Source organism: Schistocerca cancellata, chromosome 2 (genome assembly GCF_023864275.1).
Source record: "Schistocerca cancellata isolate TAMUIC-IGC-003103 chromosome 2, iqSchCanc2.1, whole genome shotgun sequence".
NCBI classification, from domain to species: domain Eukaryota; kingdom Metazoa; phylum Arthropoda; class Insecta; order Orthoptera; family Acrididae; genus Schistocerca; species Schistocerca cancellata.
In genome coordinates this window covers 124781031-124853119 of record NC_064627.1, presented here as the reverse complement: position 1 = coordinate 124853119, position 72089 = coordinate 124781031, and the positions used below count along the sequence as shown (strand labels likewise).

General features: G+C 43.1%; 1 long non-coding RNA gene across 1 annotated transcript; it reads right to left on the bottom strand.

Moving 5' to 3' along the window:
* Positions 1-35298: 35298 nt before the first annotated feature.
* LOC126161383 (uncharacterized) lies at positions 35299-44593 on the bottom strand. The gene is made up of 4 exons (XR_007534905.1): positions 44544-44593; positions 43654-43745; positions 35827-36026; positions 35299-35550 (listed from the first exon to the last, which is right to left on the bottom strand). It is a non-coding gene; the product is annotated as an uncharacterized LOC126161383 (long non-coding RNA).
* Positions 44594-72089: the final 27496 nt, after the last annotated feature.

Genomic DNA, 72089 nt, shown 5'->3' with positions numbered 1-72089 from the left:
TTTATTATATAGCGGTGTTGGTGCTTCAGTGCAACATCTTCAGGTGTTAACTGATGCCGATAGCGTTAACTCCAGTCATACATACGACTCTTCAGTGGCCAATATCTATAAATTGGATTTCACAAACTATCTGTAACCACGATGTTGTGTCTCCAGCCGTTAACTACCAACTCATAAAGTTGATGGTTGGTGCTTGCAGACACAACAACATTGTTATATGTAGTCTGCGAAAACCATTTCATAGATGTTGGCCACTGATGAATCCTGTACACCATTGCAGTTAATCCCATCGGCGTCAGTTGGGGCCTTAAGATGGTGCACTGCAGCACCGAAACTGTTAGCCATATTATAAATAACATCATAAGGACGGCTATAGGTGTTCCATTTTATTACATACGCTGAAAGTCATCGGAAGGATGGTTCGTGTTGTTTTCCTCGCTGAGTGATAGAGGTAATTGAACTCAGCTGCAGACTGACCTCAATATCGAGTCCGCAATTAATATTATCTGGTCAGCGCACTCAGTATTGACAGCTTAGTGTTGGCTAGGTTTGCATTTAGCTACTTCACGGATTCAATGAGCGAGTATTCTTGCCCGCATCACCATGTGACGCTATCAGCATAACCGACATACTACAGGGATGAATTCCTGACCGGAAGTGGAGGAAGAAAGGTCCTTTGAACATGTGTCCGGAAATGCATCGTTGCCAAGGTAGATGGCACTGACGAATGACAGCAGTTCCTCTGACCACGTACTTTGTATTCCTTGTCTGTCACAGGTGCTAGGGACAGTAGCGATTGTCACGCAGGATACACATAACGGTACCTTGGCTTACACCATGTCGGCGAGCCACTTGCCAGAAGATTGTACTAGGGTTCGTCTCAAAATATCCTGTAGAACCCTGTGGTGTCACCGCCAGACACAACACTTGCTAGGTGGTAGCCTTTAAATCGGCCGCGGTCCGTTAGTATACGTCGGACCCGCGTGTCGCCACTATCAGTGATTGCAGGCCGAGCGCCGCCACACGGCAGGTCTAGTGTAGAGAGAATCCCTAGCACTCGCCCCAGTTGTACAGCCGACTTTGCTAGCGATGGTTCACTGCCTACATACGCTCTCATTTGCAGAGACGACAGTTTAGCATAGCCTTCAGCTACGTCATTAGCTACGACCTAGCAAGGCGCCATATCCAGTTACTATTGATATTGATATTGTGAATCATGTACCGTCAAGGGCGACGTTCATCATTAATGGATTAAAGTTAAGTATCAAACTAATTACGTCCGATTTCTGAATTCTAATTCCTTGTCATGTTCCAGACCTCACGTCAGTATAGTCCTTCCCTCCTCACGCAGGCCTGCGAGAGCTAAGGCGCGTGCATTTCGGCCTCCACTTGTAACACGGTGTTGGCTCTTCTGCCAACACAACAAACCCGATCCTCGAAATCTGGTTTACTCGGAGTTCACGGCCTCTCTGCACGTTCGTCTGTTCGAAAGGACCCATGATCACACAAACGCCCAAAAAGGGCTTGAAATGTTGCGATATGTGGCTGTTTTCTGTGATAGCGCTTGTTGTGGAGTAGCCGTGCTGCCTCTCAACCGTTTCCATCTGCTCGGCCGTACACAAACATCATCGCACCTTTTTTCCAACAAGAATACCGGACAGTTCTGCTGCTTACAGTACGCTGCGTCAATCACACAGCCCGCAACACACAAGGATCACACGACACATGGTCAGAGGAACTTCGATTCGACAGCACCACCTACCGTGGCAACGATGCATTTCCGGACACATGTTAATGGGACGTTTCTTCCTCCACTTCCACTCAGGAATCCGACTCTGCCGTTTGTCGGTCTTGCTACTGTTCACCCTATATAACTCACACAGGAACTCGATTGATGCACTTTGCTACTTAGCACAATTTTAACTGTAAAATGTTTCGAAACACGAGGGAACATACTGCCTGTAGTTCACTTCTTGATAATAATGAAAATCCTTGAACCTAGTTCAGGTAAAACCTATGACTTTTATGGAACATATTGGGACAACAGTGCCTTCTGTACACACCTCCCGTCCCCCACGCAGATCCTCTATGACCTGATTCCTTTCCCTCATCTGCCCCTTTTTCGCGAACATATGCGCGTCCTCTACACCTCCCGTGCCTTGATCCCCCTCATCCCCTGGCTGCTCGTCTCCTCTCCAACTCCTGCCTTCTGCCTCGCCTTCACCGTTGTGTCCCTCCACCCTCCACTTCTATACCCTTCATCTCCTTTCCTATGGTGGCTTCCGTCGACTCCCCCTCCCAGACGATGCCCTCTGTCCCTCCATTTAACCCTCCTCTCTACTCTGATCCTCACCTCCCCCTCCCTTCCTCTGCCCTTTTCCCAGGCTCTCCCCCCCCCCTTCCATCCTGTTTTTTCCCCGCCTACCCTCTCTCTGCTTCCATTCTCTCCCCCGACTGCTTTTGCATTCCCCTCCTCTACCTTTCCCCATTCCCTCTCGCGTCTGCCCTCTCCCCCCCCCCCCATGAGTTGTCTCCTCTGTCGGCTCCTCCCCACATCCACTTCGTTATCCTCTCCTTCCCCCTTCTTTTCCTCTCATCTGTCCAGGTCCTCCTCATCTGCCCTTGGCTGTGGTGTGTCATCTTCATGCTAACTTTTTAGTGCAGTGTTTTAATAGAGTGTTAAATGTTGTGTCTCTTTTCCAAAGTGCTGCGAACAGAAATCATACTGTAGCTGGGTGTGATTTTTATATCTCTTGCGATCAGAAACCAAGCTGTCGCTGTGATTTTTTAATTGTCTGTCTACTATTTTCCCTGTCTGCCTCCTGTGTATTTTATTATCATCGCCAACCCCTTGTTTTATGTTTTAAGTTCTACAATTGCCGGCCGGGGTGGCCGAGCGGTTCTAGGCGCTACAGTCTGGAACCGCGCGACTGCTACAGTCGCAGGTTCGATTCCTGCCTCGGGCATGGATGTGTGTGATGTCCTTAGGTTAGTTAGGTTTAAGTAGTTCTAGGGAACTGATGACCTCAGAAGTTAAGTCCCATAGTGCTCAGAGCCAAGTTCCACAATTTCTCGACATTTTACAATTTAAGTCAGAGTTTTATATCACCTGCTTTTACTGTTTATTATATTCTTCTTCTGATTTAAAAACCTATAGACTGAAGAGCGGCGTACTAAGCTGCTGCCAACCCGCCCCCTTCGGGGTGTAGTGTCCCTTTTGCAATATTCACCATTATCGAGGTGAAACATAAATAAAAATGACTATATGTGACTGAAAATGAACTGCAAACATCGATCTATCTGCGAAAGGTAATAACACTAACTGTAAAAATATACAATATAGATCGATAGATGCAGAAAAGACATTATTTTTATTGTATGAGATTATAATGTGTAAGTCATTAAAAGAAGTATTATTATCTTTGTAAGTGTATAAAACACAATGTAATACTCATTCTTCTGTCTAGTCTGTTTTGTTCTGATCGTTCTGGTGTAAGCTGCAATAAGGTACGCAAGCTATTGTGCTGCGCTAGCATTTCTGTCGTAACGTAATTGCAAATATTTAATGGTGTAAACTGTGTCCTAGTAAGAATATATTAGTATAAAGTGATCTCCGTGTGTTATTTCAAGAACCTACGCCACATTTATCTTATGAAAAGAATATTTAATGAAAATTATTTAGCATGTTTCCAGCTGCTGCGGAGCGAGTAACAGTGATCTCTGACTGTTAACAATTAGCCGCCATTACGCGGTACATTTAAAAATATTTTTTCACAGCACAATGTCTGATAGCCGGAGCGGAAGAAATTATGTGAAAATATTCAGTGAGATTAACTGAAGGAATCCAGTGAAATAATTTTATTAAAACTTGTCTATTTTCTGTGATAGTAATAATTTCAGATCAGTGAACTGGAGCTGTGTAATACTACGCTATTGCATTTACAGTAATTTGTAGGGGGCCTGGCGCTCGATAAAACCAGATATAATACGTAATTGGCAAGCTACTAAATTCATTATTTTGGTTATTATATCTCTTTTGTATTTTTTTTTAAAGCTAAACCTAAAAACTAACTTCACTAAAAATTAGAAACAGATCACGATAAATCATAGGACAAACAAATTTACTAGGAGAGTGTTTCTTCTAAATAAATAGTTACATAATTTTTTAAGAGATATAATAGGGGGGAATCGAAACTCAGTAAAGTAAAGAAAAAGGTTAACACTATGACACTCTAGTTAACGTAATTATAAACTCATTGCAGCTTTTATTGCAAAGAGGGAATGTCTTAGATGTAGATTAAATAATGGGAAAGAAATGAAAAGTATAACTAAAAGGATGACGAAGAAATCAAAACTCCCACAGTAGTACAACGTGGTGCGACTGCAGTTCCGCCTGGGCCCAGGTCAGGAGCGAGATGTTCCTCCGAGGGCAGACGAGCCGCAGAGGGCGCCGACGTCAGCTGGTGCTGCGGAGTCCGCCGTGGGAAACGTAGGACCACACTATGATTACCAGGAAGGGAAACAAGGATGAAACTACTCGAATACTTAGGGCAGTCAAAGTCCAGTTCTAACGCTGTACGCACTGTTGAGTCAGCCGTTCTCCTACCTCATACTTATCAGGAGTGCCTCCCGCTTGCGTCGTGCCCACGTTACTGGAAAAGAGCGCTGATAGCTCCCGTTAGCATAAAAAAATATAAAAATGGATTCACAGAATCACAGTTCAGTGTCACTGCCCCGGTAATCTTGTTGACTTATCCCTTGCACGCTTTCCATGAGACTCAGATTCCCAATTGTCCACAATTCTACATATGTATTGTACCTTATAGACATTTGCCCACCCACTCATTACTCGCGCACGCTTTGGCGATTCCAGTAAGAGTTTGGGCAAAATGGCTGGGTAGCCTTCAACTATATATATGAAGACAGTAACTGTTCTCGAAACAGAAACACATTTTCCGCTGTCCACATCGAGGTATATCGACAACACCTGTCGGCAGCTGAGGGTTTCAGTTAGTCATCATTTATTTTATATTTTCTTTTCAAAGATTCACCATTTAGAAGAGGACATTTCATGCTGAGTTTTTCCTCTAAAGTTTGTAAGTAGACTGTTTATGTTTTCTTATTGGCAACGTTACGTAGCGCTCTGTACGAAAATCACTGGCTGTGCTGTGTGCAGTCTGTGGCTAGTTTGCATTGTTGTCTGCCATTGTAGTGTCGTAATATAACCGTGTAGCTGTCAAAGAAACCAAATACTAAGTCATCTTTAATCTCACAGAAAGTACTTTAAATCCCAAAATCCAGTAAACCAAAATGTTGCATTAAAATCTCATTAGCAGTACTGGTAAATGTTCTAAGTATGTGAGCCTTATAGTCGTTACGTAATCGTGCAACTAACAAGCAAGAATGTACACACACAATAACACTGTGTCGTCTGTTCGCAATAACAATGCATTCGTAATTTCTGTTTAAATAAGTTCTCTTGGTTCTTGACTGGATATTTAACTTTAAACATTGTTGCATGGTAACAGTTTCTCAGTGTGACAAATTGTACAAGTAGCGTGAAGTGAAAATTGCAAAGACTAAGTTAAAAAGCAGATTATCTGTCAATAAATGGTTTTACATGTGAAATGTGGTGTAAACCTTTACTCTTCCTAGTACGCAGAGTTTCAACTTCAACGCAATTATCATGTGGTATACGTCGGATTCTGTAAGGTCCATTGTAAACTAGAAAGAATTTGTGACTCAAGTGTTTCTTCTTATGTGACAATGAATGAGCTTTAATGAGAACTTTCTGACCAATACATAATTTCTTTGCATTTGCTTTACCGTGTAGTTTTCTCCTTTTGTCTGCTGCAGATTTTATATTTTTAAGAGCCAAATCAATTATGTCTTTGTGTCGAAGTTTACGTGTATTCGGGAAAGGTACAAGCTCTCTGATTCTGTTCGGAGGTTCTACATTCTTCAGTACAAGAGTAGGTGGTAAAGCAGTGGAGTCATGAGGCATTTCATTCAGCACGTTTTGAAATAAGTGTAAATATCTGTCCCAATGCTGATGCTTTCTGTGACAATAAAGTCTGCAAAGCTTATTGATTTCTTTCATAATCCGTTCGGATGGGTTACAATGTGGTGAGTACAATGAAATAAAAACAGGTTTGATTTTATGGTTCCGAAGCATGCGTGACCAAACAGCAGATGTGAATTGCGGTCCGGTATCTGAAATGACTTTACTAACGTGTCCAACTTTACGTAAGAAATTTTTAACAAAGGCGTTGGATACAGACCGTCCAGTGGCTTTACGTAACGGAGTGAAAGAAACAAATTTTGAAGTAAGTTCAACAGCGACTAGAACGTACGAAAATCCATTCGATGTTCTGACAAGGGGTCCCAAGAGATCAACAGCAGGAAATTCTTTTAATTTAGAAGGAATAATAGGAAACAACGGAGCACGATGTGAGATAGTAGATGGTTTCGCCTTTTGACAAAGTTTACAAATAGACAAGACTCTTCGAATTCTCTTTTCCATATTGTTAAAATAACAAGTCGTTCGAAGAATATGATAACATTTTCGTGGGCCAAAATGTGCGTAGCTGAAATGAATGTACCAAATGAGCTTATTAACAAAATCGTCTGGAATGCAAAGTACCCACAGCTTGTCATCAACAGTGCAGCGTTTGAAGAGTATGTTGTTTCTAACCAGGTAATAATGCCGAATCTGAGTGTGTGTCTTTTCATGCCATTTACTTTTGATGTCTTTCCAAATCGGATCTTTATCTTGTTCATGAGCAATGTCCTTTAAAGATGTGGTGATGAAGTTTTGAAAGGCGACTTTCTGAATGTAAAGAATACTGAAATTTTTCTCGAGGTTGCCTTCTGTGTTACTTTTCTCAAGCCCAGCAGGTGCGCGTGACAGCGCGTCCGCAACAATGTTCTCTTTGCCGGGAAGATAGACTACTGTGAAGCGGAATTCTTGCAGAAACAATGCCCAACGTTTTAACCTATCATGATTTAATTTTGAAGACATAAGAAATTGTAATGCACGATGATCACTGTATACTTTTACGTGCTTACCAGAAAGGAAGAAACGAAATTTGTTAAATGCCCAAACGATAGCTAAAGCTTCTAATTAAGTAACGGAATAATTTTTTTCAGATTTTGTTAGCACTCGGCTAGCAAAAGCAATGGTTTTCTGAACAGTAGTGTCATTTTCTATGGCTTCTTGAAATAAGTGGGCACCAAGACCGACTTTAGAAGAATCCGTGCTAAGGCAGAAATTTTGTGACAGATCTGGATGAGCTAGTATTGGCGCGTGAAGTAAGGCTTCTTTCAAAGAATTGAATTCCAACTGTGCTTATTCGTCCCAGTTCCAAATAGTATTTTTTCCAGTGAGAGAACAAAGTTTTGGTGTAACTAGAATTTGCATATTCAGAAAACGACGGTAAAAATTTACGAGACCTAGAAAACTGCGGACTTGTTTTTTTGTGGATGGAACTGGAATGGCTCTGATTGCTTCTAACTTTTCAGGATCCGGCTGAATTTCTTCACGACTGCATGGATATCCACTACTTCGGTGTGCATTGTCTTTTACTGCTCAGACTTTGAGAAAACAAACTGCAGGTTTATTCTTATGATGAATCATCAGGACTGTCTTTATGGACTATGAGAAAATTTTAGTTTTTGGCCGACATTGTATCAATAAGTGTGTGCATTTGATATCTTTGTTATTGTAATTATGAAAAATTTTTTCAAATCATTATTGGCCACTGCCCAAAAATATTTTGTAAAATTTTTTGTGGGGAGCATGGGGGCTATGTAAGTAGGCTGTTTATGTTTTCTTATTGGCAACGTTACGTAGCGCTCTGTACGAAAATCACTGGCTGTGCTGTGTGCGGTCTGTGGCTAGTTTGCATTGTTGTCTGCCATTGTAGTGTTAGGCAGCGGCAGCTGAATGTGAACAGCGCGTAGCGTTGCGCAGTTGGAGGTGAGCCACCAGCAGTGGTGGATGTGGGGAGAGAAATGGCGGAGTTTTGAAATTTGTAAGACTGGATGTCACGAACTGCTATGTATATTATGATTTTTCAACACAATTAAGGTAAATACATTGTTTGTTCTCTATTAAAATCTTTCATTTGCTAACTATGCCTATCAGTAGTTAGTGCCTTCAGTAGTTTGAATCTTTTATTTAGCTGGCAGTAGTGGCGCTCCCTGTATTGCAGTAGTTCGAGTAATGAAGATTTTTGTGAGGTAAGTGATTTCTGAAAGGTATAGTTTAATGTTACTCAGGGCCATTCCTTTGCAGGGATCTTTGATAGTCAGATTGCGTTGCGCTAAAAACATTGTGTGTCAGTTTAAGCACAGTCTTGTATAATTGTTCTAAGGGGACGTTACAAGTTTTGTTCAGTTCGAAAGGCTGAAAATGTGAGGGTAGTGCGTAAGAAAATATAATGCTGGGTTACTTGAAATCGAGGATTGAAATAGGTGATAAAGATGGATAAAAAAAGAGAAACACTCTGATCAAAATGTAATAAATGAAAACACAACACTTTGCAGCAACACACTCTTTACCCCTCTGAGAGAACTGACCAAGGACACAGAACAGAAAGCACACACGCGCGGAGGAACCACTTCCCCATCACACACGGAGACATAAATAAGGAACAGAAGTCGTCGTTATCCGCGCTACAGTTTTCATAAACTTCTCGCAACATGCGATACACCTCTCACGACACACGTGAACGGCATGAAGGCGTAATGTTCTTGAACATAAACGAAGTGCGTAAGTTTTGTTTTTCTGTGTACAGAATCAGTTACATGCAGTCCAACGAGCGTGAGTACACGAATAACTGATTATCAGCCCAGTACACACCAAAACTGGATTCTACAACACTAAAGCAACCGCAAGTGTATATTGCTGACATACCTCGCGTCCGTCGGCCGTTGTAATTTAATATATTATTTACCGCAAAAATTTATTGGTGATAGTGATTGTTGCCGACTTACGTGGTGGGCCTTAATAAAAATGATATTTCATTTTGTTTTGATTTACAATTAAATACTTTTGTGAAGTTCTCCCTTTTTTTAACAATATTAAACTTGAGTGGAAAATTATTTTTTTACGTTAATGAACGTTAGACTCACTGAATCTGAAATAATGAACATATGAGTTGAACAATGGAATAAACTTTTCATATTAATTTCCTCGGCTAGTCAGTTCACTTTAAAGCAAAAAATCTTTAGTTATTAATTACAATTGCGGCCCATTACATAGTAGTTGGAGTCCTGGCTCTGGATCTTGGCTGTGGTACTGAAAATAACAATCTTAAAGCTACTTATTTTATGCAACGTCTGGCGGCTGTGGAGAAAAATTAATATTATCTTATTAGCGGGCGAGTTTTTCGCTTCCGCTAATTTTTTATAAGTTAATATCGCCACGTAATGGCGTCGTTGGCTGCATCGGCCGCTGCTATTGTTGACCTGTAAATTTCTCGAATGCGGGTTAATTCAAAGGAAGGCGGACATGAAATCGGGATCACCTCTTACAAATTAAAAGTGAACAATGATATTAAATCAATATATTATCTGCTTAATTAGTACAAATATGCTTACATTTACCAGCACTCGCAAGATGTCCGTCTACACGCAACCAAGACCAGAGAAGAAGGGAAGACGACTAAAATATTAACGAAAGAGCGTATCTTGTCGTCTCTTTAGATCATTTTGTTACATTTCTTGGCCCTCGAAACTTACACAGAGAAATTATTATAATATGGATATATGAGAAAATGTATATTATTCAATTTTTAAATGTCTCTTCTTTATAAATACTGTCTTTTAAGTCTTTTCGTATTATTTCACTGGGGACGCTATACATACTAAGTTCACCTTTTAGTATTTGTTGACTAACAGCCGCTCACACAGTTGCAGGTGAGAAAACGGCAACAGAAAAAAAGCACAGAAAATACGCCGTAAACAGCGAGAATAATTGTTAAAAAGCAAGATATCTCTATAGGTTGTGCACTCTAGAATTAACATGTAAGTAGCAAGCTGGAAGATGAGTAACACACTGGCTACCTAACCTGGATAAATCTTCTGTAAGGTTCAGTGTGACTACAAATGAGTGTAGCAGTTGTTAGAACTGTAAAATCCTCGATCAATGAACAAAATAAGCAACACGTTAAAAATTAGAATTAATTCTTAAAAATCTCGATGAAACCAGGAATTTTAAATTTAGTTTGGAGTAGACACCTCGTCGTTGTCAGTACATGACCATGGGTGATGACAAAATCAAGTGGAAATTATGGGTTGGCTAGCTGCAGCAGCTGGTGACAGGTTATCGGGAAATGAACGTGTTGAGTAGTTTATAGTCCACCTGCAGGAAATTCTCATCCAGTATGGTGCAGGCTTCGTTAACAACAAAACCGTGAGCCACCCACATGCGCAGTTCAGTGGTCTGTTTAAAGGCTTCTAGCTTTGTATGCCTAAGGTCGGTGTTTGTTTCACACTGAAGACAACCATTTTTAACAAACACAAGTAGACACTCTTTACCTATGGTAACACCAAATGAACAACATAGGCTATCACCGTGATTTCGAATCCATTTTAAACATGATGTCCCTTTGGTGCCAACTGAAATAGTTTTGGTGTAGGTTGGGCGATAAGAGGTGGGGAGAAACGGCAATTAGAAACTCTCTCGCCAGTAATTTTTCTTACACCCGATATTTTATTTTTTTAATGAATCAATCGTCTTATAAGGACACATGGCACTCATTTCTTATTCTATTTGAACTTGAGATGTGGAAAATATTGGTACTGGATTAGGATTCGAACTTACGTTTTTTCCTCGCGAGACTGGAATCCATTCAGAACGATACAGTTTGTAACACTTACATCGGGTTTCGATTCTTTGATATCTGTACTATAGAACGGTTTTGCTTTGAAATGCATGTAAATATTTCTTTCTTACTCCGTAATTTAGTGTTATCCTGGAATAATATGTAAATGTCATTTACTATAACATGTCACTTAATCTGTTGAACCGATACATAACTGGTTCAGAGAATGTAGGATTGTATATGACAAAAAAAATTGGAGGGTAGTCCCTGTACAATGAAAAGGCTTGGACGGAGGAATAAATGGTCAAAAATCGCCGTTTGTTGCGAAAATCCCTTGTAGCATAAGTAGTCTTTGGCCAGCGTCCGGTGAATTATAACTTCGAGTATTCAGTGAGACAATTATTGCAGAGAAATTGGAATAAATAGGCCTTAGATATGGAATACCATTTGCTGTTACCTTACGTCGTTTATTAGATTGCTCTGAAATTTGCATTTCTAACGCCAACAAGGTATCGCATAGAGTCATCTATTCCAGGAGCCGTTGTTCTGTCAACACCTTCGTTGCTGATTATTTAATGCTAGAAGCGGTAGTTAAGATGTGCGTTAGTAGGCAGTGCAGTTATAGGGTCCTCCTGTTTAGCCGATGTGATAGTAATCAAATACTAACAGTTTGTGTAAAGCTCAGTAATTAATGTTGAAACATTTGTGTACTTAAACATACTATTTGCAATATATTGCTTAAACTATAACAGTTTCAGAGACCCCAAGTACAAGTCATTTTCTGTGATATGCAAAAGGTTACATAGCTTGTATAACAGCTGTTAGCGCTTCTGTTAATCAAAATAATAGCTTGGTAACTAGTTCAGAATTACTATCCTTCAGTAGTACAGTTTTAGAGCCATTTCATGCCCATATTATTAGTACTTTTCCTCTCTTGAGTGGCTGCATTGCAATTAGCGTTACCCGTTACACTCTAAAGCAGACAGTGTACGTTGGTGTGAAGTAATTTGTTGCCACTGAATTTAACGAGATAGTAGCTTTGTTCATGAATAGTCATATTGCTAATACATACTAGGACCTACTGTTGTTTTCGTGCCCGATTTACATCAGATTGCTAATTGAAGTAAAGTTGAACATACCAGTTAGTTGACTTTTTGGTTGCATATTTACTTTTGCGTAATTAGGCTGTCGACTGTATTCATTTGCATGACCACCAGTTTTAATTTTCAAACAATGTAGCGTTAGTTTGTTTCCCATTAGAACAACTGTTGCATCCTTTCTATATGTAACCATTCAGATGACACTTTACGACCCGATTACGTTCCACTGGTACACGATCATGTTCATTTCCAAATCCTGTCAAAGGAGTAACATTATAGGATGGGATTGCCTAGAGCTTTATAAATTCCATCATTCCATTTTCTTCCCAATATTCCAAACTCCTCAAGGTATACACGAAAGGCTCATGTATGGTTTAGAATCCTGGTTCGGCACAAAAATTTTTATCATCTCTTTTCAAGCTGTCGTATGCGCACGCCAAATTACCGCTGAAAACTAATTACAACTTCTTGCTATATCTCACGTAGTAAGATGTCTAAGAGACAACACGTTCCAGATCAATAAGAGAAAGTTTTGTTGACAAAACAAAGGACACAGACAAAACAGAAACTTTCTCTTCACAAAATTAACACAACACTGTATGATTCTTCTATCAGGCTTGTACCTGAGAGAAAACAAACTCAATTAAGATGACGGGTCGTAGTCATCAATCCAACGAAGTTTCCCACGGGAAGGAAGTAGAGTGTACCTTGCGGAAGATGGTTGTGGAGAGGTCCAAAGTCCCGCTGCGGTGGCTCCTACCAGCCTCTTACTTAAGGGCTAGGATTAGCCGCCACGTCAATTGGCGGTACAGCGTCACTGTTGTAGAGCAGTCTTACTGTGTGGTGTAGGGGTAAGATTTTACTACCTTACAATGACGTCATTGTAATGACGTTGTTGTATTGCCTTTTGAAAGTGTGGCGGTGGGGGACGAATTATCGTGCCACCCTCCGACAGTGAAAGTTGAAGGTTGGCGCAAGAGGTTGAACAGCTACATAGGAAGTCATAGTGGCGGTCGCACAAAATGAGTGGCCGTATCAAGCGATGAGTGAAAATGCGCCGCCATAAATAACCGGTGCGCGGATGTACAGTTGTGGATGTAATTTCGTCCACATGACCTGGCGGAGCGAAGCAGATCCCCAGCGAGGAGTACCTGTGGCGTTTACCCCGCCTTCTACCAGTTTCAAAAGGCTGTCGCCGGTGCCCGAAGTCTGCGAGGCGACGCCTTGGAGGTGTGCATGTGTGCAATGCCTTACAGTCCGGAGGGTTGCCGTTCTTTCGGGCGTCACCAATAATGATAGGCGCCGGTGTCGACTTCCAGTCAGATACAAACTTTTACATCACATCATTGGAGACAACACAGTGTTGTGGATGGACTCCCGAAGAAAGCTAGCCCACGTACGCTGGTAACAAGGATTCCACAGTAAATGAGTGAAGGAAATCAAACACATTTTTGACAGTGGAGGAGCCTGAGGATGGGGAAAATTCGCCGACGAAACTAGTCGTATGATACAATAAGACATTCTCGAGATACAGTAGCGGCACTTTTTCTCATAGATTTCATCAGCTGAAGTCCGTCCTAGAATTCGATAGTTGTCATCCCTTCGTGTGTAGTCAACTATAATGATATGTGCAGGTTCAACTCTGGGCTACCACAGAACTTTCCGTACCGTAGTAAGTTCCAACATATACACATCTCGGTACTTCTTTACATAAACGGACATTTAACGACTATACGTGGCCAGAAATTATCGGCGATAGGTGCTAGGCTCAAATCCCAGTAAGGTATAATTTTTGTCTCATTTCAATTTGAATTATCTCGGTTCAGATGAAAAATTTGGATATCCAACGTTGTATTGTTCTTAGTTAACAATCGATTAGGTTATGGGCTCGAATTCCGACCAACATAATAGTTAACGCCATGTCATTTCAAGATGAAATATGCGCACACTTTGTTAGTTGTGGATGAAACCATATTTAAAATACGGCACTGCAGTGGCTGTGTTATTCTGATGACGATGCAAAAGATCCTTGGACATGCATGCATGTCTAAAGAAACAGGCACTGCGGTGACTACAGTGGTTATGAAATACATTAAATGAATTCGCAATTGCGAATATTGACAACCATCAGCTGCATAATGGAATGGTGACGATGAAAATTTTTGGCGGACCGGGACAGAAACCCGCATTTCTCGCTTATCTCGAGCGGTCGCCTTACCATTTGGCTATCCGTGCACGGCTCACGGCCAGATTCAAACTTCCATATATCGTCAATCATGCGAACGGCACAAATTTTCACTGCCATCATTCCATTATTCAGCTGATGGTTGCCCTTATTCACAATTGCAAATTCGTTTAATGTATATTTATAATAAGTTGTGGTTAGATACCAGGGACAATAATAGCTGGATACGAGTCTCGGATCTCAATCCTGAACACGTTTTTCTCATGCATTTTAAACTTGAAACTTGTTTTTTGAAATGAATTTGATTTTCCCAACTTCAGAGACGGGATCATCTCCAACAACTTCTTTGCTCATATTTGCAATAATGAGGTGTTAATTTTCACTGGGATTGATAGCCATACAGAGGAATGTTCTTTGGTGATCTCTTGTAGAAGCTGTTTTGTATGGGAAAATGACTGTATCTGACAGTGATTAGAAGATCAGCAAGAAAGTTAGGATATGTGGATTGCATAGAAATCAGGCGGAACGCGATTCGCGTCGTTCGGATACTTTTGAGCATGATACTATATGTCGACATTTATCAGAATCTTCATCGCTGCTCTATGAACCACGCTATCTCGCTACTCTATTTCTTTCGAAATTATATGTGTAACTAGAGGAATATTAATATAAAAATGTCGTAGAATAACGAATTCTGAGATGCTGAAACTTTTTTCGTGTGTTGCCCTCAAAGACTGAAGCGTCTTGATAATGTTATGTGTATGCAACAGGCAATCTTACCAGTTACACGCTAAGCAAGAAGGCATCACTTTCTGTAAACCATAAAATTGTCTCCCACTGCGAAGTATAAGTTTGTAATTTGGCTCAAAGGTGCCTACAACCACCCTGTGTAATGGAGCTAATGCGATGTCACCTTTGGGCTCTGCGACGCTTCAAACAGCGTGGTGTCGACAAATGTAAAGAAACGGCCACAAATGAGACGTTCATGTTTGAGGTGGGTTAATGATGTCACATTGGCACCAAATTTCACCAAAATTCTGCACATCGCCATGTTGGGGCGTGTAATGCGATTGTAAAATCGTCACGCCTCCTCTTACCCACACTGAACCCCATCTTTTGACGCCTCTGTGATGAAGGTCAGAAATTTGTCACCCAGCATGGAAATAACAGGGTTTTCTCATGGGTGGCCAAAAAACCAATTCAGACACACTGCTCCTCAGAATCGACATGAAAAAATCAGGAGGTGGCATAATGGGTGTCAATAAAACCATGGTGAGATCCGCTGCTATACCTGCAGGTCAGGACAGATCGTTTAATTTCTGGAAAGGGACCAAAATGAGTGGCTGTCAGTGGCCCTTGAACATAATACTTTATTCATTTGACAAACATTACAAGAGTAAAGAAAACATTAAAAACACAGCACGCCAAACATTTATTTCCAACAACGAGGCAGCCGGAGTCCAATTAGTCGATTTTCAATCCGCGCGAATCGTCAAAGCAAAACAGCCAAGAGTTAGTTGGCTTTGGAATTTATTAAGAATGCCAATATAAATTTAAAACATGGTAACAAATAAGCTAACTGGAACGAAGTACATGTACAATGAGAAAATCTAGTTTAGATCAAGAGGAAGTAATTAAGCTTAACTGTACTCAATACAAGGACGTAAATGTTATGAAACTCTGGGGACACTCGAGACTACCAATTAAGGCAGTATAGACAAATTTCAGGATATTCAAGGGAAGATTATATGTGCAATGGACAGGACGAACAAAGAAGCAAAATCAGCGTGCCTTTATTTGGAACACGTTAAAAAATTTACATCTATGAACATGAAATTATTCGAAATTCATCGAAGTGAAATATTAAATATATTGAACGAAAATGTTGTTCAGAAGTACAGGCTAAATTCAACTACATCATTGAAAGAAAATCGTCTGTGACGCAGTAATTAACAAAAACCTCGTTAAGCACGAATAATCTTTGAGTAGCAAACTATTCCTCTTATAGAAAGCGGAAAACGATTATAGAAAAATAAACAAATTCAGTTTGGAGGAATTTCATCGAAGTCTTAAGAAGTCCGATGCGTTGATTGAATATGATTGGGAGAGAGGGGCAGAGAGAGAAAGATCACCCAGAGAATCCCACGAAAATATTAAACCAGAACATAATGCTGCCTCCTCTGGCTGGACCAGTCCGACAATTGTTGCTGGGTGTTTTCTTTAAAACGTTTTGCCGGCCGGTGTGGCCGTGCGGTTAAAGGCGCTTCAGTCTGGAACCGCGTGACCGCTACGGTCGCAGGTTCGAATCCTGCCTCGGGCATGGATGTGTGTGATGTTCTTAGGTTAGTTAGGTTTAATTAGTTCTAAGTTCTAGGCGACTGATGACCTCAGAAGTTAAGTCGCATAGTGCTGAGAGCTATTTAAAACGTGTCACAACATACACGCCAACGGCCATCTGACCTGTTGAACGTAAAACGTTATTCTTCTGAAAAGGGCATCTGTCTCCGTTGATTGGATGTCCAGTTGCGATACTGACGTGCAAATTCTTGCCTTCGTAGGCAGTGAAAAGTGGTCAGCATGGGTGTCCCATACGTAGCAGCGTTCGCTGAACGACCTTTGAAAAGACACTGTTGGTAGCCCTTGGTTTACCTAGGCCGTCAGCTGCTCAACAGTCGCACATGTCTCTGCCCATAAACATCTTCACAGCCGTCAGTCGCCCTGTCATTTGTGGCCTTCGTGCGCCACAGTTGCCTCTGAGCCTGTTTTGGATATCGCCATTTAGCCATGCAAGGTATACTTTAACCACAATTGCAAGCCAAGAGTACACAAACTTAGCCCTTTCGGAAATCTTCCACTATTGCCGATTATCATGCCCTTTTGCACGTCAGATAAATCACTCCATTTCCGCTTAACGACGACGACAACATTGTGTTCCACGTCCACTCCCGACACGCTTTGTATAAGCTCCACTGCCATTACTGCCATCTACGGTGTGTAAGTGGTTATTGCAGGTTGCCGTCACACATTAATGTGACTGGACTATATATGAAGATAGTAACCGTTCTTGAAAGAACAGGTACCACTCATGACCGTGCAGCTTCTCTAGAACAAATGATATTTAATTGAAACCCTCAGCTGTTCTAGAGGAGCTGCAAGGTCATCAGTGGTATTTGTTCTTTCGAGAACAGTTACTATCTTCATATATATATATATATATATATATATATATATATATATATATATATATATATATATATATATATATATAATTAAAGGCTACCCAGCCATTGATCATCGTCTGTGCGAATGCACACAGGTTGCCCGAACTCTTACGGGAATCGTCACCTTAGTTGGTGCGAGTAAAGAGTGGATGGGCAAATATTTATTACGAGCATTACGTATGTAGAGTGTGGACAATTTTGAAAGTGCGTCTCACAGCAAGCGTGCAAGTGATAAGTCCCTGCAGTCGCGCTATTCATCTGTGTCCTCGGTGGCTCACCTTAGTTGGTGCGAGTAAAGAGTGGATGGGCAAATACACTCCTGGAAATTGAAATAAGAACACCGTGAATTCATTGTCCCAGGAAGGGGAAACTTTATTGACACATTCCTGGGGTCAGATACAGATACATCACATGATCACACTGACAGAACCACAGGCACATAGACACAGGCAACAGAGCATGCACAATGTCGGCACTAGTACAGTGTATATCCACCTGTCGCAGCAATGCAGGCTGCTATTCTCCCATGGAGACGATCGTAGAGATGCTGTATGTAGTCCTGTGGAACGGCTTGCCATGCCATTTCCACCTGGCGCCTCAGTTGGACCAGCGTTCGTGCTGGACGTGCAGACCGCGTGAGACGACGCTTCATCCAGTCCCAAACATGCTCAATGGGGGACAGATCCGGAGATCTTGCTGGCCAGGGTAGTTGACTTACACCTTCTAGAGCACGTTGGGTGGCACGGGATACATGCGGACGTGCATTGTCCTGTTGGAACAGCAAGTTCCCTTGCCGGTCTAGGAATGGTAGAACGATGGGTTCGATGACGGGTTGGATGTACCGTGCACTATTCAGTGTCCCCTCGACGATCACCAGTGGTGTACGGCCAGTGTAGGAGATCGCTCCCCACACCATGATGCCGGGTGTTGGCCCTGTGTGCCTCGGTCGTATGCAGTCCTGATTGTGGCGCTCACCTGCACGGCGCCAAACACGCATACGACCATCATTGGCACCAAGGCAGAAGCGACTCTCATCGCTGAAGACGACACGTCTCCATTCGTCCCTCCATTCACGCCTGTCGCGACACCACTGGAGGCGGGCTGCACGATGTTGGGGCGTGAGCGGAAGACGGCCTAACGGTGTGCGGGACCGTAGCCCAGCTTCATGGAGACGGTTGCGAATGGTCCTCGCCGATACCCCAGGAGCAACAGTGTCCCTAATTTGCTGGGAAGTGGCGGTGCGGTCCCCTATGGCACTGCGTAGGATCCTACGGTCTTGGCGTGCATCCGTGCGTCGCTGCGGACCGGTCCCCGGTCGACGGGCAAGTGCACCTTCCGCCGACCACTGGCGACAACATCGATGAACTGTGGAGACCTCACGCCCCACGTGTTGAGCAATTCGGCGGTACGTCCACCCGGCCTCCCGCATGCCCACTATACGCCCTCGCTCAAAGTCCGTCAACTGCACATACGGTTCACGTCCACGCTGTCGCGACATGCTACCAGTGTTAAAGACTGCGATGGAGCTCCGTATGCCACGGCAAACTGGCTGACACTGACGGCGGCGGTGCACAAATGCTGCGCAGCTAGCGCCATTCGACGGCCAACACCGCGGTTCCTGGTGTGTCCGCTGTGCCGTGCGTGTGATCATTGCTTGTACAGCCCTCTCGCAGTGTCCGGAGCAAGTATGGTGGGTCTGACACACCGGTGTCAATGTGTTCTTTTTTCCATTTCCAGGAGTGTATTTATTACGAGCATTACGTATGTAGAGTGTGGACAATTGGGAAAGTGCGTCTCGCAGGAAGCGTGCAAGTGATAAGTCCCTGCAGTCGCGCTATTCATGTGTGTCCTCGGTGGCTCTGATCGATAGTGCGTCTGCTATGTAAGCAGGAGATCCCGGGTTCGAGTCCCGGTCGGGCACACATATTCAAGTGTCCCCATCGACGTATATCAAAAAACACCTTTCGGCAGCTGAGGGTTTCAATCAATTATCATTTGACTGGACTATGTATTAACTGAGAATAAATCAGTTGAGAATTTAAAAATATTAAATGATCCTATGGCATTGTGGGCCGGGAGGCCCCATCTGGGGAAGTTCGACGGCAGAGCGCAAGTCTTATTTCAGTCGACATCACATTAGGCGACTTGCGTGCCGGTGATGAGAATGAAATGATGATGGGGACATCACAACACCCAGTCCACGAGGGGAGAAAATTTTCAACCCGTGCCGGCCCGCTGTATGGGAGGCAAGCACGTTACCCCGTTTTTTGAATATATTTTTTTTATATTCCACAAAAACAGTGACAAAAATGGCTAGTTTATAATAAAATGGTATAAATATGGTGACAGACAATTGCAGCCATAAATTACAGCATTCATAGAATGAGGAATGATATTCAGTCTTCAGCAGTAGCACATATTTTGCATCTTCACTGTCACCTTCAGCTGGTCGCAGTTCAGCATGGACATTTTCTTCTTCTGCAGCCTGAGGTTCCTCATCACAATTTCCTGGACTCAAATTAATCATTCAGTAAATCCTCGATGTGTGTTTCTTTCAGGGCAAATTACGTGGACAGAAGAGCAGCCCCGAACAGCGACATCGAAAAGTCCTTCACTGCCTTGTAATTTTTGTCAGTTCCAGCCTTCTAAACACATCCTTAGGGATTTCAAGATCTTCCTTTATAACAGACACCGTATGTTTGTTGTCATTTTATTGTATCTGCTGTACTACTGATTTATTTTTCATGTGTGACTTGCTGGTGAGATTAGGGTCGGGAACGTGACCCAATCCATCCTCTCTCTACGAGGAATCCACGCCTTCCTAACCTGTACCCATTCTGTTGAAGACAATTCGGAGCATATTACCATATTTCTTACTGTGATTCTGATACCTAAGTGTTTTCTCGAATTCATTTTCCGTAAACATCTTGTATTCAATATGTTAATCGCTCACAATATTGTTAAAAACGTAACTTGTATATTTGCCCATTAACCAAATCACTGCGTTATTTTCTTCCTGAGGGTAGTAACTTTCTTCTGGTCTGAAGAAGATGTTAGTCGGTACATTGTTTCCTGAAGTTCTTGTGATTTGAGCAATTTTCTCCCCGGCCCACCTCCAGTTGATAATCCGATCTCTACATGTGTACGGATGGGGCACACTATCAACGAGGTTGCATTTACTGCAGAGGTTAGTGTCACTTAAACCGATGGCAAAAAGACGCTCATTAGTACAGATGATGTTTTTGACTACCTTGTACCACGCTGTTCTCACGTCAGATGAAAGAACATAACCACTCATCTAAGCAGGCGGACGGTTGACAACAAACCACTGTCAAGACATCGGAATTTTTAGTTATTTCAGTAGTTGTAATTTAAGTACGCGTGACTGGCACTATTTGACGGGAACAGAGCCCCTGTTCATACAGTCGTATAAATGGCACCTCACAGACTGTTATCAACGCACAGAACACACAAACGTCACATAGAATGACGACGAAGTGAAGTTACTACAGCACCCAAAATAAATAGAAGACTACGAGACGTGGCAATAAAATAAGGAGATTGCGTACCTCCTATCGCGCAGCAACATGGGGGAAAGTTCGTACGGAACTATCCTGTCTGCTTTAGTTTGCTTTTGAGCCTTGGTTGTAGAGAATACTGTTCTGTAGTAGTGCTGCGAACACGGTGTACTTAAAAATAGACCAGTGCAATAACCTCACATTACTCGTAAATTGAAAAAGTCATCAACGGAATGTTTTACTACGATAAAGGAGGTGCTTGTTGATAATTTTACGACACGTGCGCGAGTTTTTGAATGGCAGAAGGTCGAAAGGAGGTTGAAGTCGATGAAGGTCCTGGTCGATCCGTGAGTTCAAGAACTTAAGCAAACGCTCCGAAAACTGATGAAATGGTGCGGAACGACTACCGTCTGAGAATTCATGTGGTGGTATCATGGTGAACATGGACAAAGCAACACTAAGACATATTTTGTGTGATAAATTAAACATGATAAAACTTTTTGCAGAAACAGTTCCAAAAAATCTCTCTTAAGAACAAAAAGACCATTAGAAAAGTATTTTCTCTGATTTCATTGAACACCTGCACTAAGAACAGAACTTGCTCACAAGTGTCATCCAGCACGACCTAGTAACAAAGCGTCGGTCGCTGCACTGGAAGGCTCGCACATCGCGAAGAGTTAAAACAGCACGAATGAGCAAGTTAAAACTGAAGCCAATTCTAATCCGTTTTTGTTTTTCGGTATCAGGGGTGCTACCATGAGCGAATGACTGGTCGAGGATCAAACCGTTAATCATAAATACTACAAAGAAGTCTTAATCAAGATGAGGGAAAGATTAAGGATGAAACGACTGGGTTTGGATTCTGCATCAGGACTGCTCACAATGCCGTAGCCGTGAAACATTTTGAAGCGGACGAGTGTATTCCTGTGCTCGAACATCCTTCCTGTTCAACAGGTCTGTTTCCTGTGGCTCTTATCTGTTACCCAAAAGCGATAAATGCATTGAAGGGAACAACTTTTCAGACTGTTGAAGAGATAAAACCCAAAACAGTAGAGTTGTTGAAGATGGTGGCTGTGGGTGATCTACAGCATTGCTCTGAAGAACTGAAGACAAGTGTGCAGATAGGGGGAGAGCATATGCTGTAGTGAATAAAAGTTAGTTGTAACTTCCTTTTCAATAAATCACATTTCTGACTCCAGTCCCGCTATTTTCTTGCCGCACCTCATACACTGATCACAAGATTTTCAAAACTGGTTTGTCACTACACCATACAGAAGGGAACTACCTGGTAACTGACATGGTAATCCTAAAAAAAATGATTGGAATAAGAAGCAGAAACCGAGAAAGTGAAGCTGGAAAATTACTGGAAGGAGCACAGGTTAACATCACAACTGATAAACGCAGCAGTGCAGTGATCCTCAATTAGTTACTTTTGATGGAACGAAGAAGAAAGGAAAACAAGAATGTCTGCAGAGTATTTATGCACAGAATCCTTTATAGCTAGAAGTACAAAGTCGTAAGAATAGGAATAAAGTTCGGACATAAACGAGTGATCTACAATATGTTGTATGTGCTTAGCGCAACAAAAATTGTAAATTACGTTCAACATTTCGTTCTTGAGAATGGCACAAAAAACATTTTCAGTTTCTTGATAGTCTTGTCAATGTCAAAGAACTGATGAAAGAAGATTTAAGTTCACTAGTGCTAAACTGTATCTGGGATATAGACCTGAAGCCAGTGAACGGCGTCTGCTATCACTTGCAGACTGTCCAGTTCGGCTCCTCTAGGCAGTGACTATAGATAAATTCCGATGCTGTCTTGAGGCACAGTTCTGATACTCTCGAACTAACCGTTTATACATTGAGTGGAACTGTGCGTTGCTGATCGACTGGATGCCCACATGGGGACTATTTGTGTGACATAAGGGGAAGCATAACATAGCCCCTGTAAAAGCCGAACCATAACTACCCTGGCGGCTGGTACTGTGGTGTGGTGACCTCTCTATGTACCGTACCTACTACAGGACTCAGCAGTAATATTCCTACTTGCAGTAAGAAAGACTTAAAAGAGTCTTCCAATGGTATCGATCATTAACTAGCGGATGTGGGTTTAAGTAGAAAAGAGTAAAGATAAAGACAGTAAAAGAGACCGAGAAGGTGTTAAATTTATATGCATTTTGGGAAAAATACTTACAGCTGTGTATGTGGAGTCAGTAAAGCTTATTAAAAATAGGGCAAGAAGAAATATGAACATGTTTAATCTCTTCATAGCAGTGGATGTTTTAAAATACGGGGCTTTCACATTCTTCAGGTGCTATAGACGTGTTATTGTGTCACCATCTGCAGTTCTCAGAGCGCAGTAGACATGTTAACTAGCGGTACTTTATCTGACTCTGAGAGATGTCAGTGTTGGTATATTTAGTTAACAAGAAGAAGAGCGAATACTGAGAGGGGTGCGGGGAGCGGAGTAAGCAAGCTCCGTCCACCGACTCGCAGCACATAAGTTGCCTTAGGGTTAGGGGCAGTGCAGGGTGAACAAGCCATTCTAACGTCAAGCAATACTGGCAGCATAACTGCGTTCTCATACAATTTGTGCTCCGAACGGAGCTGACAGTGCCATCTATTAGCCGTCGCTGCAACAGCTGTAAACTGTTAGGAACTGCACGTCTCCAAAAAGAAAAACTGAGACAGGACAGTAGGAAATGTTTACAGGATTCGCGTAATCGAAACAGGTAGTTTCATGGTGAATGTGGTACTAGTGACTACTAATATTGCGTATCAGGTCTCATAGCTAATTCTGAATTAAAATAAATCAGTAGTAAAACTTACATTGTGGTAATAAAAAGAGCACAATTAAATTTTAATTAATTCGCATATGAAATGTATGTGCCAATAACTCACTCCGACTCAGCACCCGTCTCGACACCCTTTTTAAGCCCCTTCCCTTCCCTCTCTTCCCGTAATGGCGTGGCACTAGTGTCGCATCCTCTTCCAGAACATCCCCTCCTTCCACACCAACAAATACCTACTCATGGACACCTCTCCCACCATCCCACCACCGGATCGACACATTCCTCCTGAATGGAACCTTCATCCAGCCCCACCATACCATCTGCGCCTCTCCCTATATCCTCCACCGAAGTGATGCTCCTGGTCCCTGAGAGCAGGGTGGAGTCGCCATTGGTCACCTTAAGCAAATCTCCGTCCTGCCACAAACCCTCGTCAGTGACCCCACCCAACACCTTATCCTCAGCGTCTTCTTCCCCTCCATCACCATCACCTGCACCACCATTTATGTCCGCTCCACTGCTCCTATTCCCTATGACTTCATCTCCCACATTGAACACACCTTCTCCACCTTTGTGATTGCCGCCGACATCAACATCCATAGCCGTTACCCCCTCCCCCCCCCTTCGGTGGTGGCATCAATTCATCCTCACGATCCAAGGTGATCTTGTTCCCCTTCACCAGCACACCCATCCCGGAAGCGACAAAACCCCCAATGTTGTCCTTGCCTCTGACAACCTCGGGCGTATCGCCGTCGACATCCTTGACCCTAGAGGTAGCGACCACCTCCGCGTCCTTCTCATCATAACATCTGCCTGCCTCCAGCTACCTGCCCTGCACCCTCTCACAAGGTAGTCCATTACTACCGTCACTCCAACTGGGATGCCTACCGTGAATATATCGCCACCCAGGTCGAAAGCCAATCCATTACTTACCACCAACCTGACAACATCGTCGACACCTCGTCCTTCCTTCAGAAGGCCATTACTGACGCCGTGGAGGCCCATGTTCCCACTAAAACCATCCATCCCCATCGTTTCACTCCCCGTCCGTGGGCTGTCCCCACCTGCATGAATCCCACCGCCTCTATTGCTCCTTCCACTCGTAACAGAGATACACTCTGACGCCACCAGCAAATACAGCAACACTTTTTTATTTTTTGGTCATCAGTCTACTGACTAGTTTGATGCGGCCCGCCACGAATTCCTTTCCTGTGCTAACCTCTTCATAGTGCTTCAGAGTAGCACTTGCAACCTACATCCTCAATTATTTGCTTGACGTATTCCAATCTCTGTCTTCCTCTACAGTTTTTGCCCTCTACATCTTCCCCTAGTACCATGGAAGTCATTCCCTCATGTCTTAGCAGATGTCCTATCAACATGTCCCTTCTCCTTATCAGTGTTTTCCACATATTCCTTTCCTCTCCGATTCTGAATAGAACCTCCTCATTCCTTACTTTATCAGTCCACCTAATTTTCAACATTCGTCTATAGCGCCACATCTCAAATGCTTCGACTCTCTTCTGTTCCGGTTTTCCCACAGTCCATGTTTCACTACCATACAATGCTGTACTCCAGACGTACATCCTCAGAAATTTCTTCGTCAAATTAAGGCCGGTATTTGATATTAGTAGACTTCTCTTGGCCAGAAATGCCTTTTTTGCCATAGCGAGTCTGCTTTTGATGTCCTCCTTGCTCCGTCCGTCATTGGTTATTTTACTGCCTAGGTAGCAGAATTCCTTAACTTCACTGACTTCGTGATCATCAATCCTGATGTTAAGTTTCTCGCTGTTCTCATTTCTACTACTTCTCATTACCTTCGTCTTTCTCCGATTTCCTCTCAAACCATACTGTGTACTCATTAGTCTGTTCATTCCGTCCAGCACATCATTAAATTCTTTTTCTCTTTCACTCACGATAGCAATGTCATCAGCGAACCGTAATATTGATATCCGTTCACCTTGTATTTTAATTCCACTCCTGAACCTTTCTTTTATTTCCATCATTGCTTCCTCGATGTACAGATTGAAGAGTAGAGGCGAAAGGCTACAGCCTTGTCTTACACCCTTCTTAATACGAGCACTTCGTTCTTGATCGTCCACTCTTATTATTCCCTCTTGGTTGTTGTACATATTGTATATGACCCGTCTCTCCCTATAGCTTACCCCTACTTTTTTCAGAATCTCGAACAGCTTGCACCATTTTATATTGTCGAACGCTTTTTCAGGTCGACAAATCCTATGAAAGTGTCTTGGTTTTTCTTTAGCCTTGCTTCCATTATTAGCCCTAACATCAGAATTGCTTCTCTCGTCCCTTTACTTTTCCTAAAGCCAAACTGATCGTCACCTAGCGCATTCTCAATTTTATTTTCCATTCTTCTGTATATTATTCTTGTAAGCAGCTTCGATGCATGAGCTGTTATGCTGATTGTGCGATAATTCTCGCACTTGTCAGCTCTTGCCGTCATCGGAATTGTGTGGATGATGCTTTTCCGAACGTCAGATGGTATATCGCCAGACTCATATATTCTACGCACCAACGTGAATAGTCGTTTTGTTGCCACTTCCCCCAATGATTTTAGAAATTCTGATGGAATGTTATCTATCCCTTCTGCCTTATTTGACCGTAAGTCCTCCAAAGCTCTTTTAAATTCCGATTCTAATACTGGATCCCCTATCTCTTCTAAATCGACTCCTGTTTCTTCTTCTATCACATCAGACAAATCTTCACCCTCATAGAGGCTTTCAATGTATTCTTTCCACCTATCTGCTCTCTCCTTTGCATTTAACAGTGGAATTCCCGTTGCACTCTTATATAGAACCTTATTACAGCAAAGAAACGCCAGGACAGGTGCAAGATTTGCACACGACTCAACGCCACCCTCCCTATAAACTCCTCCAAGTATTGGTCAGCCTTCCATCACCTTACTGGTTCCCATTCCACTCCCCATTATCCCTTCTCCATAACGACCACCCCCTTCCTGAAAACCTCAGCCAGGCTAGCCACTTTGCTTCCCACCTTTCCGAGGTCTTCTCCTTCCCTGATGATCGCCACTTTGATGATTCTCTTTTCCCCACCATCATGGAATGCGCCGATACCTCGCTCACTCCACTTGCTCCCAGTCTCCAGTACTTGTGCAGTTGCCCCCTGCCGACATCAACACTCCAATCACACCACAAGAAATTACTCTTATCCCCTAGTCATAATGCAACATGGCCCCTGGTCATGACTGAGTCACCTATTGCCATCTCAGAGAATGCCCCTTCTTCTTCCTGACTGTCCTTACAAATGTCTACAATGTCATCTTCTCTATCTTCTTCTACCCCGACCTGTGGAAGACTTCCCACATCCTCTTCCGCTTCAAACCCAACAAAGCCCCTTCTGTCACCTCTTCCTATCGCCCCATCTGTCTCACCTCTATCCAGTAAGGTCTTTGAATCCATCCTCTCCTGTCTTATCCACCTGCACCTCAATAAACACCACCTCCTCCCCCTTACCCAGTGTGGCTTCCAACCCTTCTTCTCTGCTGAAGACCAACTCCTTAACCTTATCTATCTTATTTCTTTGAAACTTAACTACTGTCACTCCTCCATTTTTGTTTCCCTCGATCTCCAAAATGCCTACGACTATGTATGGCATCCCAGTCTCCTCTTTAAACTCCAAACCTATGCCCCACCTACCAATTTTGTCCGTCTGGTCGCTTCCTTCCTTTCATACCGTCCTTCCTATCTACCCTCCAGACACCAACTCCCATATCCTTTATCCCACTGCTGGCATCCCCAGGGCTCCATCTTATCTCCCCTCATCTATCTACTGTACACTGCAGGTGTACCCAAGCCACCCCCACCCTCCACCTCCTCCAATATTATGATGACACCACCTTCCTGGCTCTCTATCCTACCCTTCAGGTGTCCCCATACACCCTCCAAACTCACCTTGACCTGTTCACCACTTGGCGTAAGCATTGGTTCCTTCATATCAATCTCTCCAAAACCCAGGCAATCATCATAGGCCGCACCACCCACTCCTTACGTCTCTATGATTTCTACCTCACCATTTATGATCATCCCATCCAGCTCACCCCTCCCTGAGATACCTTGGCCTCACCCTCAACCGTCACTTCACCTCGACCCTCATCTCCTGACCATCCAGCAGAAAGCCTACTCCTGCCTCCGCCTCCTGAAACACCTGTCTGTCTGGACATTGGGACTGTATCCTTCCACCATCCTCCACACCTACTAATCCCTCATTGCCTGGATCGCCGTCCCTCCTCCTTCCACCCACTTTTATAAGGCCCTCAAAATCATAAAAAGCCACACACTCGGCCTTGCTTTCCATATCCACCCTCCTTCCCCCACACAAATCCTGTATGACCTCATCCCCTTCTTCCACCTCCTCCTTTTCCTCCAACATCTCTGCATACTTTACACTGTCAGTAGGATTGATCTGCCCACCCCCTGGTTTCCTTTCCTCTCCTTCCTCTGCCCATTGCTGCACCTGTATTGTTGTATCCCTCCCTCTCTCATCCTCCATCTCCTTCATCAGGGAAATTTCCAGCACCTCCCACTCCTGGGTGTTGAACTTCTCTGTGACACCTACCCTTCATGGCCTTGTCCCCGCCCCCTCCACAGGGCTTCCCTTTTCCTCTCCTCTGCAGTTGCAGTGTTTCACTTACCATAGGCAATTTCACAGTGACGTTATAGTGTTTTTGCCATATTGGGTCATAAATCATATCCACTAAAATATGGCTGACAGTAATACAGAGACAGACGTGTTTTGAGAGTGACATACATGTTGGGTCATAAACTATACTAATCAGAGTAAGGCTGCTCGCAAACTACAGTCAGGTTGGGGCACCCATGCTATGGTAATGGCAGATATATTAGGTTATAAATTATGCTAATAGGCTGAATACATACGGCAAACTTCTTTGAGTCACAAAACATAGCCACTGAAGTAAGACTGAATACACAGGTGTCGAGTTTCAAACCATATTGTTAAAGTTAAAGTGGGTCATAAATTATAGCCAATAAGTTAGTAAATTAGATCATAAATTTGACTTCAGTAAATACCAGATAAGAGTACAAGTGCCCTACAGGGAGAGAAGCTCGGGAATGGGTAAGGAAAGGATGTGATCTTTAAAGTGACAGGCGGTGTTTGTTTACATGATAGACATAAATCATTCCTCCATAACAGGCTCTGGCTCCCCTACTATCGATAATTACATTAAATTGCTTTATAAATCATGAAATGAGGAGATATTAAAAAGGACAAGTGATGAAAGAATATGGAAGACCACTCCAAAAAATGGCTAGATTTGTAGGACATGCGATAAGGAGAACAAGCACATTTAAGCTGACATTGTATGAACTTGAAGGAGAAAAAAGTTCGTGGATAGAAGATGATATGAAAAACAGGTTAACAGGGGGAAAACTTGTGGCAGATATGTACAAGGTTATTCCATGTCGCTGTCACAAACTTGCAGGATGATGGAGAAGGATAAATGCATGAACCTTAGGTAAGGAACCCCAGTCCTGAAATGTGAGGGTGAAAGGTATGAGCGCGAATCTACTAAAGTTGCACATTAGCCTCACACAGACACACAGGATAGATTCTCCTTCCCACTGAGGGTAGGTACAGAATTTAGCAACAGCTCTCGTTCCCGCTCTCTACATGCTCGAACTAGAGGTGCAGCCTAGAACAAGAGTTCACTGTTCACTGTTACTTTAGAGCCGGCAAGGTGCTGATATACTTTGCTAGTTTGTTCTGTTTTCATGGATCTACCATTCTGTTAAATTATGTTAGTTTGTGTTTGCAATTAGCTAAGAGCTCTTTCTCGTTGTGATAATGCATAGCGGTTATGAGTTTCCATCATTCTAATCTTTTGGGATGAATTTAGGCGTTTTGTCGGTGTCACGGGTGTCTCCATTCCGTGGGCGCATCAACAATAGTATCAATATCCGCACGATACAGTACTGTGAGATTCGAAACAGCAGATCATAGAGGTGCACAGTCTAGCGCGTATTAGTAATATAAGCTATGTGGCGTCTGGACAGGTAAGTGGTAATGATAACATTTTGGTTGACACAAAAGCTTAGTCACTTTCATAAAAATATTAACGATGTCAACATTTTTAGTGCGACTGCGTGCTCCTGCCATTACAGGAGAGAATAATGTCGATTGTATTTTAATTAGCTCTATTCGTAGCGCACCGCTATATTAAAAGACTAGCTGTCACTTGTACATCGCTATTCATTAGAATATGATACCGACAAAGGTATCTTGTACACGAAATAGTTTATCTCGTCCGAAGAGAATATGTTGCACCTTCTGCTCAAACTTCACCGTAAGTCCAAATCGTGCAGCTGACGGAGAGCGGCGTTTCTTTTCAATTTCATAACCAGTATTTCCGCAATACTCACGTTATGCATGATATAGCTCCACTTTTACCAGTGAGGTATTGTGTATGTACACACATCAAAAGAAGTTTTCCATCACATCGGTACCGAGAGTTCCGGAACCTGTACCAGAAAATTGGAATAGAGATCAAAATAAACATCACTTCCGTCCTTTTTATTGCTCATGAAAACCACACATTGCATATTGTACCACCATACAGCGAGACCAACAGAGGTGGTGGTCCATATTGCTGTAGACACCGGTACCTCTAATACACAGTAGCACGTCCTCTTGCATTGATTAATGCCTGTATTCGTTGTGGCATACTATCCAAAAGTTCATCAAGGCACTTTTGGTCCATATTGTCCCACTCCTCAACGGCGTTTCGGCTTGGATCCCTCAGAGTGGTTGGTGGGTCACGTATTTCGTAAACAGCCCTTTTCAATCTATCCCAAGTATGTTTGATAGGGTTCATGTCTGGAAAACATGCTGGCCACTCTAGTCGAGCGAGGTCGTTATCCCGATAGAAGTTCGGGCCGCATACAAAGAGGACCTCGGCGCATCCCTGGCAGAAATACTGTACGGAGAACCCCTCACACACCCAGCAGGGCTAGGCGAGCCTTCACTTCCTCCAGATCAAATCTGTGACTCAACATTCGTAGGGCATGTCAAGGTGCTAATCGCTAACATTCACGTGCATCCTCCTCGACGTCACTCGCTCCCTCCCGTATTTCTGCATAAGGGCTTGGTGTCAGGCACTCACGTCATGGTGCGCGATGACACTCAGAGCTCCAACTCAGGCCCGCAAAGAGTCATATTGCGGCGTACCAACCCGTTCGAAGAGCACAGTAACGGCACACGTTAAACAGTATCTGTCTGCCGCCTCAAACCGGCGTGGTCTCTGGGAGAACTGCGTGATACCCCACCCAGTCAGCCCCAACCACCTGCTATACCCGCCTTGCACGAGGCATCTACCAACAGTCTGCGGATGAGTGACGCCCATTCCCACACATGTGACATTACCCACTCCCAGTCGCGTGACATAGCTAGAGGTGCATGTGACATTCCCATACAGAGTGATGCATGTGATAACTCCCCCTCCTACAGTCAGACCCCCGCCTCTCCCCTGTTAGGATTCAGTGACATATCAGGGGCCAGCCTCAGAACGTGTGATGTCGCCGACGATGACTCGTGTGGAGATTCTGTCAACCCATATACTGGTAGTGAATGTCAACACAGATTTTATTTGCAGCTCTAAAGTGTTTTTTGTTAGGCAGCCAGATAATGTGTGTATCTTCTACTAATGAGCCAGCGCCCCCAATGACAACTTAACCCACATTCATCTTCTCCAGTCTGTCCCCTTGCCTGTTGGTACTGACCCATCAACAGTAAAAGTACTACCTACTGCAATATTCAGGTCCGCTACTCCGGCTCCTCACAACCCATCATCCCCTCCCCAGATCCTCGACTGCTGTACGAGGATTCACCCGGTCAAGCAGGACCATGCGTCCCCGTTGCTGGCTCGAAGACTTCAGTTACTAATGTAAAGTAATGTAAGGTATGATTTCGGGTTAAACACCCTCTCCCTCTCCCCTGGGTGTCTCCTTTACATGTATGCCCCAATATTTATGTTTTGTGCTCCAAACTGTAGAAGGGTGGGGGGGGGGGAGGGGGAGGGCTAATGTGGCGACTACCGACCAAGTCGCGTGTAATATCTTTGTTTTGGCAAGATCTTTGCTGCAGTCTGTGGCCGCGTGTGAAAGAGCACAGGGCGTGCACAAAGAATCAAGAATGTATATAACTGTATATGTGTTCTTCCGAGTAATAAAATAGTGCTTATTCCATGTGTTATAGTGTGCATCTTTGGACTCGGCAATCCTACAACACTAAAACACATACACTTACAGGGTGTTTCAAAAATGACCGGTATATTTGAAACGGCAATAAAAACTAAACGAGCAGCGATAGAAATACACCGTTTGTTGCAATATGCTTGGGACAACAGTACATTTTCAGGCGGACAAACTTTCGAAATTACAGTAGTTACAATTTTCAAAAACAGATGGCGCTGCAGGTGATGTGAAAGATATAGAAGACAACGCAGTCTGTGGGTGCGCCATTCTGTACGTCGTCTTTCTGCTGTAAGCGCCGCTACCATTGCTGCACGAGAGACATTCGCTAACGATATAGTGCACAGGATTGATGACGGCGATATGCATTTGGGCAGCATTTGGTTTACTGACGAAGCTTATTTTTACCTGAACGGCTTCGTCAATAAACAGAACTGGCGCATATGGGGAACCGAAAAGCCCCATGTTGAAGTCCCATCGTCCCTGCATCCTCAAAAAGTACTGGTCTGGGCCGCCATTTCTTCCAAAGGAATCATTGGCCCATTTTTCAGATCCGAAACGATTACTGCATCACGCTATCTGGACATTCTTCGTGAATTTGTGGCGGTACAAACTGCCTTTGACGACACTGCGAACACCTCGTGGTTTATGCAAGATGGTGCCCGGCCACATCGCACGGCCGACGTCTTTAATTTCCTGAATGAATATTTCGATGATCGTGTGATTGCTTTGGGCTATCCGAAACATACAGGAGGCGGCGTGGATTGGCCTCCCTATTCGCCAGACATGAACCCCTGTGACTTCTTTCTGTGGGGACACGTGAAAGACCAGGTGTACCGCCAGAATCCAGAAACAATTGAACAGCTGAAGCAGTACATCTCGTCTGCATGTGAAGCCATTCCGCCAGACACGTTGTCAAAGGTTTCGGGTAACTGCATTCAGAGACTACGCCATATTATTGCTACGCATGGTGGATATGTGGAAAATATCGTACTATAGAGTTTCCCAGACCGCAGCGCCATCTGTTGTTGAAAATTGTAACTACTGTAATTTCGAAAGTTTGTCTGCCTGAAAATGTACTGTTGTCCCAAGCATATTGCAACAAACGGTGTATTTCTATCGCTGCTCGTTTAGTTTTTATTGCCGTTTCAAATATACCGGTCATTTTTGAAACACCCCGTATGAAAACGTTACAAGGTTAAAGGACTGCAGCACAGACGCCAGTAAAAAACCAAGAGGTTAACGCGGCGGTACAGCGAGTGGCGTGATGCAGGAAGGCGAGCCAACTCAGCGACCCTTGCAGATGGACAGGTAGATCACCAGGGAGAGGTGGCGATGTGGCCGGCAAGGGTCGGCTGTGCCAGCAGCCGGCGCCACGCTCGGATCGCTCCCGGCGCCACGTCACAGCGAGTGACGACAAGGAGGCGTGGCAATTCAAGTCGCCGCAACTCGTGAACACTTAATGTCGGCACACTCTGCTTTTTTCATGATATTGTTTATGTATTGCTCCATATTGCTGAGGTGATGTGTAGGCTGGTGTTAAATGTTTTCAAATGTAAAACGATTGATTATATCATTCCGACAGCGGAAGTTCTAATTATACCTTGTTCAAAATTTTGTGCCAGTCAGTCCTACAAGATGAATAGCATACTGTAGTTCTTTATACATAAACTGTTTAATGTCTGCACCTACATTCTGCTCATCGTGGTTGCGGCGATTTCTCAAATTAACCGTCCTTTTTATATGGTAAACAGGCGCCGATTTCTTCGTTACTAGTTCATGTTTGTAAAGCGTTATGTACAGTGTGGCCCATGGATTGCTGACTCATTCAATTTTCTCGCAACACTCTTATTTCTAACACGAAAATTTTCAAGTTTTTCACACAAGTCGTATGGTCCACGGAAATGTATTTCACTTCATCACGTGTTCAACATGCACTCAATTGCAGAGGACAACTTCGAGTAGCCGAGTACACATATTCCTTAGAACTTTGCGGTACAAGTCTCTATTTATCTCGTTGCACTATTACACTATCCGGCCACACATTTCCATATTATTCTGTGGTCCAGAATTGAACAGTTGACAAGAAAATCACTCGAGTTTAAATCTGGACTAGAAGGAGGCAGAAAGAATCCCCATTATGGCACTGTGGGCAATGATGAGATATCACACGATTGTCGAATATTTATTGCAGAAAACACAGTACAGCATTAGCTGTACAAGGTGTTGTGCCATCTTGCATAAACCATTGTGCGCTCATTGGAAGATCGCTGGCACAAAGTCATTTTCCAACATTGTCTTGCATCGGTCGGTATTCATAGTTTCACTGAAAAACACTGGTCCCATTAGGCCACGGCTGGATGGGGCTACCCACACTGTCACTTTATACCCAACTGCGTCTTTTCATGCACATGAACTTTTTTCGCTTTTTCTCTACCCCAAAATGAAACATTTTGTTTGTTTTCTGTTCTAATGAGATGGAAACAAGCTTCGCCTGAGAGCAAAGTCTTGAACATTATTTCATCAATTCTTTGTGCCCATAACGAATACTCCAGTCTACTCTGTTTAATCTCCTCAGTCAGCTTCCGTAACACAGTCTTTTTTCAAGGGGGGAGCTTGAGACCACTCTGCAAAATTCTTTGCACAGAACGACGAGGCATTCCCATTTCCTTGCTGACCACCGAGACGATTTGTTTGGACTTTGTTATATGGCTATCCGTAGGATTGCGACGTTTTCCGAAGAATGAACAGTCGGTGCCCGAAGTTGTTTCCCTTACGATAAACCGTCTTCTTCTTGAAGTTTTCTCGTTAATCGGAGAATTGTGTTCCTTCGTGAAGCCCAACGCATGTAAAATATTGTCTTAAATTTCCTTTAGGCTGTTGCGATGCACCACAAAGGAGAACTGCCTTAACACGCTTCTAAATAGATAAATGTCCATGCTCGGCCACGACGAAAAGCTAACGGCGAGCCAAAGAACTGGTGATATTGCAGCAACACGACCCCTACCGACATTTATATGAAAAAAAAGAAACACGTGGGAGCGAAATGGTAATCATTATAACCAGTGGTAAAATTTTTATTCAGTTTTAAAATGTGTCAACATTTCGTGCTCCACCTTGTTCCAAGTCCATTTATTTTCTGTGACGTTGCACCTATAACTTTCGTTCTGTTAGAAAAGAGACATATACCAAAACTTTAAACGTACCCGTCTCAGTTTAAAGAAATATTGTTCAAAATTTGTAAGTATGCGAATTGTAAAACTCGTATAAAGAATATTTTAAGAGTGTAAGTTACATCGTATGTTGGAGTACCGTGAGTCATCAACAGGAGACTAGAAAATGTAGGGAAAATTAACAGTAGTTCCAGAATGTTAATTTTATTAGCGTTACATTTGAAGATCCACAGTAGTTACAACAGTGATAATGGATACTGCAACAAACTGAAACTGATGTGAGGTGATTTATTAAAGATAAATGTGTCACCGCATGTAAGTTGATTTATACGTGTGAAGTATCCATTCACAGATATTGATTGATGAAGTCCAGGTGAGCAGATACTCTGGTGAAGACGGACGGAGCGCCTTCGTATCCACACAGGTCTATTCCCCAGGAAACGACACCGATCAGTTCGTTGCTCTGCGCCAAGGGGCCGCCAGAGTCACCCTGAACACACAGAGACAGGTGATGAACAGTTAAGTTGAAAAATCTCAGCATTTCTAGAAAAATTAAAGCCAGGACCTTTTATAGGTAACACACCTAGTAACGGATAGCGTCACAACCAACAGTGTAATGAGTAAGAGGCAGACTAGTGAACATAGTTAGTACGCTCGCTAACGACAGTACATTGAATTTTTTTCCTCGTTTGATACATGCAAAATTAAGGGGAGTAATCCTAACGATATTCTGGACTAAACGTCCTGAAATATTTCTGGTACTTACACTGCAGGTGGAGATGCCGTCATAGAGAGGTCCCGTACAGATCATGGTGTCTGTAAGCGGATTTGATCCCATATTCAAGTCGTCTATGTTTTGTCTGCATGTTTCATAGTCAATGATGGTGACGTCAACAGTCTGCAGAATATCAGGTGTGAAGGCCGTCTCCGTTGTACCCCAGCCAGAAACGACTGCGGTTGATCCTCCTACCAAAGACAGACCAAAAATTCGTAGCAGACATAGCATACTCACGGTAGTAGGCTGGACAGTCAATCGAGGTTTTTAACCGAATACATGGGATTCTTTGCATGTAAATGATTTACAGATAATCGTGGTTTGCACGTAGCTGTATTGTCACTCTATGAAACAAACCGTTTAGTTCAGAAAAGGACCATCCTTAAGTAAATGACGTTGCACAGTTCGTGTTACTCACTTCTAGAGGTTAGTAGATCAAGTTACACACAGGAATCCACGACCTACAACGCCATCCAGCGACGGTACCGAGCGTCAAAGTTAAATGCACCAGCCCCTGTAATTGCACGTACAGGTGGGGCAAATAAAAGTGGCCCGGGCGAGTGGCAGCATTAACGGACGAGGAAACTGCTCATGTACCCGGCCGAATCTTGGATCACATTTGCACAGTCTTTATGCCTGACGTAGTTGTTAGCAGGAGTCATTCTGGTCGCGGCCCTAGATTGCACCCAGGTCACCTGATCTGTCAGTATGCGATTACTTTGCGTGGGGAGCTCTCAAGCCTAAAGTGTATCGCAACAACCCTCATAATCGTCAAGAACTGCAGCGGAACATTTCGGATGAGACTGCAGCAATTACAGCAGCCCAGCTTCGAACTACCTTCAGCAACTTGCTGACCGGGGCCCAAAAGTGCCAAGAGATAAATGGTCGACACATTCAGCATCTACTATAGTCAGTTTAGTACTGTAATTTCTTTCCCCTGATGTGTTTCTTTGTATCCCGGAACTGTGTTTTCCGTACCACTTTTACTTTCTCCAACCTATATGTAGAGGGTGATTCTCTGACATCTCTGACAGTGGTATATTGTACAGGTAGTGTTGTTGTTAAGATTGTAGGTAGGCAACTTTGAGAGGTGGTAGTACGGACTAAAACAAAAAAAACATGTGTAGTAAATATGGGCTCTAAAATTCATACCTTAAGAGCCATATGTTCGATAGAGCAGATGTGTTTCACAGCAAAAAAGGTGAACAAGTGCCTACAGCGCCTCAGGTATGCATTTGAGAGTCCATGTTCACCAGACTTTTTGTCTTGTCGTGGTCTATACTACGAAATCTGAAAGTTGCGTAACCTATAATCGTAGCAACAACAGCACCGGTACCTGCATTATTCGACTGTCAGTAGTGTCAGCATAATTTTCGCTAGTAACTATCGAATCGCTCGTTTGCGAACGAGAGACCCTTACTACACATTGATACATTTACCCATCTCGAATGTCCTTGAAAGTTCGTGGCATCGTCACGGAATCGTCCTGTATGCACATACATTTACAGGCGACAGCGCCTGTATCCTGATGCTCTGTATCGCCATTGTTCCGGGCACGGATTCCTACGTCAAACATGATCTAATCTCCTCTACAACCTCTAGAAGTGTGTAACATGAATTGTGATACACACTGTGTAGCGTGACCCCATAATCAGATGCATGACAAATCACAAGTGTTGCCATGAACCAAGATGTTAATTCAGTTATAACAGTGAAACACATGCAGCACATAGAAGATACTGTGGCTCATCAAATCCCTAGATTGAAGTGTCATGTGATCATGGGTCTTAAAAACATGAGCAAGGATCGTAGTACGAATATCTTAATACAGGGAAGATTCTCATTGCGACATACGTCTTACAAGTGAGGTAATCGTTACAGTTCTTATTTTCCATACCTTCAGGTATTGAATCAGCGCTGGGTAAGCTGATGACTTGGGCATAATCGTCCAGCGTCAACGAAGACTGCAGTATGAAGACAGCGATGTCGTTTGCAGCTACGGCGAGACCGCTAAAGGAGAAAAAATCGTTTTCTGTTATTAGCTGCCTCCTTACTATGTAACCGTAATGTCAATTTTAAAAAAGATTTCCTCGAACACTGCTCTACTGGTCTAACGACGGGACGGCGTCTGCTAGTCATCAATGATTTCGTTCCAGTTTACAGTAAATCCAGGACTTCGCCAGAACAGAAAGTTAGCGCTCCATACGGCAAAGCGCTTACAAAAAACAGCATTTTTGACACGTATGGGGAGCGGCATGAGGCACTTAAGACTGTGGCTGGAGCAGCAGGAAGAGTTCGGAACCGTAATCTGAGGGTCGCACAGTCGAGTCCATATGCACAGAGGCTTCTTACTTTCAGTTTTACGTTACTTATACTGAAAATAAACCGAAATATCGCTTCATTGTTCTATACTAATACTAAAACTGTAAAACCTTTCTATCTGTTTGTATAAGATGATCTACAAAGTTACTAAACGAATTTTCACAGGTGACTTGAGTGTAGCTTGGAGCAACATGTAGGCTTTGTTTCATCAAAATCGCATCACGGTTATTTTTTCTTTACTGTTATTTCATCACACACACACACACACACACACACACACACACACACACACACACATACACACCCTAGTGGGCAGAGGGTGGGCTGTCAGTGGATTCACTTCGCCATTCTACAGCCACATAAAAGTAAAATTTTTAAAAACGTAATATAAAAGCTGGACATAGTGATTAACAAAAATAAACGCTTTGTACGAAAAAAAGAGACAAATCCTCGATTGCATAAGTTAAAAATTAAAAGTTTGATTTGGTGATTAATTAAAATACAGACACAGACGAATGAAAAATGAATGTCACACAAGAATATATAAATCACATAAATAGTTGCATGAAGTAAAACGGAAAGGTCAATGTGCTGACTGAATCGGATAACAGGGAAAAATGATAATGTAACTTAAAGTTTTACCCAAGACGGTATTGTCTGTTTGTTTGAACATGCTACACTCCGAATCTACTAGACGAATTTTCATGAGGTTTCCACAGATAACTTGAGCGTAACGCGGGGCAACGTACGGGCCTTATTTAATCAAAATCGGATAACAAAATAAGCCGCAATTTAAGGTTTGCGAGTCTGCTAAGCTCACAAGGGAAACTCCCCACCGCTCCCTCCTCAGGTTTAGTGGTAAGATGGCCCAGTTTTGTAACGGACTCTTCGCTACTGCTGTGGAGACCGAGTTGCCACTGTTGTTACGATAGGCCGAGTTTGTGAGCTCGTGAAACGGCTTTTGACGCCGTACCCCGCTAAGACGATTTCTCCGTGCCACTATTACACAGCTATGCCACAGGGGCAGGTAACAGGATAGGAGAACCAAGGTTCTACAATACTCCAACAAATTAGTAACAAAGTCACACAAATGAGTTGAAAGGATTTACTTAGCATGACGACTTGTTGAATAATGAAGTCTGCAACACTGCATGTAATACGAGGGCTATCCACAAAGTACATTACGTTTTGGAATTAAAAATAAATAAAGTATTGGAATTTTTTTTATTATATACAGATGAAAGCCACACTTAAATACTACTTTTCTACATAGTTGCCATTTAAATTAAGGCACTTATCGTAGCGATGGACGAGCTTGGGAATTCCTTCATCGTAAAATTCGGCCGCCTGCGCCTTCAACCATGTGGTTACCTCTTCTTTTGGATTTCCTGGAAAGAGGCACTACAATAAACTATCAAAGGTATTGCCAAACTCTGCACAACCTCAGAAGAGCAATACAAAACAAGCGCAGGGGAAAGTTAGGCTCGAAGATCTTGCTGATTCACGACAACGCCCGGGCCCACACGGCAAGTGCCACTCGTGAAGTTCTCGAATCTTTTAAGTGGGAGTTGTTTCCTCATCCGCCGTACAGTCCCGACCTGGCACCGAGCGACTTCCACTTATTCCCAGCATTGATGAAGTGGTTGGCTATGCAGCGTTTTGATGACGACGCACAGCTTCAAGAAGAGGTAACCACGTGGTTGAAGGCGCAGGCGGCCGAATTTTACGACGAAGGACTTTCCAAGCTCGTCCATCGCTACGATGAGTGCCTTAATTTAAATGGCAACTATGTAGAAAAGTAGTATTTAAGTGTGGCTTTCATCTGTATATAATAAAAAAAAATCCAATACTTTATTTATTTTTAATTCCAAAACGTAATGTACTTTGTGGATAGCCCTCGTATAACACAAAAAAGGCGCTCAATGGCTAAGTGCAAATAATCGTAGGTAAACTTCAAAGTACATAGTGTTCCCACCAAACGACAAGCGCCGGCACGAAAATCGAGAACGTTACAGTAGAGAGGACTGTGATACGACGTCAGCCAATATCACGCTGACTAGGACGTCACCACGACAACAGCGACACGAAGAGAGTAAAAACGATTTGCCGCCTAGCCTCGGCCGCACTAGAAGAAGAACAGTGACTTATAAACGTGTGTGATCTGTTATTGTTTACATGGAAATTTTATACATCGAAGGACACTGATTATTTGCATGTCGCCAAATGCTTGCGACGTAACATTGTACATACACTAAGTTAAGTATTGTCAATTCAATTGCTGTATTAAATTCCATTATTATGATTTACTTGTGTGTTATCTAGCTGTCCGAGAAAACAGCTTCCTAGGCTCCCTACATTACACGAGTACGCCGGATTCCACACATAGCAAATGCAATTCAAAATGACTGTTCACGTCTAAGAAATCACTAAATAACATTCCCTGTCTAAGTCTGCCCTGGACAATTATCTATAACCAAGTGGGCGAGAGCTGCTTTTCTCTCATCTGTGAAGGCTTCTGTCCGACGTCGGTCATTGGCGGACTGTACTCATTAACATTCAGTTAAATTTGGAATGAAATACTTTGTTCAAAAAACATCTTTTATGCTCGTTAAAAGCCACGGCTAATTTTTCTCAGGGCGCTATCGCAAGAAATACACTACTGGCCATTAAAATTGCTACACCACGAAGATAACGTGCTACAGACGCGAAATTTAACCGACAGGAAGAAGATGCTGTGATATGTAAATGATTAGCCTTTCAGAGCTTTCACACTAGGTTGGCACCGGAGGCGACACCTACAACGTGCTGACATGAGGAAAGTTTCCAACCGATTTCTCATACACAGACAGCAGTTGACCGGCGTTGACTGGTGAAACGTTGTTGTGATGCCTCGTGTAAGCAGGAGAAATGCGTACCATCACGTTTCCGACTTTGATAAAGGTCGGATTGTAGCTTATCGCGATTGCGGTTTATCGTATCGCGACATTGCTGCTCGCGTTGGTCGAGATCCAATGACTATTAGCAGAATATGGAATCGGTGGGTTCAGGAGGATAATACGGAAGGCCGTGCTGAATCACAACGGCCTCGTATCACTAGCAGTTGAGATGACAGGCATCTCAACCGCATAGCTGTAACGGATCGTGCAGCCACGTCCTGATCACCGAGTCAACAGATGGGGATGTTTGCAAGACAACAACCATCTGCACGAACAGTTCGACGACGTTTGCAGCAGCATGGACTATCAGCTTGGAGACCATGGCTGCGGTTACCCTTGACGCTGCATCACAGACATGAGCTCCCAGGACGTCATTTTTTCGGATGAATCCAGGTTCTGTTTACAGCGTCATGGTGGTCCTGCGACATCGCGGTGAACGCACACTGGAAGCGTGTATTCGTCGTCGCCACACTGGCGTATCACCCGGCGTGATGGTATGGAGTGCCACTGGTTACACGTCTCGGTCACCTCTTGTTCGCATTGACGGCACTTTGAACAGTGGACGTTACATTTCAGATGTGTTACGGTCCGTGGCACTACCCTTCATTCGATCCCTGCAAAACCTTACATTTCAGCAGGATAATGCACGACCGCATGTTGCAGGTCCTGTACGGGCCTTTCTGGATACATGCAATGTTGGACTGCTGCCCTGGCCAGCACATTCTCCAGATATCTCATCAACTAAAAACGTCTGTTCAATGGTGGCCGAGCAACTGGCTCGTCACAATACGCCAGTCACTACTCTTGATGAACTGTGGAATCGTGTTTAACCTGCATGGGCAGCTGTACCTGTACACGCCATCCAAGCTCTGTTTGAGTCAATGCCCAGGCGTATCAAGGCCGTTATTACGGCCAGAGGTGGTTGTTCTCGGTACTGATTTCTCAGGATCTACGCACCCAAATTGTGTGAAAATATAATCACATGTCAATTCTAGTATAATGTATTTGTCCAATGAATACCCGTTTATCATCTGCTTTTCTTCTTGGTGTAGCAATTTTAATGGCCAGTAGTGTAGTTCGGATTTTTACCTTAGAGATGGCGCAGTACATCAAAAAACCAATAGATGGCGTCATTAGTTTCGTATTATACCAAAGAGCCAAAAGGTGTCTCTGTTCTTTTTTTTTTTTTTTTTTTACTCTTTCGTTTTTTACCTCAAGGACAGTAGTATGTTGGAATGTTAGATCAACTACGTAACTAAACGCCGTAACTTGTCTTTACGAATACAAACTAACATTGAATTTACTTGACGAGAACATATGCTCTTACTGGTTTTTCTTTGTCTATTTTAAACTTAAAAAATCTGTTTTCCGTGTTTTGAATGGTTTCGCCCGGAAAAAATTGAATTTATTGACTAAGTAATCCATAAGGACTCTGTTTTTTAACAAGTGCAGTATGTAAAGATGCTTCTTTAATTTTCGATGCGAAGCACGGGGGTGTAGCTAATATTTTCATGAAAGACATGTAAAAAAAGCCGATGGAAAATTTGGGATAGCGAACAAATTTCCTATAAAGTATTTTACTTTCAAAACCATAAGGATTCTACAAACAAACAAAAAAGGGTGGGGAGGCGTACACGAGAACCTCGCATATAAAACTAGATCCTTTCATTGTTTTACAGTTGATGATTCACACGTGCTGGGGTTGTTATATTCATTGTAAGAACTGGGGAAGTAGTAATTTTCTCGGCATCTTGCACACGTTATAAACGCCATAATTTTGCAATTACATGATTGTTTTAAATTTTCTTTAGAAAATCAAACTTCATGTGCATTAACAAAAGGTTCTCTCTCATCATACAGTTTGGAAGTAACCCTTGTACAAAGCCGTACGAAGGTAAAAATGAAACTAACGCAATACGAAGTCCTATACGCCCTAACTACAGTCCCTTCTCGGAAAGTTGGAGAATCATCGTGAAGCCTCTAGGTAAAACCCTATCTAAAATTTTCCTCTGTTTTTCTTTTTCACGCCTCTTACGAAAATGTTAACAAATGATATATACTGAGCGTTATTACTGTTTATTTGCAGTCTTAGTACCCTCGCACGACCCTGCCGAACTTTGTGTACTTTCTAAAGGCTTGGTTGGCTAGAGCTCTCACTTTCGTCAGTTTTATTTCTGGCCATGCCCTGCATATACCATGAATAAGGACGGAATCGGTAGTGACGAGTAGGCGATATCCTCTTATAAGCATCACAAACGAAAATGTATGTTGAACTGAATGTGTGGTGTTCACACTATTCATTATTGTCAAGTTGTTCTGCAAGTTGTGGAATTAATTATATACGTTCTCGATCGCAAACGTCTTCACAGACGTATAACGTCACTGTTCTATCCAGGAAAATATGTTTCATTGCAACAAATCTATAGTCGCTTCAATTGACAGTTCAGGCAACTGTGTTTTACGGAGAAATATATTAATAGGCAGTGACTGATTATTCATGGACTATATCAACATCGAAATATCACAGAGACTTCAGAGGTTTGCCGGATTACGTACTCACCCAGGATAGTCGGGATGTACGATCTGCTCTGAGACTCGAATCTCCTGTTCACTTCCCTCGTTGCTGCTTAAGTCGTAGTCTCCAGCCACAGCCTGTCAGCGAAAGAAAATGGTCTTTCACTGAGTGTAGACAGTGCTCTGAGCACTATGGGACTTAACATCTATGGTTATCAGTCCCCTAGCACTTAGAACTACTTAAACCTAAGTAACCTAAGGACAGCACACAACACCCAGTCATCACGAGGCAGAGAAAATCCCTGACCCCGCCGGGAATCGAACCCGGGAACCCAGGCGTGGGAAGCGAGAACGCTACCGCACGACCACGAGCTGCGGACAGTGTAGATGGGTTAGGTATTATGGATAATTTGTCACGTCTGGTAAGTGAACTCATTCACTACATGCATTACTTACTTTCCTTCCGTCTGTTGCTTTCTCATATTTGTATTTTTATTTTACTTTATTTTTTGCATTAAATATTTCTATTAAGTACTGCATCGTCACTATAACAACCAACCGTCAGCAGACGAATCGGACATGTAAGGCAGCTATGTTCGTTGCGTAGAAAGTGGAACACAGCTTGCCTTTCGTCTGGATAGGAGCATACAGCTGTGGCGAGACAGAACTCTATTTTCCTACTGAATGTCTTAAAGAAATTGTTTGTTGTAAGCATTCAGTCTCGAAGTTATTAGGTCACATGGGATTACCCACAATTACGGCTGTCTGGCAAAATCCTAAGCTGCATCACTTTTATTCTACAGCATTAAGTATCGTTCAATAATATCAGGACTAGACGTCTGTTAGATTCGGCTAAGGCCTCAAAATGAAAAAAAAAAATCCGAGTAGAAATCTTAATGCAGACATAGTGTAATATTCTGTTGTAAGCATACTCACGACGTAGTGTCCAATGTCGACAGCGCAGTGTCCAGCGGTGAGGATGGCATGCATAAACCCTCTGCTTGAGTTCAGAAAACATTTTGTTCTTTTATTTTGTGGACGTAAGTCATGAAATAGGGTTGCAGTTATATCAAGTCATTAGTTTGTGTCCGAATGTGCGACATACTGAGGTATGGAACGTGTCCATTCCTCATCTGCAGTGTGTATCTGTTGCTTTTGCGTTATTGTGAAGGGCACTTCAAACAGCTCGCCGTATCAACACTTGCCCTTCAAAAGCACTTTCCCCGTTGGACTATACCCCGAATAGACCATGAAATTATGAAACACTCGACAGAAATGCGACACTTCCATTAAATTTAACATCCAGTCGCCAGTAACTGTGACTGTACAGCTGGATGTTATGATGACATATTTTCGTACATCGTAAATTCTATTTTCGTCACTTAGTTTTTGTGTGACTGAGCTTTATACAGAAGTATACGTGATTTTATGTGAGCTAAGTATTACTAATGGTGCAAATTTTTATTGGAGAAAGAACATCCCGACGACACTAATTTTTTCTTTCATTGAAAGTCTCTGTATCGAATAAATCAATGAGTTTAGCTACTTGTTATGAAGTGATAATATGCTGGATAGTTGGTAAATGGAATTCAAGGCAATCAAATGGTGGTTGCAGCAGCATAGTAATCATGTAAGATAGCTACAGCGGCGAATTACTGGATACTTTAATCTCCCCTTGGTGCAGAAGTATATGAGGTCATTGGGAGCAGAAGAGAAGAAGCTTCCGGAGGAGAGAGGAAAACAATGATCCACCGGCAGTCTTGCTCTTTCAGACCACGAACAGAAATGAAGCCTTTCGGTAAATCTCCTTCAGATAGGGCACGTCCTTTATTCAAGGAGTGCTTAATTAGTTTACGCCCATCTATTCACCAACATGAGAGCCCCTTTAGACGGAAAATTTTTCTTGCAGGGTTTCTTTATTTAGTGAAACTGCTTTTTTACTGTGGGTGTCTTATGTCACTTGAACGGTATGTGTAAATTTACGCAATAGTATTTTCATTAATACACTTTTCGTTTATTCTTCTGACTGACTTGCACATTTTTAGTTTAATTGCATGTTTCTGGCACTCTGGATTATCTTCAGCCCTAAAAGAAAAGTAGCAATACAGCTTTTGATTCTCTCGGAATAAAGACATGGGCTATACTGGTCCAAAAAACAGTCTCTGTTGCAAGAGTTTTATTAATAATGACGCATTTCACACAGTTAGCGCATCTTCAAATTATCTAGAACAGAGCAGACCGCATTAGCCATATTTAAATGACATTTGTGTGATGATATTTAAAGAGAAGAGTGAAATCGTCAAATATGGGCATAGGAAAGCCAAACAATGGTAATATGCACTGCGAAGGTAGGTTAGAAACCAACAACAACAACAGAGTATAAACGGTAGATTTTATTCAAGGTGTCTTTCTTAATATGTCTGGTCGTAATGTAACCCTATCATGTTTGTCTCAATATTACGTCTCACAGCCCAAGTCAGAAGACATATGTGGAAGACAATTCTTTATAAGGTACTGATCGATGGTTTATAGTACCTATACATTGAAATTTGTTGACATCATAGTGATCAATCGACTACATCTAGTGATGGTCTGAAATCGGCATCTCCCATTTGTTTCAATATGTTAGTGAACACAATTGCGGAGTCATTTACGCTGTCCGCAGAAAATTCTACCTGCACCTCGCTTGACGTGTATCACGCTTATTTAATCGAGTAGTCTGTCTCAAGGAAGGACCCTCAGAAGGTGGATGCTTACCTCTGGTGGCGTCGTGTCCCCCGTAGATGCGCCCCCTGGAGAGAGCGAAACGCCGAGCTGGTCCAGTGTGCGGCACACGACGCAATGGTAGAGTCGAACCTGCAGAGAAAAGCATCCAGCAGATAGGGAAACAACGAACCAAAAATTTTTCTTTACTAGTTACACTACTGGCCATTAAAATTGCTACACCACGAAGATGACGTGCTGCAGACGCGAAAATTAACCGACAGAAAGAAGATGCTGTGATATGTAAGTGATTAGCTTTTCAGAGCATTCACACTAGGTTGGCACCGGTGGCGACACCTACAACGTGCTGACATGAGCAAAGTTTCCAACCGATTTCTCATACACAAACAGCAGTTGACCGGCGTTGACTGGTGAAACGTTGTTGTGATGCCTCGTGTAAGCAGGAGATATGCGTACCATCACGTATCCGACTTTGATAAAGGTCCGATTGTAGCTTATCGCGACTGCGGTTTATCGTATCGCGACATTGCTGCTCGCGTTGGTCGAGATCCAATGACTATTAGCAGAATATGGAATCGGTGGGTTCAGGAGGATAATACGGAACGCCGTGCTGAATCACAACGGCCTCGTATCACTAGCAGTTGAGATGACAGGCACCTTATCCGCATAGCTGTAACGGATCGTGCAGCCACGTCTCGATCAATAAGTCAACAAATGGGGACGTTTGGTAGACAACAACCATCTGCACTAACAGTTCGACGACGTTTGCAGCAGCATGGACTATCAGCTCGGAGACCATGGCTGCAGCTACCCTTGACGCTGCATCACAGACAGGAGCGCCTGCGATGGTGTACTCAACGACGAACCTGGGTGCGCTAATGGCAAAACGTCATTTTTTCGGATGAATCCAGGTTTTGTTTACAGCATCATGATGGTCGCATCCGTGTTTGGCGACATCGCGGTGAACGCAATTTGGAAGCGCGTATTCGTCATCGCCATACTGGTGTATCACCTGACGTGATGGTACGGGGTGCCATCGGTTACACGTCTCGGTCACCTGTTGTCCGCATTGACGGCACTCTGGACAGCGGACGTTACGACGCATGGCTCTACCCTTCATTCGATCCATGCGAAACCCTACATTTCATCAGGATAATGCACGACCGCATGTCGCAGATCTGTATGGTCCTTTCTGGATACACTCCCTGACCAGCACATTCTCCAGATATCTCACCAATTGAAAAAGTCTGGTCAATGGCTGCCGAGCAACTTGCTCGTCACAATACGCCAGTCACTACTCTTGATGAAATGTGGTATCGTGTTGAAGCTGCATGGGCAGCTGTACCTGTACACGCCATCCAAGCCCTGTTTGTCTCAATGCCCAGGCGTATCAAGGCCGTTATTACGGCCAGAGGTGGTTGTTCTGGGTACTGATTTCTCAGGATCTATGAACCCAAATTGTGTGAAAATGTAATCACATGTCAGTTCTAGTATAATATATTTTTCCAATGAATACCCGTTTATCATCTGCATTTCTTCTTGGTGTAGCAATTTTAATGGCCAGTAGTGTACCATAACGAAAACTGATCTAACATGAAATCAGAGCAAGGATGTTGACAGACAGAATTTTTACATCCTGGTTGATGTGCGTTTCAGAAATCGACACATCAGCTTGGTCCACCGCTTCTTCCTCGCCACTCAACCAAACCTCCCTGACGCTCTCTCTCATGGCGGATGAGATCAGCATCGCGGGGACACGGATCAGAGTGGAGAGTACGACTGCGATGGGACACAACAGTGTTGGGTCAACTTTTAAATTACTGTCAGGGAGTTATTCCCAGATCCCAATGCGAAAGCACTGCTCGCAAGGTGAATCTGTCAATACCTCGGACATGATTTACATTCCGTTTCACTTGTCGCAAAAGCTCAGGGCAGCTAGAGCTCCACTAAAGACTGTCCTGTAAATTTCAGTAGTGTGTACTGTAAGTACTCACCCAGCACACAGGCGACGAGCGCCAAGACGAGGAGCGTCTGCCTCAGCATCTTGAGGAGTTATTTTGTGGCCTGGACGGTCAGCGCCGGTTTAAATACGAGTTTAAATGATTACTTGTGCGCAGGTGACCTTTACACTGGCCGCCATGTTGAGTAGCTGAAATGATTGGCATCTCAGCTTATCTCTGGTACTCCATTCAATGTAACAATAAGTGATTGAAATCTGGTTTTACCCGACGAACGGTTTTCCATCTTCGTGCGATAGCTATTCGTCTTCCATCTCGTTGATGATAAGTGGGCTGAGATTTAGCAGATGACAAGGGTACATTAAGAGGCCACAAGAACGTCCTTCGGACCCCTCTCGATAATATCATTTTTCAGAAAGCAAAGAGCACTAACTGTGCATTTTGTATTGAGACGTGTAGCCCTACAAGTAGTATCCCTGTGGAAAGCCGTAACGTATAACGTAACAGCCCTCTGATGTGCCGAGCTGTTGTTTGCTTTAAACGAAAGCTAGTTTTGTGAAGCCGAGCTTTAACATTGTGATGACATATCATGCAATATAACACACACATTTTGAAAGAAGTCTTCTCTCCACTCGTTTGCAACACTCTCCAATGGAAATCGAAGTAGTGTGTAAATTAGGTTTCTGCAGTTCTGGTTCACTTTATTTAAGGCATAATAACTTAATAATCTATGTAATACTGATACTTTGATGACAGTTTTTTAAAATATCTACAAACTGGATTGTTTTCCATCATCGGCACACTTAGATTCTTTATTCTGAAAAATTATATTCACATATCAGTGTTGTGTTAATTCATATCTGTCGTTAGAGAATCAGATTTTGTGGACATGTTGCGGTACTGAAGCTATGCTGTGTGAACTTACTCAGTGCTATATTGCATATTTCTAAAAATTTCGTTGAGCAAATCGCTGCTGTTCACCATGCGGTAATCGCAGTTCGCTCAGCTCAACGACTCTCATGTTCATCTAGGCACGTTCCGGTCCCAAATGTGAATGAGGGAAAAAGGGGCACAGTCTTCTCCAACGATCTGGCCCGAGGCAGTTGTTAGAGGACATATCACAGCCATGTGCTGGGTGTTGGTGTATCGCCGGCCGAAGTGGCCGAGCGGTTAAACGCGCTACCGTCTGGAACCGCACGACCGCTACGGTCGCAGGATCGAATCCTGCCTCGGGCATGGATGTGTGTGATGTCCTTAGGTTAGTTAGGTTTAAGTAGTTCTAAGTTCTAGGGGACTTATGACCACAGCAGTTCAGTCCCATAGTGCTCAGAGCCATTTGAACCATTTTTTTGTTGGTGTATCGATGAGAGATTTTAGCACAACAAATAATTATCAGTTTTAAAATGTAGTCTTTTCCTTGAAACACATTGGACACTGTCGATAATACTTCCGAGTTGATTTCAAATGTTATTATTAGCCCAGTTTTACTTATGCATTGAATTTTAACGAATTTCTTCTTCCTTTGCTGGTCGTTGTGGCCAGCGGTTCTAGGCGCTTCAGTCCGGAACGGCGCTACTACTACGGTCGCAGGTTCGAATCCTGCCTCGAGCATGGATGTGTGTGATGTCCTTAGGTTAGTTAGGTTTATGTAGTTCTACGTATCGGGGACTGATGACCTCAGATATTAAGTCCCATAGTCCTCAGAACCATTTGAATTCTTAATCCTTTATTGTCCCATCTTCCTTACGCGACTCAGATATAGACTGTTTGTCAGTGGTAATGAACGGATTTAGTAACAGGTAGATGTGGATTCAGAGAAATGATATGGACTAGTAATACTGGTCTCGCTAAAGTTAATAGGCCTCATTCTTTTAGATTTTTAAGACGAAATGACCCAGTTTTGTTAAGTCTTTATGAAATACCTGGTGGAAGAGAAACATATTTTTAAATATGTTCCTTTTGTTCACACTCTTGCGATAACTGGGAGTAGGGACGGAAGGATGAGAAGCTGAAGCTTGTTGATTTAAGGATGAGGTGTGTAGTTGGTGTCTGTTGCGTGTTCTTGGTTAAGGTTAAGGTGTATAGTTGGTGTTTGCTGCGTGGGCATAGTTTTGTGTGGAGAGCATTTAGAAAAACACGAGAGAAGAATGCAAGGCGTCCTGCAAGCCAGTCTGTTGGAAAGGTAAGGTTTAGAGACGGAATGAAAGGACGACAAAGATTTGATTAGAAACGAAAAAACAATTTGAGGCTGTGGAAATGTGTGAAAGAAAGAAAACGCATGTAATGTACCCCTTATTTGCAGATGGAGCGCATTTTATTTTATTTCCAGTTTTGCAGTTGCATATACATGAAATACTGCTCTAACTACGGAGTAAGGTCCTAGTGGTTTGATCCTATGTAGGCTAGCAGATGCGGTTGGCCATCCGGCGCTTTCAGAGCCAGTGGAATGAGGTGGTAACGTATAAATCGCTTGTAACGTGAGCAAAGAGATGCGTAGGGAAAGTAATTTATTCTGGTGCGAATTAAGGAACTGGCATTATAAACATTTGCTAGCAAATGTTGACTTTTGGCCTTCAGACTTTAAGAGGAGTGTACGGGTCATAAATACTATCCATCAGTAATTTCACGATGTCAACAAACGTTTATATTGATAAATAACTGAACAGCTTTGGCATAATCGAAGATGTACGATCTTATATGAACTATATCGATTGTATGCTCAAGTTGCAGACTGTGTGCTACAGTCGGCAGTCGTCGATAAGGCCATCCGATTTAGTTACGCAGTAGACCATGCTCTCGTACCGTTAATAGTTAGCTTATAATCAGTGTGAATAAGTTCATTTTATGGTGTTCCTTAAATAAACGCACCGTAATGACATCCAGTGTAAAAAATTATTTTCACAAAAAAATTTCTTCCTGCTTCATTACATAAACCATAGACAGTAGTGTTGCAGTTTCAGAATGCGACGGCACTGCTACGGCTCTACAAGGGGACATCAAACTATGACAGCATCTCCACATAACAGGTAGAAAGAATTACTACGCAGCTCACTAAGTCAGTTCAAGGACGGACTCTCTTAACTATCGCACCATTTACTAACTCACCGGCTAGACTGAGACATTTCTGGAGGTTTAGTAAGAGTGGGGGGTACGCTTTCACGATCAGGGAGTTCTAAGATTCGTCTCAGTTGCTCTCTGATGCCCTACCTAGCACGTCCCCATGCTGGGAAGTTTTACCATCTGTCGTCCCTGTGATGGCTTGCTGGTTGTAGACCGAGTCACGTGCGTACGCTTTGTACGTCTTTTCAGCTACACATCAACGTGTAAATTAATGAAGCCATTCACCGTAAATAAATGGAAATGAAGTTTTACACTGTGTTTGCCTTTCAGAACAGCAATACTTCGCCGTTTTAGGATTTTCAGTACGTTGTAACACTTGAAACAGTTTCGGAGATAATAAAAATTACTTGAAAACATAAAATATATAATTCCACACTACAAACAACAAAAAATAGCTCTGAGCACTATGGGACTTAACTGCTGAGGTCATCAGTCCCCTAGAAGTTAGAACTACGTAAACCTAACTAAGGACATCACACACGTCCATGCGAGAGGCAGGATTCGAACCTGCGACCGTAGCGGTCGCGCGGTTCCAGACTGTAGCGCCTAGAACCGCACGGCCACTCCAACCGGCTACAAACAACGTTCTGACACAGCGAGTTGTATTTGTAAGGGTATGAAATGGTGACTTAAGCTGAGAACTTAGTTGCAAGGTAGTTAATTAAACAGTATTTTGTTCAAGACGATGTAAGTAATGAAACGTTTCAGTAGTTATCATTCTCAGGGCCAGAGATAATTATTTTCATTCATGACGCTATCGGAGTGAGTGAGGGGCTTAATAAAGCATGAATGTGACATATTAATCAAGAAATTGTTATAATTAATGATGAATGAGCATGTGAGTCGAATGATATGATGGAGAAGGGAGTCAGATTCATGATATGCTTAATGTAAAGCAGCTATTAATTATAAAAGCAGAATCTTTATTCCTGACCGTAAGACAGTTAAAAATAAGATTATTTTCAGTTTTTTTTTCGGGAAGCACTGAATTTGGAAACCAACAATAGTAACTTCTGAACTGAGAAGAAGCTGGTTAGCTGCAGTAGTTTTTAGCTAATCAGAATAGAGAACGATCGTGTCTTTTGGAGGAGAGAGAGATTTGCCGCACTTGTCTCACAGAGTCGTAATTCATTTTTAGTAGCGACAGGAGCTATGTTTACATGTTCTAGTAATTTTCTTTCGCTGTGAAGCAGTTTGTTTTGGAAGATGGGATCTAGTGTAAACGACATATACTGGCGTACTGAAAACTTTTAGAGAATTGTGTGACTTTTACCGTGTGGGATAAAAAAAAATTTCGAGTAACGTCCTTAAAGCCATAATTCCGAACAGAGGGTTATTGAATGTTATTGAACTTTATGGTATTGAGGGAGCATACTGATAAGCATCGTTGAAATGTCGAACTGTTTACTAACAGTTAATAGTTGGTTTGTAGACAGCAGGTCGCGACATTTATACATTCGCTGGCTACTATTGAAAGAGTATGGATCGATGTAGTCGTGCCAACTGTGTGGAAATGTGTGTTTCTAAGTCAAGAACTGGTTGTTAGTTTGGATCTGGTACCAGGTTGTCTTTTGCCAAAATGAGAATACTGGGAAAACATGTTAGGCAAGAACTTCTTTTTTTTTTTCTCTAGCCTCAGTTAGACCCGTGATTAAGAACAAGCTTTGCACCAGGGAACAAAACGTTTTATTCACCCAGCTGACGCTAGCTCAATGTGCATTTTAAACAGATTTTCCAGATTGAATCACAATGTTCTTTGGTTACTGGCGGGTTGTCTTTGTAGGCCATGGAGACTAGCAAATTCCAATATATAGACGGTCGCATCGATGTCGCATCATTTACAAATAAATGCCTCCAACATGAGATGTTCACTCTGCAGCGGAGTGTGCGCTGATATGAAACTTCCTGTCAGATTAAAACTGTGTGCCGGATTGAAACTCGAACTTGGGACCTCTGCCTTTCGCGGGCAAGTGCGCTACTATCTGAGCAAAGTTCCCGATATCGAGTCTCGGTCCGGCACACAGATTTAATCTGCCAGTATGTTTCAAATGACTCCAACATTTTGCCCAAAGGATTTAGATAAATCAAGAGAAACTAAACCATGGTGGATATAGAGGAATATGAAGCCCAGATCTCCCAAATTCTACTCACATTAAGGAACCGCCCTGACACTTCATTACGGGAAGGCGTGGGGTGGGGGGGAGGGGGGGGGGGGGGGCGAAGAGTCCTGTGCTGAAGATGAAGATTTGTTAAATTCGTTGGGATAGTAAGTAGACCTCAAGTACGCTTTCATAATCCAGCAGAGGTCTCACCGACGTTTCTGTACGATAAAGTGACTTACCGTGATAGGATGTTGAAAGTGTGTCACAGGTGGAAAGGTTAACCGCTAGGGGCCACTATTTGTACGAGGAGGGAAACTGTTTGAGATGGAAGGATAGTTCGTATTTCTTGAGGATAGAATACTGACTTAATGCAGCCACATAACTGGTGTCATGGTGACGTGCAGAGAGGGAGAAGTTAGGAAGTCTACAGGTCGTACAGAAGTAGAAGAAAACAATGCAGTGTAGGCCACTTATATTTGCATGTAAGCCTCTTTGGTTGGCAGAAAGAGGGTGGGGGTGTGGGAACGGGTGGATTCGAACACGTTGCTGAATACTGATTTGGGACTGATTGCTGGTTATTATGATTCGCTGCTAGCAGCTTCGCTGGAATATACATTGGCTGAAGAGGAAATTTAGATCAATCTGTAGGAGTTCTACACCAGTGTAACCTACAGATCCAAGCAGTAACGTATATTAATGTGTAAATGCAGGGTTGAGGATGTGTTAAGTGATTCGAAACAGCGAAAGACAAATTTTCATCACTTGTGTGCTTTTGAATTTTGTTCGAGACGGATCTGTGGACTTAGTGGGTAGAGGCTAGTTGAACGCTGTTACGAATTTTTTCGTTGGTAGTTAATATTGAAAATATGTTTATTACGACTTGCTTGTATTTCAGCCAAGCATATGAATCATCTGCGGTAGTTGGGGAACTAATAGCAAAATAGGAAAGGATTTGGTACAAAGAATGTACTTTTCCAGTTTTGGTGAAAGTGTCAGTTCGTAGACTTTCTCAGTGAATTAATCACGTAGTCCCACCAAATCTGCCGTTATAGAAACTTGTTTGTGAATTTAACTTGGTTCTGTACTTTTTGAGATGTCCGTCTGTATGCTGGAATTTGCTCGTCTCCGTGAGCTGTCTTAGAAAGACAACCCGCCAGTAACCAAAACACAAAAAGGTTTTCCATTTTTCTCTATCACATACCTTTTTCTCTCCAATTTTATTCTCTATCACACACAAGTTACTTCGTAATCTCCTATTAAATACTTGGTTAAAGTAATTATAATATTATATATGTATATAATATACCTTGGATATCAACTCTCTGGAATTTATTTAGTAACATCATTATTTCCATACTAATGTGCTTTCCTTCTATGAATAATTTCATATGTTGTTCTTTCTCTTATCCCATGACACTGAGTTTTCTCGATGCAGTACCAGCAATAGCCACCAACCACAGAAACATTCCAACGTCCTTTATGTCTTCTCCCCAAGACACGAATGTCCTGATTAAATCTTCCCACCTGCTTGTCCCTGATTCCTCTGAGATTTTCAGGAAAGAAGTCCAAACACGATTTAAGAAATCAATGTTTCAAGCTCTCCACAAACTCATCAGACAGTTCAGTTGTTCAAACTTTTGAAGCTCGTTTTGAACAATGTTCTTGTAATTTGCATCCTTTATGTTCGCAAAAAGTTTTGAAACGACATCTTCGATTGGATTACACACCTCTTTTCTATCATATGTCATTGTAGCAACAACTTCGTCATCACAAAAAAATTTTCGGATGTCATGTCCAATAAAACACCTTTTTTGAGTTTGGCTTCTGACCAATTAGGACAACAACCACAAAAATATTTGAAACCTGTTGAAACGTGGCTACACTGAGTCACAGCGCCAGAGTTTGCGCCAGTACATTATTATTCCGCCCCCTCCACTGGGCGCGGTAGTAGTTCAGAGGATGTCGAGGGCAGTCGGTGTTCTGTTGGGCGAGAGAGTAGACGATCTGAGTGTTGACTGAAATGTTGTACTGTTCGCTTGGTGTAATGTATAGATGGAAGGAGATGCAATTGTCAGAATATATTTGAGAAAGGAGATGGGCTTTTGATTTATGTTGCTGGTGTAATGGAATATTTTCGTCAATATATAATGAGGTAAAAAGGTAATACAGTTTTCTTTAATAACAATCCCTCTTGCTCACAGGTACAGTCAACAAAGCATCTGGCTCGTGTTCATTTATTAGACTTGTAATTCTGGTTTCTATGTGCAATTATAGTATTTCTGGTTTTCAATTACTTCATTGTAAATGGTGTTCAAAATATTTTGTCGTGTTGAGAAAGAACCGAGTCAGATACATGTACGTTGAGTCACACTACCACACACAGAACAGTTACACTTGTGCTTTGTTGTTTCGTAGCTTTTATAGTTGCAGGGGACTTAATTAATCAATTGTGTTAATGGAAATTCCTTGTCATTCTTTATTTTTATTTTATGCACTCAGATTGCGTGCTAATACTAGTCAGGGGCAACCGGTTACGAGACTTCGTAACCGGTCACACAGCTAGTAAAATTATTGCATTTATTCATTAATATTAGTCTTTTCTTCTTAATTAAGCCCCCTTGCACTGTTCCAACTGTATTAAATGTTTACACAAATTGCTTCATCATACCTAGATTAATGTTCAGTGGGGGGAACAGTATTTATTCACGATCGATAAGGCTCAATCGCGAAACATTTCTAGTTCCAGGAACGATATTTTGGCGATCCAGTGTTGATCTCTGGCTCTACTGTCGAACCTCCATAGAAAACATGGGACTCGTAAATCATGCATGATGGCCAAACACCATACACATAACCTTCAAGTCTCGACACCCATCCACTTTATGATCTGAGTATTTTAATTTTGTAAGTATTAGTTGCATGTTTTCATAAGTTTCTTTTAAGTACCATGAATGACTAATCGGCACTGATGGATATTTGTCACTTCAATCTAAAAAATAGCTTTCAAACTTCTTTTAGAGGAATTAATAAATAACCTACAAGCTTCTTTTTCATATTCTATTCCAAATTCATGTTTTAATTCAGGTATACGAAGTCACCTTTTAGTTCAAAGTAAAAGTGTAAACTCTAGCTCGCCCTTCCTATAGAGACGAAAAGACATACTTTCAGTCAATAAATTCTTGTCTTTCAGTCTAGACGCAAGCAGTTCTGCCTTTTCTTTGGGTGGATCTATGTCTCTCGCAGGATCACTGAATTAGGACTGAGTAAACAGCTCAAGGTTCGGATGTCTGTCACACTCAAAATCAGGGTCTTCTTCATCGTTTGAATCCACTGCATCACCATTACTTGATATGTTCGTAGGAAGTACAATTACTTATAGTGAGTATGGAGGTTGGGGTTTTGGAATACCTGGCCCGTGAGGAATCAGGCGACTGCATACAGTGTATTTTTTGGATGTATAACCACTAACATCAGTGCAACAAAAGTAACAATTATCACAGTGGTTCATTTGCTCCCGCAACACCATAGCGACGCCACACCTAATACTGTTTTTCATTTCCTTTAACCATTTCCTTAAGTCTTCTATGCATACCAAACATACTGTATGGGGTGCCCAACATTTATCTTGGTCACCTAGTTGAATGTCAGAATATGCAAAGAATACATTTTCAGTGAAGTCTGATTATGAATATCACAAATTCACTACAAATATATGCAACAGAATGGATTAGGAACATTCGCAAACGAAAATTACCACACTGCACAACACAAACTCACAATGAACCTCTTTCAAACTTTGGAACATTTGCGATTTATTATTGTTACTCCCTGATATCATGTTACTGATGAATAATTTATTTCAGTGATGTACAACTTCTTACAAAATAAAAAAATAACCACCATCACAATTCTCTATTATTCCAATCTCTTATAGCGCGCGAAAGAACGAACTCCCATATATTTCCGTACGAGCTCTGGTTTCCCTTATTTTATCATGGTGATCGTTTCTCCCTATGTAGGCGGGTGTCAAAAAAAAAAAATTCGTATTCGGGGGAGAAAGTTTGTGATTGGAATTCCGTGAGAAGATTCCACCGCAACGAAAAACGCCATTGCTTTAATGTCCATCCCAAATCCTGTATCATTTCAGTGACACTCTCACAGGTATTTCGCGATAATACAAAACGTGCTGCCCTTCTTTAAACTTTTTGGATGTACTCCGCCAATCCTATCTGGTAAGGATCTCACACCGCGCAGTAGTAGTCTAAAAGAGGACGCACAAGCGTAGAGAAGGCAGTCTCCTTAGAAGATCTGTTACATTTTCTAAGTGTCCTTCCAGCGAAACCGTAGTCTTTGCTTAGCCTTCCCCACAACATTTTCTGCGTGTTCCTTCCAATTCAAGTTTTCGTTATTGTAATTTATAGGTATTTGGTTGAACTCACGGCCTTTAGGTTTGGCTGATTCATCATGTAACCGAAGTTTAACGGATTCCTTTTAGCACTCATGTGGATGGCCTCACACTTTTCGTTATTATGGTCAATTGCGAATTTTCGCACCATACAGATATTTTCCTTTTTTTTCTAAATCGTTTTGCAGTTTGTATTGATCTTGTGATGACTTTACTAGTGGATGAAAGACAGCATCATCTGCAAATGAATTAAGACGGCTGCTCAGATTATCTCCTCTATCGTTTATATAGATAAGGAAAATCAAAGAGCCTATAACACTACCTTGGGAAACGCCAGAAATCGTTTCGGTTTTACTCGATGACTTTCCGTCAGTTACTACGAACTGTGACCTCTCTGACAGGCAATCACTAATCCAGTCACATAACTGAGACGATATTCCATAATCACGCAGTTTCCCTACAAGCCGCTTGTGTGGTACAATGTCAGAAGCCTTCTGGAAATTCATAAATACGGAATACATCAGAAAACACCACAGAGAGATCAGAGCGACACTCTGACATTTCCTGTGTACATTCTTTGCAGCTAATTAGACAATGAAGATAGTTGAAATTACAGAAACAATAACAATTTCATTTGTTGTGCAACCTCCTTCATCTCAGAGTATCATTTGCAGCTTACGTGCCCACCTGCTTCTTGGACATCATCCAGTATCCGCCTTCCCCTCCAGTTTCTACCCTCAACAGCTACCCGTAATAAAACGAATGTTACTCTCTAACGATAAAAACGTGTTCTACCATTCTGTCTCTTCTAGCCTCTTCCATAGATTCCTTTCGTTGCCGATTGTGCGTAGAACCTCTTCAGTCCTTATCTTATCAATCCACCTAATTCTCAACAGTCTTGTGTAACACCACATCTTAAACACTTTGATTATCTTCTGTTCCAGTTTTCCCAATGACCATGATTCACTATCATTGATTTTGTCTTGCTGCTAGCGTACTTCACATAGGACCAGAAGCTCTTTGGATTTTCTGCCAGGTTTCGAATCAAAGGTTCGTTGTGGAAACTGTTATAAGTGTCTCGCATCGAAGTCCGCGCTAAACTTCGAGAGTCTGTAAAATATCGCCAGTCTGACAGTACTGAGAATATTATTGCTTGTGTGCTGGTCGCTTCAATGTTTTAGACGTATAAAAAACTGGTACTGTCAATAAATACTGAACCCCTGCAGGCCCGTCAACAGCACTTGTGAAATCACGCGCCATGTGTCGTCTGTAACAGAGCTGCAGCCGGTGACCGGTGTGGCAATAATGTCGCTGCAGGTGACAGCCGTGAACTATCAAGTAATTTTAATCGGACTACAGTGTTATCCACATGAAAGTCTGTGAACGTGTTCGAAATGTTTGGGAATAGTGTAACAGGCGGTATATGGGAAACCGCCTGGGACCCACATTCAGTGTGAACGTGTTCGAAATGTTTGGGAATAGTGTAACGGGCGGTATATGGGAAACCGCCTGGGACCCACATTCAAGGTTGCCGACAAACCGACCCTCGTTTTTAATTAACTGGGCAGATTCGATCCGGAGTCAGTGTGCACCTCCTTCAGTGCGAAATGCACCTTGCTGACGTACACGGCTACCCAAGTGGGTAATTTTGTTCACGATTTCATTTAATTAAGCTGGTCTGGAGTGACGTTTGTTCTCAATGGCGGGCTCATAGGAACTTGACTAAATTTTTTTATCAGCTGCTACACATTTCGGCTGTTATGTTTCATGTCCATATCGGATCGTAATTTATCCCACCTCTCCTTTCTTTCTTCAACTCCGAAACATAGCTGAACAAAGAAGGATGAGATGGGCTAAATTACGTTCCGATCTGGACATGAAACAGAATAGGCGAAGAGCGTGTAAGCTGATAAAAAGTCTTAACAACGATACTACGAGGCCGCCGTTGAGTAAATACGTCACTCCGAACCAGGTTTCTCACCAGCTGCTACTGAATGAAAGACAAGGCAGAAGGCGTCTTGGGTGAATCTCAAGGGAGACGTGGGAGGAGAGAGCAAATCTCTAGAAGCTCCATTCTCACCTAAAGAACTGGGAAGACCAGTGCGAGAACTGAACGGAAATAAATCAGCTGGTTCTGAAGACATACGAACTGAACAGTTTGGAACAGAAGCAGTTTGGTCGAAAAACTAATGAATGGCTAGTAAGGATGAATAACAGATGTTAGGAAGCATTTCAGATTCCCAAGCTGTGCATGAAAGCACAAGCAGTACCATTACAAAAGCCTGGCAAACATCGGTCTTGTTTCCTTAACCTGCCACTTACATAAGTTGTTTGAAACACTGGTTTTGTCAAGAATAACAACCAAAACCGATGCAAAACGTATCCCTGAACGCGCTGGGTTCAGACCAGGGAAAGCTTGCTGCAGTCAAATCTGACTCAACACACTGAAAGCGTATTTGAAAGGAAATTGATAACTGATGCTGTCTTTGTAAACTTTCTGCTGTGTATGACTCCTCACGGAAGTCTACGAAATAACTGAGCACATTCGACTGACTTACATGTTAAGAGGCGTGTTGCAAAATCGAAGATTCTACTTAACCCTTGAAGGGATGAAAAATAGATAGAGAAACCGAAGGAATGGATTACTATAAGGAAGTTTTCTTTCTCTTATTTTATACAGTCTCTACACAAATTATCAGCCACACCAGCAGAAAAGAAAGATATTCAGATATTCATATATGCAGACGATACTGTCATTACTGCTCAAGGAGGAACATTTGAAGACTTTGAAAGAAAACTATCAGAGGCTTTACATCTGTTAGGGATCAACTATAAAGAAAATCATCTACGTCATAATCCAGAAAAAAGGCAAATATGGCCATTCCACCTGCGTAATAGAGAAGCCTCAAGACATTTTGGAATAGAATGGAGAGCGTATAGACTACAATACTGCACCAAACTGAAGTACTTGGGAATCACCATAGATCGTACACTGTCATTTAAATAGCACTATACTGTTCTGAAAGGAAAAATATGTATTAGAAACCATATTATAAGTAAACTGACTGTTTCGACATGGGAAGCACAACCTGAAGTTCTTCGATTATCAGGAATGGGAGTCTGTTTTTCAGCCGGAGAATATGCGGCACCAGTATGGGTGGCAACTAGGCACGCCACACAAGTAGACGTCGCTTTAAATGAGACTGCCATGGTTGCTATCGTATGCCTGAGGCCTACACCACTAAACTTACCCGCCTGCGGCCATAGCACCTCCAAATATCAGCCGCAAAGTAGCCAGTGAAATAGAGAGGAAAAAACAGAAAATCGTCCCATGGCACTTAATGTACAACCGCCACATAGTTCCAACTCCTCAAGGAAGAGCTTTATCCAAAGGGCAGTATCCTTAGAAACCGACCTGAAACCCTCTGCCTACCTTTATGGTTGGACTGTCCGAAAAATTAAAACATGGCACCCAAAGAGGAAATCATACAAGGGCAGCAATTCAAGTATAATACATGGAGAGCACTGAGTGGATTAAGAACAGGGATAGCAAAATACAAAGTAAACATGGTTAACTCGGGCTACTCTGACGACGAGTGAATGCGGAGAAACACAGACGACAGAACATTTGCTCATGTGCCCACGTATCGATTTTGTTTCCGCAGCCGAAGATCTGTTTTTGTGCAATGACCAGGCTATTAAAGCTGCAGAGTTCTGAAGGAGGGCACGGAACGTACCTGGTAAGTAAGTATTAATTTGAGTTTGTAAAAAAGGAAAGATTGTATTGCAACAATTTCTGGATAGACAGGAGGAAGGGTTTTGAAGAGCATTATTTAAACATTCTATAAAAGTACGAGGTGCATTCAAGTTCTAGGGCCTCCGATTTTTTTTTTCTCCGGACTGGAAAGAGATAGAAACATGCGCATTGTTTTAAAATAAGGCCGCGTTCATTGTCAATACGTCCCAGAGATGGCAGCACGGTACAGCAGATGGAATTTTACCGCCAGCGGCGAGAATGAGAACTGTTTTAAATACTTAAAATGGCGACGTTTTCCTTACTTGAACAGCGTACAATCATTCGTTTTCTGAATTTGCGTGGTGTGAAACCAATTGAAATTCATCGACAGTTGAAGGAGACATGTGGTGATGGAGCTATGGATGTGTCGAAAGTGCGTTTGTGGGTGCGACAGTTTAATGAAGGCAGAACATCGTGCGACAACAAACCGAAACAACCTCGGGCTCACACAAGCCGGTCTGACGACATGATCGAGAAAGTGGAGAGAATTGTTTTGGGGTATCGCCGAATGACTGTTGAACAGACCACCTCCAGAGTTGGCATTTCTGTGGGTTCTGTGCACACAATCCTGCATGACGACCTGTAAAATGCGAAAAGTGTAATCCAGGTGGGTGCCACGAATGCTGACGGACGACCACATGGCTGCTGATGTGGCATGTTGCCAAGCAATGTTGACGCACAACGACAGAATGAATGGGACTTTCTTTTCGTCGGTTGTGACAATGGATGAGACATGGATGCCATTTTTCAATCCAGAAACAAAGCGCCAGTCAGCTCAATGGATTCACGGACACCAAATAAATTTCGGGTAACCGCCAGCGCTGAAAAAATGATGGTGTCCATGTTCTGGGACAGCGAGGACGTAATCCTTGTCCATTGCGTTCCAAAGGGCACTACGGTAACAGGTGCATCCTACGAAAATGTTTTGAAGAACAAATTCCTTCCTGTATTGCAACAAAAACGTCTGGGAAGGGCTGCACGTGTGCTTTTTCACCAAGACAACACACCTGCACATCGAGCTAACATTACGCAACAGTTTCTTCGTGATAACAACTTTGAAGTGATTCCTCATGCTCCTACTCACCTGACCTGGCTCCTAGTGACTTTTGGCTTTTTCCAACAATGAAAGACACTCTCCGTGGCCGCACATTCACCAGCCGTGCTTCTATTGCCTCAGCGATTTTCCAGTGGTCAAAATAGGCTCCTAAAGAAGCCTTCGCCGCTGCCATAGAATCATGGCGTCAGCGTTGTGAAAAATGTGTACGTCTGCAGGGCGATTACGTCGAGAAGTAACGCCAGTTTCATCGATTTCGGGTGAGTAGTTAATTAGAAAAAAAATCGGAGGCCTTAGAACTTCAATGCACCTCGTACTAAGGTTATTCACCCATTACATAAACATATATAGAAAATATAGTACTCTATATAGTGGAGGCTGGACTGACGCTCAAGGAAACAGCAGTACACTTTCGAGTCAGTAAGCCAGGCAATAAAGCACATCAGCGTTATAGTGTGGCCAGTAAGGAATGAATTTTCAACATTTCGCACGAAATTTGAACGTGTCAAAGGTTGCTACTCCCTGAGTTCCGCGTCTGATCGCACCCTTTGAAAAAGCCAACTGAACTGATGTTGCAAAGGAAATGTTCCAACTGTGTCGGTACAATCCAGATGACTTGGTTAGTCACCTAGTCTCTACGGACAACTCCAGTGTTTGTCAGTATGACGTAAAGACAATAAAGCAAAGCAAGTAATGGTATCACGTGGATTCACCATGGCCCAAAAACGTATAGACTTTACCATCAACGGGCAAGGTGATACTGTGTGTTCTTTCGGAATTCCAAAGTGTCTTACCAACAGATCATGCTGTAACAGGCAAAGCGTCTTAGGAGCTGACTTTGAGTTCTCGTGACGAGATTAAGGGTTTATTGGGGCTGCCACGCAATGAAGGAGATTAGGATTCCTCAATAAGAAGTTCTGTCGTGTAAGCTTTTCCCTCGCTCTTCAGGCACAGGATCATGTAATATCTGGAGAAAGAGTGGTTCCAAGGAAGAGGCAACAACGTGTGCTCGGTCAAACCAACCACCCAGCCACTGAGGCCTCAGTGCGATCCATATAAACCTGAACTACATTAAATGAGTCATAACATTTTAACCAATAACGGGACACAACAATTTTTGGAGATATAATACACAGCTATGAGATGATAATAAACAATTGGTGATTACATACTTACACACAGTCCTCATAAAAACTGTTGGACTTTGCATAACTGCACTCGTTTGACTGTATTCTTCGTCGTTCTGTGAAGAGAGTACTGGCCAGTGTTGCTTATTTCTTGCTCATTGGCCTCAAGAGTTCTGCAGTTGTCCTTGGTCTATTCTTGTACACTCGGACAAACGGCCTTAAGATAGATGCCCAACCAGAAAAAAATTCGGAATTCGCTGGGTGTGGGGTGGGGGTGGGGGAGGGGTGCACGGTGGGATTTATATCAGGTGATCCAGAGGAGCACACATTTTTTGACATTGCTCTGTCACCAAAGAAACTGGTTACAAGTTGCATGGAAGCTTTAGATGTGTGACATTTTGGATCATCTTGTAGGAAATTATCTTCTGTAAGTTCGACGTAATCCAGCTACTCCACAAATGTGTTGAAGATACCCATATAAACTGTAGTGTCTACGGTCGTATCGAGAAAATGTGACCAACAATCACGAAAGCTTACCCCGTGCAGCACACTTCAACCTTTTTATCATGCAGTGGTGTTTCGTGGGTGATATGAGGGTTTACACCAGCCCAGTATTTGCTGTTTTTATGTTGATGTAACATGACAGATTAAACCTTGATTCGTTTGTAAACCAAGAAATGGAGAGAATGTCTGGACGTTGAACTAGAAACCATGAAACCATCGACAGTAACGCATTCTTTATTGATGACCTGAGCCTGCAATGCTTGCATCTTGCGCACTCTTTATGCTCTCTATACCGACTTCTTCGTAGCCCTCCGACATGTGCCGTATGAGATGCCTGTCTCCTGGCTCAATGGACGCCCTGATTTCCTTGGAAAGTTCTCCAAGCACCTTCGAACATGATCTATAAGTCCTGCATTCAGTGATGGTCTGTCTTTACCACTGTCACTGTTCAGTACATCAGTTGTCTCTAGCTTCCTTACTGTCGATAAAATTGTTCAGTTTCTTGAAACAATGCGCACGTTGAACTCTCTCCAAAATGTCCATTGCGCGGCAAGCAATGACTCTGTATTCCAATATGATTTCTCAATGAAAAATCACTTTCGAAGTGTCTAGCGCAAGTTTATATTAGCTATAAACCGCGAAAGAATCACTTACTTATTCGTTATTGTCACACAGTTCGAAATACACCCTCACATACTTTACACACCACGTTCGACGAGGCTACGAACGAACTAACACGAGCCGAGCAAGGGCGGTATTATTCCAGACAAAGGACCTCATGCGCAGAAATAACAATCAACTTGTCAAGAACGGGTGATACTACTCCGAGAGCTACTGAGATAATTAATAGAACTTCCTCGTTTCTACGAGTTTTCGGGGTGAAAGTAGTTCAGGTTTATATGGATCACCGTATAAGAAGATCCAACAGAGAACGGCACCTTTACCAAGGGATCGTTTATTCGGCGGGAGAGCAATATATACATCTCATGAAACGACCGTGACGAGAAAGTCGGAAAAACTGGAGTTCACGCGGAGCTTTGCCTACAGTCAGTCCTCCCACGCGCTATTCGTGAGTGGAAAAAGAAAGGGGGGAAAAGACAGTGTTACGAGAAGCACCCTCCACCATACTTCGTATGATGGCTTACCGAGTACATATGCATATAGTCTAGGTTAGGCCATTCTGCTATTATACACTTTCTGCACTGATGATAACAGCTCGTGGCGTAACACCGACTGCCTTCATTTTATTCAGTTCTTCGTCAACTCGTGTAGCGTTTCATTTGAGCGTATGGATTATTGATAAAAAGAAATTTCAAGTACACACTTGGCGCAGCGGTTATATCTCTGCCTGAATAGTCAGAGGGCCACAGAAGCTGTTTTACACTGTTATGGTAGCGTTCCTTGCTGCTTATTAACTCCTCTCGCTGATCAGTATGTGCTAATAGCACCCGTGGTCTAGGGACGCCGGCCGTAGCTCAGCGTGTTCAGTCAGAGAGCTGGCTGCACCCTGTGATAATAATAATAATAATAACTGATGAACTTCAATGGGTGTCATGTGACGTTCTCCACCGTCAGATTCAACGGGAAAAAATGAAAACGTCCTCCATCCCGGGATCCAGCCCCACCACAGCTTTGTTTTTGAATAAAATCAACATTGGCGGCCGAATACTTCCTGTATAAGGAGTCACCCTCATTCAGCCAACGGCCTTTACGAAGAGCTCGGAGGAGCGGACAGCTGTCCAGGACACTCCGTCTCCCTTGGGTTGGTAAATGTCCCTAAAGGTGGAAGAATCACCAATGATCAATGGCATGAGGATGCAGATGGAAATGGAAACGACTTGTTTTGTTTTGCTTTAGGGCGCAAAAAACAACTGGGGTCATACATGTCCAAGTCAAAACTATTTAACACGAACACAGAGAGGAGTTAAACGACAATACTTCAGCCCCAATGGACAGAATAGGACACAGCTAGAAACAGGCACGAGGAGAAAGGGCTAAAATAAAAACACCATGCAGAAATGGAGGTCCAAAACTTAAAAGTAAATGTAAATCGCCATATTACTTCGGCGGATAAAAATTAAAACGCGATCGACAGCCTGCGCGTATTCTCTAAAACGGCTGCTAAATCAGACGGCAAACCTAAGCTGGAACGTAAATTGTTAATAAAACGGCATTCCAGCAGGAAGTGGCGGACAGTTAAACTTTGGGTGCAATGTGTACAAGGTGGTGCGGTAGTGCCGCTTAGCAGATGACGATGGCTAAAAAGTCAGTGCCCAATACGCAGCCGAGTTAAAATTATCTCCTCCCCGCGGGAGGGCCGAGAGGAGCTCGTCCAAGGTGCTGGGAGAGGCTTAATGAGCTGAAGCTTATTCCCTTGAAGGGAGGACCATTGGCGATGCCAAAGGGACACCACCGCCCGACAGATGGCAACGCAGAGATCATCGGAGGGAATAGAGGTACTCGCGGGCAGAGGTACGAGGGCTGCAGCCTTGGCAGCTGCGTCAGCAGTCCCGTTTTCTGCAGACCGACATGACCAGGGAGCCACAGAAACATCACACTCGCTCCACGAAGAGTGAGTAAGTGACATTTTTCCTGGACCCGCTGCAGTAAGGGATGAGCAGTGTACAGCGCTTATAGACTTTGGAGGCACTGAGTGAGTCTGAGCAGAGGACACAACTGGAAAGGCTGTGTCGCCGAATGTACACCGTGGCCTAATACAAGGCGAAGAGCTCGGCTGTAAATACTGAGGATTGTCAATAATTCAAAAACAGTCTTATTCTCATTTATTATTATACCGCCAACCGATTTCAACCAGCAGGAAACTATAGTTTCATGCCTTTATGCAGACAGGACTGACACCACCAGTAGTCGACCAATGGTGTAAACGCCCAGAAGATGACCCCTACGTCGGGTTGAAACCGGTTGGCAGTATAATAATAAATGCGAATAAGACTGTTTTTGAATTATTGATTAATCATACTAATCGCTGCTTCTCTCCACAACCATGTTGCCCAAACAATTGAGGAGTGTGCCGGAAACCGATATCGAAAGACACCGGTGCCAATGACGAAGGCAAATTCGATTCATGGTCAGTCCCAGAGCCACCAGTGTGGACAACGGTACTATCGCGAAGTTCCATGTGAAGGTCGTGGTGATAGACCGAGGTGATAGACCGAGGCTGGAGTAGTGTCCTTAGGAAGCGAATGAAGGTCAAGGTTAACATGGGCCGCTTCATGAAGCCAAGGTGGTGAAGGATTCACACCCACCGGGAAAGTTAAGCTGCCGCAGCAAGTGGTGAAAGTGGACTCCAGAAGGTAATAGAGAAGAGGCACGAGCCCCATACTGACGATCAAAGGAATCATCAAAGAAGGAGGCATAGGAGGGGGGGGGGGGGCACGCATGGCAGACGAACAGCATGCATACCTGCTTTTGAGAAAGTCACGGCGGTAGGACAGTGGAACTTCAGCAGCTTCAGCATACAGACTCTCAAGCGGGCTGGTGTGAAATGCGCCTGTGGCAGAACGGATGCCACGATGGTGGATAGTGTTGAGACGGCGTAAGACGGATGGGTGTGCAGACATATAAACAAAGCACCCATAGTCGAGTTTCGAACGGACAAGGGACGGTACAAACGAAGGAGAGTGGAAGTACCATTGAGGACACGTAGGAGATTGAGGGACTGTGTACAGCGGGCTGCCGGGTAAGACACCTGGGAGGACCAAGAGAGTTTCCTATCGAGCATGAGCCCCAAAAATTTCGTAGTTTCAACGAACGGAGGGGCAACAGGCCCAAGATGTAAAGACGGTGGGAGAAACCATTTGCGCCGCCAGAAATTCGTAAAGACGATTTTGTCAGCGAAAGCCATTGTCGATACTCCAGTAGTAAAGACGATCAAGACAGCTCTGAAGACGTCGCTCAGTGAGACAGGTCCGTGGAGAACTGCAGTAGATGGCAAAATCGTCTACAAAAAGAGAGCCGGAGATAACCAGCGGGAGACAGGTCATTATAAGGTTAATGACGATAGCAAAAAGGACGACGCTCAGGACGGAAACCATTGCATTAAAAACACGAATTGTGTATCCACAGGACAAGTGGCCTGTAATTGAAGATGTCTCATGATTTCTTCATTGGCAAAATATTGCGGAATGGTTCCCCATTCGGATCTCGGGGAGGAGACTGCAAAGGGGAGGTGGCCATGAGAGAAAGACTGAAAGGATAATTTTCTACGAGTCGGATCGTGGAATGTCAGCAGAATTCACACGGTAGAGAAGCAAGAAAATCTGAGATTGGAATTGTAAAGTCTCAATCAAAATATACACTCCTGGAAATGGAAAAAAGAACACATTGACACCGGTGTGTCAGACCCACCATACTTGCTCCGGACACTGCGAGAGGGCTGTACAAGCAATGATCACACGCACGGCACAGCGGACACACCAGGAAACGCGGTGTTGGCCGTCGAATGGCGCTAGCTGCGCAGCATTTGTGCACCGCCGCCGTCAGTGTCAGCCAGTTTGCCGTGGCATACGGAGCTCCATCGCAGTCTTTGACACTGGTAGCATGCCGCGACAGCGTGGTCGGCGGAAGGTGCACGTGCCCGTCGACCTGGGACCGGACCGCAGCGACGCACGGATGCACGCCAAGACCGTAGGATCCTACGCAGTGCCGTAGGGGTCCGCACCGCCACTTCCCAGCAAATTAGGGACACTGTTGCTCCTGGGGTATCGGCGAGGACCATTCGCAACCGTCTCCATGAAGCTGGGCTACGGTCCCGCACACCGTTAGGCCGTCTTCCGCTCACGCCCCAACATCGTGCAGCCCGCCTCCAGTGGTGTCGCGACAGGCGTGAATGGAGGGACGAATGGAGACGTGTCGTCTTCAGCGATGAGAGTCGCTTCTGCCTTGGTGTCAATGATGGTCGTATGCGTGTTTGGCGCCGTGCAGGTGAGCGCCACAATCAGGACTGCATACGACCGAGGCACACAGGGCCAACACCCGGCATCATGGTGTGGGGAGCGATCTCCTACACTGGCCGTACACCACTGGTGATCGTCGAGGGGACACTCAATAGTGCACGGTACATCCAAACCGTCATCGAATCCATCGTTCTACCATTCCTAGACCGGCAAGGGAACTTGCTGTTCTAACAGGACAATGCACGTCCGCATGTATCCCGTGCCACCCAACGTGCTCTAGAAGGTGTAAGTCAACTACCCTGGCCAGCAAGATCTCCGGATCTGTCCCCCATTGAGCATGTTTGGGACTGGATGAAGCGTCGTCTCACGCGGTCTGCACGTCCAGCACGAACGCTGGTCCAACTGAGGCGCCAGGTGGAAATGGCATGGCAAGCCGTTCCACAGGACTACATCCAGCATCTCTACGATCGTCTCCATGGGAGAATAGCAGCCTGCATTGCTGCGAAAGGTGGATATACACTGTACTAGTGCCGACATTGTGCATGATCTGTTGCCTGTGTCTATGTGCCTGTGGTTCTGTCAGTGTGATCATGTGATGTATCTGACCCCAGGAATGTGTCAATAAAGTTTCCCCTTCCTAGGACAGTGAATTCACGGTGTTCTTATTTCAATTTCCAGGAGTGTAGATCGGGCCTTTAAAGTGAAATGGAAAGGATTTGTGGTCAGGGGAGTGTAGGGTAATATCAGCAGCAGAAGAAAATGGTATAACGTAAGTAAGATTCGTTATGAACAGGAACGTAGGGCAGAGAGTGCATTACTGCCAACAGTTCAGTGATAAGGTTGTTCTTGTCAGAATAGACAGCAAACCAACACCGACAACAGTAGTTGAAAGATACATGCCAACGTCGCAAGATGAAGATGAAGAGAGAGTGGAAGTATGAGGATACCGAACGGGTAATGCAGTACCTAAAGGGGGATGAAAATCTAATAGTCATGGGGGCTTGGAATGCAGTTGTAGGGGCAGGAGTAGAAGAAAGTGTTACGAGAGATAATGGGCTTGATACTAGGAATGAGAGGGGAGAAGACTAAATGCGTTTTCTAATAATTTCATCCAGAAACAGCAAATTCCCTGTTCAAGAAACACAAGAGGGGCAGGAATACTTGGAAAAGGCTGAGAGACACGGTAATATTTCAGTTAGGTTTCATAATGGGAAGACAGAGATACCGAAATCAGATACTGGGTTGTAAGGCTGACCCAGGAGCCGGTATAGACCCAGATCACAATGTAGTAATGATGAAGAGGAGGCTGATGTTCAGCAGATTAGTCAGGATGAACCAATACGCAGGGAAGTGAGATAAGGAAGTATTAATGCATGAAGAGCTACGTATGATATTTTCCAAGGCTATAAATGCTGCAGTAAGGACTTGCGCAGTAGACAGTACTGTTGGAGAGGAATGGACATTTCTAAAAAAAAAAAGAGCATTCACAGAAGGTACAAAAAAGACAACAGCGGAGAAACCATAGGTAACAGAAGGAGCACTTCAACTAATCGACGGAAGAAGAAGTACAAAAATATTTAAGGAAATTCAGGAATACAAGTCATATAGGAATGGAGTAAATAGGAAGTGCAGGGAAGCTAAGGCAAAATGACTATATGAAAAATGTAAGGAAACTGGTAAAGAAGTGATTGTCGGGAGGACTGGCTCAGCATACAGAAAAGTCAAAATATTCTTTGGTGAAATTAGAATCAAGACTGGTGCCATTAAGACCGCAGTGGGAATTCCACTGTTAAATGCAGAGCAGAGAGCAAACAGGTGGAAAGAGCACGTTGAGGGCCGTTATTAGGGGAAGACTGATCTGATGAGCTAGAATAAGAAACAAGAGTCGACAGGGAAGAGACAGCGGATCCAGTACTAGAATTGGAATTTAGAACAGCTTTGGAAGACTTAAAATCAAGTAAGGCAGGAGGGTAGAGAACATCGACCGTAATTTCTAAAATCTTTGGGGAATGTGACAGCAAAACGACTACTCACGCTGGTGTGTACAATATACTAGTCTGTTCCTGACAAGAATAATATACAGAAGAATAGAACAGAAAATTGAGGTTGTGTTAGGTTACGATCATTTCGGCTTTAGGAAAGGTAATGGCACCAGAGAGGCAATTCTGAGATTGTGGTTGATAATAGGAACAAGAATGAAGAAAAACCAAGACACATTCGTATGGCTTTGTCGACCTGGGAAAAGATTTCGACAAAGTAAAATTGTTCTAGATATTCGAAATCCTGAGAAAAATAAAGATAAGCTATAGGGAAAGACGGTTAATATACAATATGTTCAAGAACCTAGAGGGAACAGGAATAGTGGAAGACCAAGAAGGAAGTCATCGGATGCTGTCTTTTCCCTCTGCTGTTCACTCTACACGTCGATGAAGCAATGATGGAAATGAAAGGGAAGTTCAAGAGGGGGATTAAACTTCAACTTGAAAGGATGACTTCAATATTAAGATTCGCTGATGACACTAGTATCCTCAATGAAAGAGAAGAAGAACTGCAGGATCTGCTGGATGAAATGAACAGTGTAATGAGTACAGAATATGAATTGAGAGTAAACCGAAGAATGACGAAAGAAATGAGAAGCAGCAGAAATGAGAACAGCGAGAAACGTAACATCATGGTCATTACTAAGTAGATAGATGAAGATAAGGAATTTGCAAAATAACCAAGGACGGATAGAGCAAGGAGGACATAAAAACCAGACTCGCACTGGCAACAAGGG